Below are 72089 nucleotides of genomic sequence, written 5' to 3'. Positions count from 1 at the left end.
AAATTGCCCTACCATTGACTCAGTTAACTCAGAAGGGGACATCATTTGACTGGACTGACCAAAGAGAATCTGCCTTCCAGGAGTTGAAAACTCGACTTGTGACTGCACCAGTTTTGACTTTACCCTCAGGTACGGATGGTTATATCGTATTTAGTGATGCTTCTCATAAGGGTTTGGGGTGTGTTTTAATGCAGAATGGGAGAGTTATTGCCTATGCTTCCCGACAACTGAGACCGCATGAAAAGAACTACCCGACCCATGATCTGGAACTTGCTGCAGTAGTATTTGCACTGAAAATCTGGCGTCACTATCTGTACGGGGTGACATGTGAAGTATATACCGACCACAAGAGTTTAAAATATTTCTTCACACAGAAAGAACTGAACATGAGACAGCGGAGATGGCTGGAACTGATTAAAGACTATGACCTACAGATATTGTACCATCCAGGAAAAGCCAATACCGTTGCCGATGCATTGAGCCGGAAATCGATTGGAAACGTAGCATGTTTGCTCACCGGACAGAAAGAGTTGCTATGTGACCTTGAAAAATCTGAAATAGAAATTGTTTTGAGAGAACAAGGTGGAACGTTAGCTGCTATTTCTGCCCGACCGGCACTGATTGAAGAGATTAAAGAGAAACAGCAACTGGATGACTTCTTGAAGAAGATCATCGAAGAAAGAGAATCTAAACCGAGACCGGGATTCAAATTCGAGAACAATGTACTGAAATTTCATGAAAGACTGTGTGTACCAAATGATACTGAACTGAAAAGAAGAGTTCTGCAAGAGGGCCACAACTCAAGATTGTCTATCCATCCGGGGAATACGAAAATGTACCAAGATCTGAAACAGAATTTCTGGTGGCCGGGAATGAAGAAAGAAATTGCTGATTTTGTATCCAAATGTCTTCATTGCCAACAGGTCAAAGCTGAACATCAGCGACCTGCCGGATTATTGCAACCCCTACCCATACCAGAGTGGAAATGGGAGCATATCACGATGGATTTCATTGTGGGATTACCTCGCTCCAGAAAAGGTATGGATTCAATTTGGGTTATTGTTGATAGACTAACCAAATCTGCTCACTTCTTACCTGTCAAGACAATCTATAATGCGGACAAATTGGCTGTTATCTATATTGATGAAATTGTAAGACTACATGGAGTGCCTGTGTCTATTGTTTCTGACAGGGATTCGAAGTTTACATCGAGGTTCTGGCAGAGCCTACAGACTGCATTGGGTACTGAATTAAGACTGAGTAGTGCCTATCATCCTCAGACAGATGGCCAATCAGAAAGGACCATCCAAACTCTGGAGGATTTACTGAGAATGTGTGTCTTTGATTTTCAGGGAAACTGGGAAAGTCATCTGCCATTAGCTGAATTCGCCTACAACAACAGCTACCATTCGAGTATTGGTATGGCGCCTTTTGAGGCATTGTATGGCAGAAAATGTAGATCTCCAATTTGCTGGGCAGAAGTTGGAGATGGGCCTTTGCTTGGGCCCGAGATTGTGTATGAAACAACTGAGAAAGTGAAACTGATACAGCAAAGACTGAAAACTGCACAGAGCAGACAGAAAAGTTATGCAGATGTCAGAAGACGGGACAGAGAGTATGAAGTGGGTGATCACGTTTTTGTGAAAGTGACACCAATGAAAGGCCAGACTCGTTTTGGAGTCAAAGGCAAGTTAGCACCGAGATACGTCGGACCATACGAGATCATTGAGAAAATCAATCCGGTGGCGTATCAAGTTGCGCTTCCTCCTGAAATGGAGCATATGCATAATGTCTTCCACATTTCTATGTTGAGAGACTATCTCCGGGATCCCTTCCATGTAATAGAGCCTACCCACGTAGTGTTGAGTGATGACTACACTTACGAGGAACGGCCTATACAGATTGTAAACCGACGGATCAAGAAACTGAGGAATAAAGAGATCCCGTTAGTGAAAGTTGACTGGCAGAACCATGGTGGCGTGTATGCCACTTGGGAAAGGGAAGATGACATGGCTAAACGATATCCTGAACTGTTTCCACTGAATCCTGTTTTCTTCCAGAATGAAGGTAACTCGAGTTTAGAGGACTAAACTCTTTATAAGGAGGGGAGACTGTAACAACCCTCATACTGTTTACTGATTTAGGGCTGATTGATTACCGATAATTACCGATTACTGCTAAACGGAACTGATAACTGACTGATAATTGAACTGAGTAAAGTATTGAACTGACTGATTGAAATTGGAATCTGAATTAACTGAGTATATGTTACTTAATTGCATTCTATCTGTTTGATTGTCTGATTATCTGTTCATGTTTATATGTTTAAACTGCTAATTAAAGGCCTTATCGGCGGCCGAACTAGAAACCGATTGATGTTCCGTGACCCTCATATTTAATGTGATTTTATGGTATAATTATCTGAAAATTGATTAGGTATGATTAAATTAGATTAAATAAGCTAATTAAAGAGTTGGACTTATTTACCGTTATGCCCTTGAGTGGGCCACTATCTCAAACACATACACACTTGAAGAGCATTTCTTCAGCCATTTCTTCTTGCTCTAGCCGTCCATAGAGAGAGAGAGACTAAGGGAGTGGAATTTCATCTCTTTTGTTTAGAAATGCTTGGAATTGGAGGAATTGAGAGGAGTTCTTGTTAGATTGGACCTCTAGACTTGCATCCAAGGAACCTAGGTATGAATTTCTCCCTTTTGATTCGTCTTTAAGTTGATTCTTGCATGTTTCATGTCACATTGTTGGAGTTTAGAGCCAAAACATGGTTGAGATGTTGAATTGTAGCTTGATTGTTGCATGCATGTTGCCATTCTTAAGTTTGGAGGTTGAAAGCCCATGTTTCCTCACATGCATGTCCATGTTGTAGGAGTAGACCATGTTTTCATCTTGTTTTGAAAAGAATGAGCTCATTTGAACAAGCTTTGAAGCTTTGATTTGGTTTAAATCCTTGCATGTTGCATGTTCTTCATATTCTTGAAAATGGGTTTGAATGTGGTTTTAATTGACTCACCTTTGGGGCTTGAATTCATAAATTGAGCTTTGAAACTTGTTATACATTGTATTTAATGATGTTTTCCAGAATTTGGGCCCAAGAGGTCGAGTTTGGAGTGGTTGAATGCTTGGTTTGAGCTTGGAAGGCAGATCTGGAAATTCCAGATTTGGCTTCCTCGCTCGAGCGAAGGATTCCCCGCTCGAGCGAGCACCTTTGTCCAGGGCTCCGCTCGAGCGACCATCGAGCGACGATCGCGCGTAAAATCACAGCATCCAGTATTTTTACTGTTTTTGCAGACCGCTCGAGCGAAGGATTCCTCGCTCGAGCGAAGCCTTTGATTTTGGACTTACGCTCGAGCGTAGAAAGTCTCGCTCGAGCGAGGCTCTTATTTTCAGCAAAGTTTGCAAAATGTTTTCTAAGTGTATTTTTGCATCCTCATTCCATCCTAGGCATTCTTAGGCCTAGTTTAAGGCATCTTGATGAGGATATCATTGTAGAACACACCAAGGCAAATTAGGGATTAAGTTATGAGATTTTCCAACTGTGTAGCTTAGTGTGTTCAACCTGTGAACTGTGTAGGGTTGGCAACTGGGGAGACACGCTCTAGCTTATTGTAGCCCGAACTCTGTGAGTAACAATTGTGTAAAGATATGTTCAACTGATTATCTTTCGAATACTGAACTGAACTGTTTACTGAACTGGTATTATTTACTGAATGAATGTATGTCCTTTATTTCTGAACTGTACTGTGGCATCCTTAGTACTTACTGTTTACTGTTACTGTTACTGCGACAGAATTCTCTGTCGGTTCCCTCGTGGAACCACTATTGTTTACTGACTGATGGCCATCATTACTGTTCGGTCTTTCAAGACCTACTGTTACTGTTAGGCTAATGGATGTACCACATATGACTGTTTACTGTACTGAACGACTGAAATACTGATTGAATTGAACTGTTTTCACTACTGTAAGGACATTCATTCTAAACCTCTTTACGCTTTATGTTATTCACTGGGCTTTAGCTCACTGCTCATATATATATGTAGGTGTACAGGCACCAGATCGGAGCTAGGAGCGTCAGGGTTACTCCAGTTTTGTCAAGCCAGCCTTTGCGCCTCACTGTGAGGTTCCGAGTTGCCATGCTATGGCTTTGGGGTGTTTTGTTTGTTTTCCCCCGTCTGTCTCCATACTGTTTGGACTGTTGTACTGTTATAAAGGGATTAGGTCCCTGTACTGTGTGACTGTAAATTTTGTATAGACCGTACTGTTTTGTACAGACGGAATGTTTTCTGTACTGTTATGTAGGGTTGAGTCCCTAGTTTGAATGGATGTGAATATTGTACATACTGTTCTGCGCTGTTCATGTATGAATGCATGAAAAATCTTTTGCATACAGACTGTCACAGCTCGTTGGGCATTGTTTAATTACTGTATTGGCTTCCGCCAGGCCTTGTACTCTGTTTTACTGTATTACTGTTAAGCAGGCCTTCGGTAATCTCGGATTACTGGCCGGTTACGGTGCTAAACCCATAGGGCCGGGTTTGGGTCGTGACAATACATCACACTCACCCACACTTATTACAGTTATGGCCCTCGCGCAGAGGGTCCGAATAAATATACAGTCCAAATATTACAGTCCCGAATAAAAGAATATTACAGATTTCTAATTAATTAATGAATTAACTAAGAAAATAAAACCGGCGTGCAAGCCAGGGACTGCCTTGCTTCTGATGGATGATGCATGTCCGGATTGTCTTGCGCGGAAATCCACCGGAATGCCCCAATTAGCCTCTGTTTACACCTGTTCTTGAAATGCGTGCCAAGCCCTGAAAAATTGCTGATTCTTCGTTTTGCTGCAACAGAGAGCAGGAAAGGGGCATAGCAATGTATCTGCACAGATATATGCATGCCTCGATCATCGTGCCACCAATCACGCATACCGAGGCATGATGGCCGAGGAGTCGAAATGCACAACTCAATATAGGATGAATGCATATGAAACTACAGCTAAAACCTAACTCTATCATGGATAATCCGGAGTGTCGGTGACTGGGAAATTGAGACACATTCCGTCACTCGGAGTACGAAATGTACCTCGTTTCCCGTGCCCGGGCTAACTCCTATTCCAAACACGATGCAATATGCATGATATGCGTGAGATGCAACTAATATACAATCCTAACATACACAATGCTATGAAAATGAGATGTCTCGAAATGCGTGCACACGGGCACGCAAACCGAGGTGATGACAGAATATAATAAAAATGGGGTGCCTCGAAATGCGCGCACACGGGCGCGCAAACCGAGGCGATGATAGATGTAATGAAAATGAGATGCCTCGAAGTACGTGCACACGGGCACGCAAACCGAGGCGATGGCAAATGCAATGCAAATGATAAGGAAATGACAAATGGGCTTTATACCAACATGAGTGAGCCTCAGCCACACTCACATCGGATGCCGATCGGATAAAAATGAGGTGCCTCGAAATGCGTGCACACGGGCACGCAAACCGAGGCAATGCAGAAATGCGATGAAATGACAAATGGGCTTATACCAACATGAGTGAGCCTCAGCCACACTCACATCGGATGCCGATCGGATAAAAACGGAGTGCCTCGAAATGCGTGCACACGGGCACGCAAACCGAGGCAATGCAGAAATGCGATGAAATGACAAATGGGCTTATACCAACATGAGTGAGCCTCAGCCACACTCACATCGGATGCCGATCGGATAAAAACGGAGTGCCTCGAAATGCGTGCACACGGGCACGCAAACCGAGGCAATGCAGAAATGCGATGAAATGACAAATGGGCTTATACCAACATGAGTGAGCCTCAGCCACACTCACATCGGATGCCGATCGGATAAAAATGAGGTGCCTCGAAATGCGTGCACACGGGCACGCAAACCGAGGCAATGCAAAAATATGATGAAACATGGCAAAAATGATATGCAAGCATGCTAATGGAATTTCAGCAACAAAATATGGGGGAAAACAGTCCCGAAATGAGGCGAAATGACATGAAATGCAAGGAAATGCTCCGAAATGCAACATTAGGCACCCGAAATGGCCTATAGCTATGCTAAACATGCACAATATGGACATGCAATGCAAAGAAAGAAGCTAGACAGTCCCAAAATAAGCACTTTTCCAATTTATAGCATGGCCAAACAGTAAGTATAGATATGGAAAAAATGGCATGCAAGAATACGGTATTTTCAAGGGGTAATGAAGCAAGTGATATAAACAAAACCTAAACTGAAAAACTTCCTTCTACAACACTGAAGATGGACCAAAAATATGAACATTTACAGTATAGGACAGTCTCAAAATCAGTATACCAATATGCTAAAAATGTGATGCAAAACAAAGCTCAAAAGGTGCTATAACATGAAGTATACAAAATAATCACCAAACAGAAAAAAAGTGTTAATGAAACATGAAGTATAGGCCAAAATAAGACTATCTCTAGGCCTGTAAAATGGCCGAAAACAAAAGCATGGTAGGTTAACAAAACATGCAAGAAAACGAACCGAAAGTGAGATATAACATGAAGTGGCTTATGGAGGTCCCAAAACATGAAAGACCCTAAACAAAACATGAAGATTGGACCAAAATAAGGACTTTTTCAGAACTGTAAAATGGCCAAAAACCTAAGCATGGTAGGTTGTCATTGCATGCAAGAATGGGGAATAAAGAAGAGATAAAGGGTAGGTATAACATGGAAGTCCCAAATGGAGTTGAGCCCTTCTTCAATGTTGAAGAGAGGCTCAAAATAAGCCTATTCACAGATTATAACATGCTCGAAAACAGAGTGCTCATGGGCCAAAAATAGCATGCAAGAAAACGGTATTTTCGAGGGGTATTGAAGCAAGTGTATTATGGAGGGCTCAAACAGGGTTGAGCCCTTGATGAAAAGTGAAGATAAGCTCAAAAGATGGCCATTTTCAGTTAGGGCCGGAGCTTGAAACAAAAAGCAAGAGGGGCTTAGAAATAGATCAAAGAAAAGGGTCAAAAGGGTAAAAGTACTACTTACCCTTGAAGATTCAAGCTTTTGTTGCTTCTTGGATGGATTTGCAGCTTCCTTTGCCTTCTAGAAACCTTCCTTGCTGTTGGAAATGAGGTAGTGGTGGTAGAGCTTGGTGGTGTAGAAGGAATGGTGGTTAGGGGGCTTAGGGTTTTTTGAAGAATTGAGAAGGAAGAAGATGGAGATGGCTATGGAGACTTGAAGAGAAATTTTTCTAACCTCAAAAAAGAACAAGGTTTGCTTGCTAAATAGGCCAAAGAAGGGGTGTAAAGGTGGGGCAAAAAGGAGGTAATCTTTCCCCCACAAGATATTTCCCTCGGATACAGATATTTTGGGGAAAAAAAGTGCACAGCTGTAAAGTACCAATCATGAGGATCATGGCCGGCCAGTTTTGGAGCTGCAGGTGGCCGGCCGGCCACCTATTTTGGCCGGCCGGCCAAGGGTCAAAAGGGTCAATGAGAATTAGTAGCCGACCACCAACTTTTAGGGTTCCCCCATGTGTGTACATCACAAATATGTGGTTAAAAGTTCAAGAAAATGGCCCCAGGGCGTTCAACATTAGCCCGGAAGGAGGGGTTCAAAAGGGTCAAGCAACATTAGTAGCCGGCCACCAACTTTTAGGGGCCTCCCATGTGTGTACATCACAAATATGTGGTTCAAAGTTCAAGAAAATGGCCCCAAGGTATTCAACATTAGCCTCAAAGAGGAGGGGCAAAAATGGAAAGAATAATTAGTGGCCGGCCATAACTTTTTTGGGTTCTCCAAGGTGTGTAGATCACAGGTATGTGGTTGAAAGTTGGCAACACTAACCCTAGGGTGTTCAACATTAGCCCGGAAGTTGGAAAAACGGGCGCCGGGAGGCTCCGGAGGAGATAAAACTGGTTGCTGCAACAATTACTAGCCTTCCACCCTTCCATGACCTTCCTAGTGATAAAACAGAGGTACCTGCCAAAAATGAGCAAAAACCGATGCAAAACGAATGTTCGAGGGCCAAAACACGCAGTTCGGGATCCCGAAAATGGGCTGTTAAGCACCGAAAGTGGCGTTCGGCCACGAAGTGGGTTTCCGGGACCCCAGTGTCCCTCAAAAGGGAGCAAATAGGAAGTATGCCAAAAATCAGAGCAAACGGAGATGGTTAGGCGGTCCCGAACCGAGGCACACGGCCTGACGGTCCCGGAAAATCGGAAACCGGGCTCCGAAATGGGCAAAATGGCCTACGGCCACCAAATGTAGCCTACGGCCACTGAGAGATGGTCTACAGTACCTCTCTCTCCCCTTAGGAAAAGAAACAGAGAAAACCGAGTCTGGTTCGCAAACCGAGGCAAGGCACAGAAGAGGGTTCGGAAGTCTGGAGGCAGGGCACATGGCCGTGACTCTGAAACTTCTGAACGAGTACATTATGCAACGTCACCGAGCGCTCAATCGGTGATGTCTGAGTCTTAAGGTCGGTCAAAAATGGGGTGTCTACAACCATTGAAACAAATCTTTCATAGAAACAGAATCTTAGTCACACAATAACAGATTTAATTCCAATCTTAGAGATCTGTTGTTACAAAAAAAAAAAAACTGATTACATAAACAGATCTGATTGCCTAAGACCATCTCCAATGGTTCACCAAAACTGATATCAAATTCAAAATTTGATGAAAAAGCTACTATTCACTGCTCCAACGATTGCACCAAATGAATATCAGATTGAGATTTCATCAAACAATTTATCAAACTGACGACAAAATACTGATTTCACCAAAACACTGTTGGTGACCGTTGGAGGAGGGACCTGGTCGACCAACCGGTTGCCCGGCCGGTTGACCAACCGGTCGACCGAATTCCTTTGAAATTGATAGGTTCAAACCGGTCAAAAAAAGGTTCAAACACGTAAAAAAAAAAAAAAAATTTATTTTTGCCTTACCGGTTGACCGGCCGGTCGACCACCCGGTCAACCACCAAAACCAAAACAGAGATGATTATTTTTACGCTTACCGGTCAACCCACCGGTCGACCAACCGGTTGACCCACGGGATTTGATACGAGATTTGATGCACCGTTGGAGTGAGTGGTATCAAATTTGGTGAAATGGGTCATTTTTTACTCAGATTTGGTGAAAAATCTGAGTCACCGTTGGAGATGCTCTAACAGGGTTTACTGTGTTATTGACTTTTTTTTGTATTGCCTAACAGATTTGAAGATGTCATATAAGTTGATTTTTATACATTGAATAACAGATTTCACAGATTGAATAATAGATTCAACACAAATTTAACACAGATAAACACAGATTTAACACATTGAATAACAGATTGAATCATATATCTCACATATTGAATAACATATTTAACACAGATTAACACAAATTTAACAAATAAACAAATAAACTCAGTGATCTATTGCTTACACATCTGATTGCATAAAAATAAATAAATAAATAAATCAGAAATCGAGGAGAGAGATAGACAGACAGATCTGAAGAGTAGAGAGCTATGAGGCAGAGAACTATGAGCAGAGAGCTATGAGACAGACAGCCGATCTTGCGAGGTCGATCGATGCGATGAGAGGAGAGCTATGAGCAGAGTTGAAAGCAGAGTTGTGATGAGAAAGCAGAGATCGATCGGTACGATGAGAAACCAGAGGTCGATCGGTGCGATGAGAAAGCAAAGTTGAAAGCAGAGTTGCGATCGGTGCAATGAAAAACGAGAGAGAGAGAGAGAGAGAGAGACTGGTATGAGATGAGAGGAAAAAAAGGAGCTCTCCAGCTGCGCAAATATGTTTGTGATTGTGAGAGATTAAGGTTTTTTTTTTTTTTTATACTAAAGATGAAGAGATGAACGGTCCAGATTTTACATATAAAAAATAAAAAAATAAAAAATTTGTTTACGCGGGCGGGTTGGGCGGGTGCAGTTCAAACTCGCAACCTGTTCGCAATTTGAAATTCAACCAGAATCCAAACTGCATCTGACCCTAATGTGTTTGCAAAATCGCCCAAATGTCTACGAGTAGGGTCAAGTAGGGCGGGTTGTGCGGGTCGGATAACCCTATGCGCACCCCTACTAAAAAGGCTTTTACTTACTGGGATTGGGGACAATGCTGTCACATATTATGCTGTGAAAACAACCCTTTACTTGATTATAATCTCAAAGTACTTAATAAAAATTTGTTTCCCATTTTGATAAATACTTTATCTCTTGGTTTTAATTTTTAAAATGTTTGAGAATAGTCATATAAACAAAGTAATATTTACTAAGGTTGTATTTGGTTCATAGATTTGGAAATAAATTTAAAAAGAAAAAGAAAAAAAGTGTGTGAAACGTAGGTGAAATGCAGTTATATTTTATTCACATTTTACTTATTTTTTTATTTCTCCTTTCTAAATCTCTTTCCAAATTCATGAACCAAATGCGGCCTAAGAGAAGAGACTACTCTTTCTATCTACTCATTAAAATATTTGAAAAATATGTACAAGAAACAAAAAGCAAGGTGAACATGTAAAAGAAAAGCTTTAAAATTAATACCATGATAAACAAAATAGTAAATTCATATTGTTTTATTCTTTAATTTTTAAAAAGAATTAATATTTTGAGATAATAAAAAAATAAAATTAAAAATTAATATTTTGAAACTGAAGGAATAATAATTTTATAAATAATTAGTATTTAAAATATAATTTAGAAATGATATAATTATAGTTTCTTCCGTAAGAATATTATAATAATAAAAAGTGAGTGCTTTCCCTTGTCATTCCTTGTGTCATTTCCATGTGTCCGTAGAATTATTTTATGTCATTCCTTAACTCATTTCCTTGTGTCCTTAGAATTGCTTTATGGGTTTATTATAGCAAAAATGTTTGGACTCTGTTGAGATAACCTCCACACTTTTAACGTGATTTTAACCCTCTATATATTTGTAGGGTTTACTCATGTCTATATGGAATCTATATCATGAGTAGTTTAAATTTATGAAAATTTTGTAGGGGCGGAGGTCTCAATCCCTAAATTATTGTTAAATTATCTATTTAGTTCATAAACTATTGATTAAATAAGTCTCTGTAGTATATGAATCAAAATCAATTTAATTTCTAAACTATCAATTAAATCTATTAAATTCTCAAAGTAATTAATTCAAACCTATTTAGTACTAATAAGGATTACAAAAATAAAATACAAGCTCATAAGTATTATAGATTAATAAAAGATCCTACCTATTTAAAATTTTATTTCCAAAACCCTTAAAATTTTTATTTTGTCTTTGAAAAGTGGACGTCAGTTATTATAGTAAATTTCCTTTAGAGTCATAATGGTAATTATCTAAAGTATTTTTTTACTTATCTTCTACTACTTGCCCTTATAATATGTTAGATTTCATTTATAAATTATAATTTATTATTTTTAAGTTTTTTGGTAGGTTCTTTTTGTAATTTAATTAATATGTTATTTTGTTCTATTATTACTTGTAGCAAAGTGTTATTATTTAAATTATCTAATTCTACCTCTTCAATTTTATTTAATAATCATTATTTTATTGACAATATTGAGAAATCAAACAGACTCAATTGATAATTAAAAACGAAATAAATAATTTGACAATTATTTAAAGAGGTAAAAAGCATAATAAACCCTTATTTAATTTTATTTTTTTAAACAAACCACAAAACCACCCCGCGCCACCCTGCTGTTTTAGACTTGAAATGAAACCAAAAAAAAAAAAAATTGAAAACAAAAAGAGTCAATAGCACAATCAAACGCAATCAATGACACACAATACAACAAGGCCATGTTTGATTCACAACACTAATAGTGAGGTATTAATAATCCTATCAAATTAGTGTGGTATTAACTATCCCACCCCTACCCCATTACTAATAATCCTACAAATTTGTTGGATTAATTATCCATTGGATTAATAATCCTAAACCAAAATATCAAAACAAACATAGGATGATTGGGCCCACGGATTAATAATCCCAATCCCATGCTTTAATCCTTCCAATCAAGCATGCCCCAAAAGTAATAAAGATAGAAAACGAAAAGAGTCAATAACACAACCAAACGCAACGCAATCAATGACATACAATAAAACACAAGTAATAGTATCAATAAATAAAAATGTATATATAAATAGCGCACAAGTAATATCTGAGAGAGGAAGCATTGGAGCCATTAACCAATTTCAATTGTCACTTTCTGACAGAGACATTGTTGGAGCCATTGTGAGAGTTCACCGAAAGCTTTGTTGTGAGGGTGGTTTTATTTTCTTCAGTGTTCAAGTGTTTTTAATTTATTTGGATATCTTCTAGTCGCCAAATAAATCTGAAGCTATTTACTGTTTTTCGAAGACGTAACGAATCTGAAGCTACCTACTGTTTTTAATTTATTTGGACATCTTCCAGTGGCCAAATGAATTCGAGTCCTCTTCAAAAATGTTCCCAACATAATAATCTATAACTCCACCGAAAATAAAAAAATTTCAAATATTATTTACTATCATTTCTATATTTTTGTTTGAGGGGACAGTTTGCTGGAAACTGTTCAGATTCTAAAATCAAATTAGTGATGGCTTAAAACCTTTTTGTATTGTCTCGTTCTTACATATTTTGTCTTGCATGCACTTAAATATACTTGATCAGTTAGAATGAATCATGATATGTGTATTTTCATCTAGAACTATTATAACCATAATATGGGGAAAATGAAATGGGTGGTTTTGGACCATGCGCATGCGGATGAATATAAGGAAAAAGGCATGTCGATGTTTTGTTGGTCCAAGGTGTGCCCTAGTTTTAAGGAAATGTGATTATTTAGCTTGCGAAGCCTTGACATGGCCCAGATCGTATTCTGACCTCACGGATTTGGTTTTGGGATAAGGGTGGCAATGAGGGTCTCACACAGAGGGAGTACTTCTGGAAGGCCGATTCTCTTGAGACGAACTAGTGATGATACGCCTTGAGTATCTAACTCAGCACGTAACATCCTTAGGTCTAGTGCCTCGCGATCAAGAGGAGGTACAGAATAGTCCCTGGCCAGGGTCAATGGTTAGGTAGGACGTCACTCCACGTGGAGTCACTGTAGGCTCACCCAATTTACAATTAATTGGGTTACGCTATGAACTCTATGATAACCTGACATTTGCATTGTGAAAATATTCGTGATGAATCATGTCTATATATATATATATATGTTGTTTTCGCTGCGCTATTATCTTTTTAGTGATGAAGGTATATTTTTAAATGTTGTTAATTAACTCCACCGTGTTATTATTGCATAAGTTTTCAAACTGTAAGAAGTGGTTAGTTTTTTTTGGGTTTCTTGTATCATATTGAGCTCGTTGCTCATTGACATTCCTGTTGCCCTGGCGTTTTAAGCCAGGTACAGAAGAAACCAAAGGAAACTTTGAGACCTTAGAAGGCAACGTTCAGCCTTGGTTAGCTTGAAGTGTGCCCAAGTCCCATAATTCCCTTTCTTGAGTTATCTAGATTTCTCTAGTTTTTTTTTTTTTTTTTTTTAATTGTGTTTTTCTATCATGAATGTACTAAGACCAAGCTTTAAATTTGCTTTGGAGTTGCAATTTAAGAACTTTTAATTTCTGTGTTGTTAATTAATGGATGATGGTAACCTTGGTGGCAACATTGATGAGGAGTTAGTAATTAAGAAAATTGATTTTAAGTTCTAAACCTTATTATGATGTCCTTAAATTTTGAGGCGTCACATTGTAGCACTTTGTACTTCTTGGTATAATGGAATTATATTTGACTCTTTGGTTATCATAATTGAGAACCTTCTTAGTCAATATTTGAGCCATGGTTAAGGCGTAACCTTAGTGGTTGGGCGAGACTGGATCAAAAACTCCAAATTCAAATAGTTGTTCTTGAGTAGTCTTCACTCTTTTATCATTTTCTCTCTCCACACTTTGAATCTTGATGTGAGGCTAGAACGATTAGAACGCTAATTTCTGGGGCTTCAATTTGTACATAAGAATGACCCTAAACAAAGCCCAGACAAGAGAGTTATGCCCATTTGAATTTTGAGAATCTGTAATGTGTGCATAGTTCGCTCGAGTGCAAGCGGTACATAGACCTTTCCAGCTTTGTTTTTCAAAATTGTCTAAAATACTACAAGCCTTGATTCACCACTTGACCGGTCTATTCGAGATAATATAGATACTAAGAGATTTCATTCACTGCTCTAGCGCAGATTTGACCACTTGAGCGATTTGTACGGGATCAAATGTTTAAAAGTCACTTTTTTGGTCAAAGTCTCTTCACTTTTCATCCTCGGTTCTTTATCTTTTCTTCATTTTTGAGCTTTAAGCACTTATACCTTGGATTTCATCTCTTTATAGTGAGAATCTCATACTAATCCCTTATACCAAAACATAGAGCATGGCGAGAGCTTCCTTTTAATCTGAGCGGATTGTGTTTTCACTGAAGTTGGATTTTCGGGCTTTTTTCTCTTCTTCATTGAGGTAGGGATTTCTTTGCTCTTTTTCAATACCTTGTTATAGATAGACATGTAGTAGTTTTTATCGCATTAAAAGCATATTTTGTTATGGGATTTTGGAAAGGTGTGAAAAGGGTTTAGGGTTTTGAATTTTTAGAGTTAAATAATCATATTTTGGGTTGATTTAGTAAATTGGGAGGTAGTTAATCACGTTTACATTGATAGTGGTGAAAAATCCTAATTTGTAATTAAGCGTTTGATAACACGAAAGGAATTAAAGTTGAATAATTGTTGGGCTATGTGTTTACAGTGGTGGTATGGTAAATCATTTTGACTTTTGTCATTGAGATCAAATTTCCATTATAGAGTTGTATTGCATGGCTAAGGAATTAGGACATAGTCCATGTAATAACTATTATAGTAAGGTTGACGGTTATGGTGGGTTGGAGTTGCTAAAATATAATGCTAATGTATTGATATTGGACGCATTTGTAGATGAAAACAAAGTAATAGATGTTTACATAAGACACAATTTGGATGATTATGTAAGTGTTGGTATTTTTCCATAATAATAATATATATAATAAATTAAATAGAAATGCCAAAATAATTTTTTTTATTATTATTAAAGAATGAAATACAGAATAAACTACTGAACTAAAAATATAGGAATGAAATAGATTACATCATGGAACATATAACAAGATGGATTTGCATAGACATACAAAATAACATACAATAAATAGTTTAAATTTAAAACTTCAAAGAACAAAAGATAAGGGATGCAAACTGAAACCTATGGTATACACAGTTTCCTTAAAACAGATTCTTCAACTCACCGATAGGTGCTGGAGGTATGCTGACGTCTATTTCCCAAGATACGACAGTCGAAACAAGCTATAGCTGAAGCATCTTTTGAATAGCTTAGACGAACTTAACAATGGCAGCACTCTCTCTCTCTAAAAAGAACCAAAGAATGGGTTAGGAAAAAGAAGATTGGAAAAATCTCTTTGGTGTAAAAACTATCTCCAACTTTATTATCTCAAAACACTATCTCCATTTTCCATCTAAAAAATCTCTTCAAAATCATCCTACCAAGTTGGAGGGGAAAGACCTCTATTTATAAAAGTAGGGGGAGCCCCTAGCCATAAAGGCTATCATCATGAGGGTCATCAAATGCCATTAACTAAGGCCATCAACTCTAGCCATTAAGGCTGGAGTTACAAAGGTTAAAAACCTCCCTTGTATTGGATATATATATATATATATATACATATAATGCTATTTGAATAATCCAACTAGATAGGTCGCAAAACGGATACGGATGTTGGGTCACAACTCGATCCAAGCCCAATCTCAAACACATGCACAAGTTAAGCCCAACACAACACTGCTCAGCCCAAGCTCATGACTATGTCCAAGTATAAGACCAAACCCAACACATGCACAGGCACAAGCCTAGGCCCAGTGTAAACCAAAATTCAATCCAAATCTAAGCCCAACTTTTCTTGATGCCCACTTTATGAGGCAATTCTCATTCACAACTCAATGATTTTGGCTCATTATTTTTATATTGTAATCTTCTCACTTAAGAAAATACAAAACCAATTAGACCCTCCATCAACTGGCAATTGGGTCCCACTTTAATTTCACATTAAAGTAGTTAAAAAACCATTATTTTCCAACAGTAAATATACAAAATGAGTCAAGTAGGGCCAAGTGTAGAAAGAAGTAAGGGTAAGGGGGTAGTTGTTGATGTTCAAGTAAAAGAAGAGAAAGATAGTGATGCATATGATCCTAATTAGTCAAATTCTTCTTCTGATGAGTTTGAAAAATATAATAACAGTAAGTATGGGCAATGTGATGATGATGCTTTATATGATCAAAATATTGATAAAGATGTAGAATTTGGTGGTTTAGGAGTATTAAGGATGTTGTGGGTGATGTAGATGACAATGATGACCTACATAGCGTAGATAGGTCATTTGATGAGCTAAAAAACATTGACAACTCCTTTGATGAAGATAGTAATTCCAAAAGGATTAAATGCCCTATTTTTAGTGAGACTGACATGTAGAATCCTACATTCCAATTTGGTATGGAGTTCAAGATACATGATTTATTTAGGGATTCTGTAAAGGAATATGCTATTAAGTGGGGCAAACAAATCACATTTACTAAGAATGGCAAACAAAAGGTTAGGGCAGAATGCAAAAGTGGTTGTCCTTGGGTTTGTTATGCTTCTTTTGTGAAGAGTGAATGGGTGTATAGGATCAAAACTTTTGTAGATGAACACACATGCAATAGAACATTTGATGTACCACATGTGAGTAGTAGATGGATTGTGAAGAGATATTGGGAAAGGATAAGGTTAAACGCTACTTGGCCAATTAAGTCATTGACAAACACCATTGCAACAGAGTACAATGTGCAGGTTAACATAAAGAAAACGAGAAGGGCAAAAAGAAAGGCTTTGACAATGATTGAGGGTACTGCTGTTGAACAATTTACAATGCTTTGGGGTTATGTAGAAGAGATTAAAAGTACTAATCCTGGAACGACAGTATGTATGAAGGTGAAAGAAGTTCCAAAAGTTGATGAAGGGGATGAGCAAGTGTCAAAGTTTAAGAGATTTTATTTGTGTTGGGGTTTATTGAATAAGAGTTTTCAGAATACTTGTAGGCTAGTCATTGGACTGGATGGTTACCATTTAAAGAGGCCACATGGTGGAGTATTGTTAACTGTAGTCGGGATAGATGCAAATAATTGTATATTTCCATTTGCCTATGCCATTTTTGAGAAGAAGAAGAAGAAGAAGAAGAATAAATAGTTGTGGTTTCTGAATTTGTTAGAACAAAATCTTAACATTGTGAATTCTTATTGTTATACCTTTATAAGTGACAAGTGAAAAATCTAGAAATCTCCAAGATATTGATTTGTGATTATGTATCAATTTTAACCAGTAAATAACAATCCCAATCAAACAAGCCAGACAAATCAACGCAACGATTTTAATATGGAAAAACCACAATTGGAGTGCCTCCAATTGTGATAAAAAAAACTACCGACAAAAGCCATAAAACAATCCACTAAGAAGACAAAAGGAATTACACAAGTGTACTCTCAATTACCTAACGAATCCACGCCTGAACTGAACCGACCCCTATATGCCTTTTCCACCACAGTCTTTACCTCAAATTGTCTTGCCCAACATTAAATCCACAACGTTAATGTCGAATCCACGATGATGAGCCACTCTAGAATCCACCAAAACTTCAAGCCCAAATTTCACAGAATCCACCAAAAAACAACTCGCTCTTTTGTATTGAATAAATAAAACAAACAAACCTTTTGATATGATCCACTCAATTCATGATTAATCTCTTGCAGATATCAAAAGAAAACAAGCAAAGAAGCTCCAGATAAAAACCCTTATACCCAAAAACAAGATTTGGAAGCCGTACCCTAAAATCGGAATGAAACACATATTTATAGAAAACAGATCCATGATCTCCGCTGGAGTGCAAGAATGTCGCTCGAGCGGATCTATGCTTGAGCGCAAGAATAGCTGCTTGAGCGGGAAAAAAAAACACCCAGTACTTTTACAGGTGAGTGAAACTTCTGAACGGATTGCATCTCCGCTCGAGCGCAAGAATGGCCGCTTGAGCAGAAAACCAACTTCGATTGCAATTTTACAACTTTGATCCCCGACATAGTCAGCGAAGTGGCAAACATGAAAGAATAAACACCACAAACTTCTCTGCAAGGCACAATTTAGGTTAGATTCGCATCTAAAACTCATAGCCTCACTGAAACAAAAGAACGAATAAAATTACAACTGAAATGAGTTTTGTCAAACGGGATTGCCAAGAATAAAAACCTAACAACAAGCAAAAATGGCTAATTAATGTAATGGCTGGGCTGTTTCCAAATGCCTCACATAGGTTTTGTGTAAGGCATTTGTGCAACAATTTCAAGGGTGAACATAAGGGTAGGGTCTTGAAAGATTTGCTATGGAAGGCTACTAGGGCAAGCATTATTTTTGCATTCACCAAAGTTATGGAAAAAAAATCAAAGGAGATAATTGTGCAGCATACAATTAGTTGGCTGAAAGGCCACCAATCCATTAGAGTATAATTCACTTCAACAGTTTCCTAAAGTGTGACATTTTGTTGAATAATCAATGTGAATGTTTCAATTCAAGCTTATTGCAAGCTAAGGATAAACCTATGGTCACCATGTTGGAGAAAATAAGAGTTTTGTTGATGGAAACAGTTCAAAAAAGAAAGGAAACAATGAAAAGGTACAACAAAGGCCCTATATGTCCTATGATTCAACATATTTTAGAGAAGGTAAAGGTGAATGCATCTAGTTGGATTCCTAGATGGAATGGGGGTTTCCAATTTGAAGTTGTTGCCCCATATGGTGAGCAATATAAGGTGGACGTAAAAGAATGGACTTGTGGATGTAGGAAATGAGATTTGTCAGGCATTCCTTGTGCTCATGTTGTTCCTGCTGCAAACTACATGGGTGAAGAACCAGAAAAGTATGTGCATTAGTACTACAAAGAGGAAACTTACTTAAGGATTTATGAGAACATGTTGAGTCCTATCAATGGTAGACAAATGTTACCAACAACTGTTGGACCCTTAGTGAGCGATTCTTTAGCCATTGTAGAATTTACCTCAACGATGATTTCATTGAGACATTTTTCCAGCACAAGTGTGAGGCCTCGGTAAGTGCCCCACATTTCAGCTTCAAGGCTATAGCACTTCTCTAGCTTTCCAAAGAAACCACATAGCTAGACTCATTTTTCATCTCTAAAGACCCCTTCAAAGCCTCCTTCCCCTAGGTCTCCTTATGCACATCCGTTCGTATTGAGTTTGATTTCCCCTGTAGAAGAAGTAAGTCATTTAATTAGTTTAGATGAGTGATTGGTCGAGGTAACAAACAAAAGAAAAGCGTGTTGAATCTCACTAGCATAATTATGTATGAAAAATAAGGTTTTTTTGCAAAATAGGATCAGAATTTTCAAGAACTTTTTCATTCCTATCCTTCCAGAGTTGACAGAGAGAAACAACAAACACAATATTGCAAAGTGGATCAGTTTGTGAATAAGGTTTCAAATTCTTTTTAGGCCAGGTATTAAGGTGCAACTGATTGTCCTTCGAATACCAATGATAGCCCACATTGACCCAAACAGCTTTGGTGATATTAGATCCACAAAATGCTCCATGTCTTTAGTGTGAATACCACACCTAGGATAAGAAGCATTGGTTATCAACCCCCTTTTCACTCTTAGATCATTGGTTAAAAGCCTTCTTAGAAGGATCAACCAAAGGAAACTTTTGAGTTTTTGTCAAACTTTTAGTTTCCAAACCCACTCCAAGTCCATACTACAATCACCTGATTGGAGACAATTTTACAGGCAACTAATAGTTATCGAATGTACACATTTAATCATTGTTACTTGATAATTTTAATATGCTTGTGTATGTGTAGGTCACTCGAGCTTATGAGTAGAAATTGGACTTAATTTCATAGTTGAAACCCAAGATTAAGCTCCAATTCAACTTTGAAGGCTTAGAAGAATCTAAATAATTTTAATCAAGCAAGAAAAGCCCAACCCATGAAGTTCGAAGAAATAAAAGTTAGATTTAATGCAATCTCGCTAGAAGAGTCACTATGTACAATATTCTATATTTTGGGCATATCTCTCCCATCTGATATCTGATATCGAATTGAGGTAAATCAAAAGGTGTTGGAAAGCTAACTTAAAGGGTTACAATTTTGTGTGAAATAGGAATTCTCCTTTTTTGACATTTACTAGGTCAAAATGGGTCCACAAGATGAGTGAAAAAAGCTAGGAATAATTCTATCCGAATTTTCTTTTTATTTTGGAGAATTCTAGCCTCTTGGGTATTATTTAAATGTGTCCTATGTCTATAAATACAAAAGCCTATTGATCATTAGGGTTATTGAGAATTCTAGAGAAAAGTGGAAAGAGGTAAGGAAAAGAGGTTTTCCATCTCAACCATGAGCGGCTAATCTTTTTATTCGGAATTGAGATGAAGCCCTATTCAAGTAATTTGTATGAATGAATTATGCCTTTAGTTTTGATTTGCTTTGGATAATCATTGTATAACTTTCAAAGATTTTTTATTCAAGTAAAGTTTTCATCTAATGAATGTATTCGATTTTTATGATTGAGAAATATATTGTTATACAAGTGTTTTATTCGTTTGTATAAACAAAGCGTGAGACGAGTTATACTTAAGGAAGACAAGTCGTGCTACAACCCTAGTTTAGTGTAGACGATTTGTGCCTGCGATTTGATTATGCTCATTCTCTTGACGATGATATCAAGGCTTGTAGCCATAATACATCATTATTATCCGAATCATTGATTTAATGGAATTCAATGTATTAATTACTTGTTATGAGATTAGAGGTGGACTCGAAATCTCAAACTATTTTCTACTTCAATTCCACCTCAATCTTCTTGTTGTTTAATAATTGTTTTCAGTTAATTTTATAATAAAATCAAAATATTCATCTGATTTGAATTAATTAAGAATTGATTTTCTAATATTTAAACAACTTAGTCTTTTAATCCCTGTAGATCGATACCCAAACTAAACCATTATTCTATTGAATTAAGGTCCTATTAAAGATTTATTTTTAGTGTGAAAACGACCCATCAGTAGCCACAGTAGAAAAACCTCCCTTTATGAACCCCTTCCAATGAGGAGTGTCAAGGAAAGTAACAAAGAGAGGTAACATGACTTTAAGCACGCAACCAAGGGCAGCACTAGGGATTTGAGAACTTAAACAGTTCATATCCCAATTGACCTCATCATCCATAAGTTTATTCACTATATCAGAGTTCATAAGGAGGTGATTAGGGTATGATGAAGCTAAGGCCTCTTCACCACACCACCAATCATGCCAAATAGAAATGCTAGAACCATCACCAACACACCATTTAATACCTTCCTCAGAATATCTCTAGTTTTCATAATGCCCCTCCAAATGTGAGAGAGCTTTCTCTTAGGGGAATGATTAGGTAAATTGCTTTTAGAAAGGTACTTCTCCTTTAGGACTTTAACCCAAAGGCAGTCCTCATTGTTCGTGATTTTCAAACCCAACTTCGACAAAAGAGCCATATTATGGGTTTTGGCTTTTCTTAGGCCAAGCCCTCCCATTTTCTTGCTTTTGCATATAATCTCCTAGTTCACAAGGTGGACTTTCTTATTGTTTTTAGTGTCACCCCAAAGAAAATTGCAGTTAAGGTAGGTGAATGGGCCTAAATTGGTTTATAAAGAACATTACAAACGCTAATGGACCTAATTTGGCAAATGGATTCGGGGTTGTCCAATTTCGGAATAAGAGTAATCAGAATGTATTTGACAATATGAAGTGACACTTTTATTAGAAAAATAGGTCTTAGTAAACTTGCACATAGAAGGGCCAACAATGTCCCAATGAGCATGATAAAGACAATGGAATACAAAAGAAAATGAGAAAATTTTGAAAGGATTGGAATTTCAAGTTATGTTTGATTGAGTTAGGAAATAGAGAAAGATATAGCCTAAGTGAACTCAAAAAACAAAAAAGTGGGATTCCATTTCCCCTCACTTTCTTCCCTCTTGAGTTTTCTATTATAATCAAACAAAAAATCAGATTGCATTTCTTTTTCTCTTTTTATTTTTTTTCTTCAAATTCTCTAATCAAACACAACTTTAAGAAAACTAATGAAATAAATGCATAGAGGATAACATGATCAAGAAAAGCGTTGTTTTGTATTGGATAGAGGAAGAGTTGTAGTTAGATTTTTCTTTCTTTTTTTCTTGAGCATGGTCAAGAAAAGAATTGGGTAGAGGAAGAGATGTGGTTAGATTTTTTGGAAAATTGTAAAAAAAATCTCATACTCTTGTAACAAAATAAATTGTGGGTTTTTAATTTTATTAATTTAAATTCTAATTTTTTTAAAAAAATTTAAACCATCAGTCCATTTCCGTTAAGTAAAATTAACGGAAAACGAATAAAATTAATGAAAAATATTATTTTAGATATTTTATATAAATCTACATTGACTTTTATGATTAAAATATCATATTTTTTCATTAGTTTTACTTAATAGAAATAAGATGATGGTTTAGATTAAAAATAAATCAAACAATTATAGTTTAAATTGATAAAATTAAAAACTCAGTTTATTTTGTTATAAGAGTCAATCTCTAATTTTTTTTTTTTAATTTTCTAAAGATTTTTCTTTCTTGAAAATGAAATTTATAGATGCATTTATTGCAGTATATAAAATTATTTATAATTATTTTTTTGTTTTTGTTTTTATTTTGAAAATGCATAAAAGTATTTGGTATAACTTATATTTTTATCCATAATCAGATTCATCATCACAGCCTATGATTTGATTTCCATCTTCAAAAAAAAAATTATATTTTAATTTATAAGGCAAAAATAATTTGAATAAATTGAAGGAAAAAAAAAAACTACTTATTAAAAACAAGAAATATATTCAACGGTTGTTTCCTAATTGTTAACTTCTAACTTATTAAAAATTGTACTAAAAAGGCCTATACTTAATGGGATTGGGGACGATGTTGTCACAGTATTATGCTGTGAAAACAACCCTTTACTTGATTATAATCTCGAAGTATTATAAAAATTTGTTTCCCACTTTCATAAATTCTTTATCTCCTGGTTTTAATTTTTTAAATGTTTGAGAATAGTGATATAAATAAAGTACTATTCACTAATGTTGTGTTTAGTTCATAGATTTGAGAATAAATTTGAAAAGGAAAAGAAAAAATGTGTGTGAAACGTATGTGAAATGTGATATATTTTATTTACATTTCATTTACTTTTTTACTTTTTCTTTCTAAATCTCTTCCAAAATTTATGAACCAAACACAGCCTAAGAGTGAGAGATTACGCTTTTTATCTACTCATTAAAATATTTAAAAAATATCCGCAACAAACAAAGTAAGGTGAACACGTAAAAGGAAAGCTTGAAAGTTAATACCTTGATAAGCAAAATAGTAAATTCATTTTATTTTATTCCTTAATTTTAAAAATGGACTAATATTTTGGAACAATAAAAAATAAAATAAGGAACTAATATTTTGAAATGGAAGAAGTAATAATTTTATAAATAATTAATATTTAAAATCTTAATGTACAAATAATATAACTGTAATTTCTTTTGTAAGAATATTATAATAATAAAAAGTGAGTCATCTCCTTGTGTCCTCATAATTATATTATGTCTTTCCTTATGTCATTTCCTTGTGTCCTTAGAATTGCTTTATGGGTTTGTTACCGTTTATATTTTTAAATTATTGTTAAATTATCTATTTAATTTATAAACTATTGATTAAATCTATTAAGTTGTTATAGTACATGAATCAAAATCTATTTAGTTTCTAAACTATTGATTGAATCTATTAAGTTTCCAAAATATTTAATTCAAATTGGGAACAATCAAGTTCTGCTCTTCCATCATCAATTTGTAGATGACTCTCTTCTATTATGTGAAGCTGAGCTATCAGAAGCTCTTAGTTTGAAAAGGATCCTCAAGTGTTTTGAAGTAGCATCAGGTCTCAAAATCAACTATCATAAGAGTATGGTTTGTGGGGTTGGTATCTCTGACTCTGCTCTTGAGGAGTTTGCATCCCTGCTGAATTGCAAGACTCAAAGTTTACCAGTTAAGTACCTAGGATGGCCTCTCGGTGCTAATCCAAGAAGAAAGAGGATGTGGAAGCCAGTTATTGAAAAATTCAAACTAAGGCTTGCTGGTTGGAAAATGAGGTTTCTCTCTTTTGCAGAGAGATTGACCTTGGTGAAAGTAGTGTTGTCATGCCTGCTAGTGTATTACTTGTCTATGTTCACGTTACCTAAAGGAATAGCTAAGGAGATAGACAAAATTCAAGCTTCATTTTTATGGGGTGGCTCAGATCTGGAGAGAAAAATCCATCTTGTGAAATGGTTAGAGGTAACAAAGAGCATAAAACAAGATGGGCTGGGCATCAGAAGAATTAGGGATGTGAATATGTGCTTTTTACTCAAGTGGTGGTAGAGGTTTACTTCTGACCATGATTCCTTATGGAAGAGGGTCATATGTAATAAATACAAATTTCAAGGAAGGGCATGGTGTAGCTCGCCTTTTTCGTGACCCCTTTCAGAAGGTTGAAAGAAAGCCCTTGTAGACGTCCCCGAACGTCCCGAGAAGGAATCCCGTTTTGTCATTGGGGCTTACTACAGTTCGGACTCAATGTCACGATCCTGTATCTAATCTCGCAGAGTGCAATGCAAGACCGATGAATCATCAAAGAGTCCAAATCCGGCAAATCATTTTGAAAAACTGATTTTTAGAAAGAAATGCCAAACATGGACTGCTTTGCCAGATACAGAGTCACCACCTAAATATTTTATTTTTGGGAAAATTTAGGAAACCCTGACTCGTGCCTAAGGCCACGTGTCCGTCATCACCAAAGTTGCCTTGGCTTGGGAACTTGGGTACGATTGGGGAAGGTCACTTCGTGAGCACCCACGCTCGCCCGATCAAAGATCGGCCTCTACTAACCATGATATCGAGTTTTAAAAAAATTATGCGTTCTTAATCCGGTTATTAACCTAAAATTACTATGTGATGCGCACAGCATAAAAGTATAGACTAGATTGCCTAATTTGGAACAAAGTATCGCATATCCGTTTGTTTTGAAAATGGATTGAAGTTTGCTACTCGTAAGTAGGCTAAAGCACAGGTTTCGACGAATTATTCCAATTCGAGCAATCCAACCTTCTCCCACAGACATTCAGGCAGTTATATCACATAAGCACATAGTCTCATGGCAAGCATGCTGTCATGTTAACACTTACATACATGCAAGATGCTAAAGCATAAACACTCACAGTGTACCATGAGCCAAAACAAGGAACATGTTAGTAATAAATGCATGATCCTAGCTATGTTAAGATGGCTAATGCAACGCATGCAAAATGCAACTAGAATAGGCTCGGCTAAGCTAAGAATGGCATGTGGAATGCGACAACTCGATACACGTATTCAAGTTGGAATTAAAATGCTATGCAATTAGTATGATGCGCCGAGCCCAGTGCGTGCAATACGAATGAATGTAAACATGCATAGCATAAGGTATGCTACATCAAATATGCCCTAAAACTAACCATCATAAGCGGTTAAATAAAAGGGAGAAAGAAGTGGGGGTTGGAAGAGATGCATCACACACACGCACGCTTATTACACAATTGCGCCCTCTCGAGGGAGGGACCGAAAGAATAAAACAAATTAATTAACTAACAAACTAATTAAATATTACACAATACTTAATTGATTAAATGAATTAATTAGGCTAAGAAAGCAGTAAAGAGGCCTCGGGAAGAGGGATGAATGCGTGCACGCTCGGCTCCGCTCAAAAATCCATTGCCATACTCATGCTGCCTCTGTTTACACTGATCTGTACTTCTGAAAACTTCACAAGTCCCAAGGAAGCTTCAGAATCACTCCCTAAGAACTATGGGATGTCACCGACCAAGAGGTAAGGCCACCGGCCATGGGGAACTGGTCATCGACCATTTGTGGTAATATCGGCTAACAATTAATGGTTGGCCGACACTGAAGGTGGTCGACCGGCCATCTCTTTCTGCAGAATCCTGTTTTGCTGTAGCAGAGGACAAACAGAGCATGTCAATGCATTTTCAAAGCAATTTATGCACCACCACCCTCCTCAGCATGTTTGAGACTTAGAGGAGTATGGTTCTAGACCCTCGGGCCATCAATCACGTATTTCAATGCAGGATGGCCCAAGGTGCCAAGTGTGCAAATCAATATGGAATGAAATACACATAACACGTAAGGGGCCCCAACCTCTATCATGATTGATCAAGAGGCAAAGGATGCATGCTCGATGCTATGCAACCTAAACATGCGAGCATACTAGTGCAAAATGAGCATACAAGCAACAATGTTACACAAGATAATTAGCATATAACAATATGCAAAGACAAGTATGCAAACAAGCATGTGACTTCATTCAATCATGTGACAACATGTAAGGCAAACATGTAACAACATGTTAAGCAACATAAAACCAAAAGAATGCATGCCAAATGCACTACCACTTAAGCATGCAACAACATGTTAATAGGCCAAGTATACAACAACATGCAAGGCAAGCATGCAACAACATGCGGGGATGGTCTTACACCGAGATGGACAGCTCTCTAATAGGTCCAAAACAGTGGCCAAAATGCTAAGGGATAAGGGACAAAACCACATACAAACATGCATGCTAATGGTCCAATACTTAAGCATGAACGGGCAAATTTTAAGAGCACTTAAAAGGAAAGGAAAGCATGCAAATGTGACAACATTACATGCCCTGAAATGAAGCTAGGAGTGATGCCAAATCACATAAACAAGTCAAGCATGGCATGCTCAAGGCCGAAACGTAAGACTAGTCGAGGGACTTGAACCAAAACTACACAAAACAAAGAGTATATGGCAAGTATGACCCAAAACAGTCCTAAATCAAGCTAAAGTGAGCCTAAAACATGCAATGACCAAAGCCAAAACAAGCTAAAACAAAGGGACAAAATCATGAGACATGCAAGGCCATCAAAGAGGTGTTACACTACACCTAATACAACCAAACATGGCATGATTTAAGCAACCCAAAATAGAGTTATGACATGTCAAAACGAGCCCAAAAACCCGCTTAGATGGCATCTCAATGACCTAATCATGGAGACATACACAATGGTCCAAACATGGAGCACAAAACAACAACTCTTCAAAGCATTGAAGGGATGGCAAATGCAAGCATACAAGCATGGAACATGGACTGAAATAACATTCTAAATGATCCCAAACCACTGAAATGATCCACATAGAGCATGCTAGCAACTTGGACACTCAAAGCTAACAAGCTAGATTACATGGTAGCTATACAAAGTAAGTCATGGATGACCAAAACAACCAAAATCAGAGCTCCAGCATGCTACAACAAGCCTAAAAGTTTCATGGGATTGAGCCAAAATCATGCTAAAAACACATGTTACAACACAATGCATATTAAGGCCAAATCATGGGATTACAAGACAAGTGTATGAAGCATACATGGCACGTCTAAACCAACTCAAAACAGAGTTGTATCATGGCAAAACAAAGCCTAATACATGCTGAAATGGAGCTAAAACAAACTAAACACACATGCTACCACATAAGCCATTTATGCAAGCATTAAAGACAACAAGGAGAGGGGATGACACTCTCCTATTTAGGACTTCAAAACCGTCTCTCCACCACTGAAAATCCTCTGGATTTCAGTGGTAGAGAGGTCATGCAAAGACCAAAACAATGGCCAAAAGGTATGGCATAAAACAAGGCCTAACAAGGCCTTGGAGGGGGGAGACAACCCCAAACCTCAAAGTGACCTCAAACAAAGTTCTAAAACACATAAAATCAGAACTTTTATCAGTTATAGTCGAAGCTTAAAACAATAAGCAAGATAGGCTAAAAGCTTATGCAAAAATGGGAAATAAAGAAGGTAGGTTCTCACCTTTGAAGAACCTCTTCAAGAACACCACTCCAACACCTTCCTTGGATCAAAACCAGCCCAAGAACCCTAACAACAACTCCTTAAAGCCTTAATAACCCAAGGATGGTGTAACACTAGGTATCTTAGTACAAAACTAAGAATAAACACCCCTTTAGGGCACAAAATATAGTCAAATAAGGGAGTATAGATACAAAACTCTATCTAAGCTCTCTAACCTAATTTTTTTGAACCCTGGAGGAGGAAGGAGGAGCTCCCTCTTTATAGAGGCTCAAATCCTCAAGCTTCCAAGAGAAGCTAAACAAGAGGCAAATCCCTCCATACACGTGTATGGAGGGGAATAATTGTGCGTGCCAACTGACACTAAATATCTGTCAAAAGCAGATGGAAAGGGGTCGGCTGGAAAATATGGCCGATTAACCAAAAACAATGGCCGGCCGACCAAAAACATTGCCGACCGACCAAACAAATTGGCCGGTAGCAATAAAACAGGGCCGGTGGCCTCAAGCCGAGGCTAGTGAGGTGTGGGGATGGCCAACAAGCCATTCCCTGCCCTCAGAAGCAAAAAACACAAGTGTTTGGTGTACAACCAAGCACAAAACAAACAAGTCGAGAGGTCTTGAGGTAAGGCGCGCGACCGAAACCTCCGAGAACTCAAGACGAACACGAACATGGATGATCACCGAGTGTTCAAACGGTGACGTCCAAGTCTTGAGGACAGTCAAAAATGGGGTGTCTACAGCCCTACAGTTCGGCCTCCCGCGGTTCTAAATCTAATCTCATAAGTGCAATGTGAAATTGATAAACACCAAAGAGTCCAAATCCAGCACATCGTTGGGAAAATTGATTTTGAATCAAAAATGCCAAAATTGAACTGTTTTGCCAGATATAGAGTCGCCACCTAAATATTTATTTTAGGAAAATTTAGGAAACCCATGACTCGTGCCAAAGGCCAAGTGTCCGTCATCACCAAAGTTGCCTTAGTTGGGAAACTTAGGTATGAGAGGGGAAGGTCATGAATTGAGCATCCCCGCTCGCTCGATCAAAGATCGGCCTCTACTAATCATGATATGATTTTTATGTACATTATGCGCTCTTGTTTCGACTATTAGGCTAGCTTTTGTCACGACCCGAACCCACCCCTATGGGTTAAGGCCATAACCGGCCAGTAATCACGAGATTACCTACGGTCTCAAACCAAATAAAACGAAACTCATCAAAGTAAAGGGGCCAAACGGAAGCAAATTCAAAACCTTGTCCATAGAGCTGTGCTTATATGCACACCATCACGTTCTAAATATTTATGTGTTGATAACTCACATCAAAATATGTACCAACACAGAACATTGTACATACAAGATCATACAAGTTTAAGTTAGTCGAACCCAAGACTTATATACAAAAGTAGTCCAATGCTTTCGCCAACATAACAAAAACTATGAACAAAGGACAAAAGCGAAGACAGTCTCGTGCGTGAGACGTTTGGGTTGACTCCTCAAAACTCTGACTGTTTCTCACAATTTCACCGAGGCTGGTTCTGGACGTCCCTTGGCTCACCTACATGTACATGAATGAGCGTGAGCGAAAGTCCAGTCAATAATATCAAATAAAGTAGATACATAAGCAATCTTTGAAACAGTTACAGCAGACGGCCTTTGGCCCAATCACTTGGATCAATCGGCCTTCGGCCCAATCATTTATGTCAATCGGCCTTCGGCCCAATCATTTATGTCAATCGGCCTTCGGCCCAATCATTTATGTCAATTGGCCTTCGGCCTAATCATTCATGTCCATCGGCCTTTGGCCCAATCATTCATATCAATTGGCCTTTGGCCCAATCATTCATATCAATCGACCTTCGGCCCAATCATTCTTGTCAATCGGCCTTCGGCCCAATCATTCATGTCAATCGACCTTGGGCCCAATCATTCATATCAATCGTTGTCCACCATTCAAATTAATGAACTTACAAAACTTATATAGAAGTAAACAATTTGACAACAGTATATTTCAAATATCTTGTTAAGATATTACTCACAGTGATCGACTTGTGGATTTGTCCTGGAGCTTGACCCTACATGTCACATAACACATATGGGTCATAAATAATTCAATCCATTCTTTAATTCGCATATTCCTCTTTAGGCTTCATTCTTATCTCTTTAATTCAATTACAATGCTCAATGTATGCTTAAGAGTGCTTAGAAGTGAAAGGAAACGGAAAACAGAACACATAATACATTTTCAAAATTTCAGAAAACAGGGTCCCCGCTCGAGCGTAGACTTCCCCGCTTGAGCGAACCCTTGAGGCCTACAAAAGTACTGGATATGACAAATTTACGCTCGATTGCGAACTCTGGTGCTCGAGTGGAAGGCCTCTCTACATGGCTCTCTGCTCGAGCGTGAACTTCCCCGTTCGAGTGGGAGTCATGTCTGCAAAATATGCTGGGAGCACGAATTTCACGCTCGAACGGCGGTTTCCCTACTCGAGTGGACATCAATTTTTTGGGTTTCCCAGCTGAGTTCTTGAGTTCAAATCCAGCATTCAAACCAATCCAACTTACATTTTATGGCTCAAACTTCAAATATTTTTATGCTATCATGATACAAACACCCATTTACATCAATATGGAACTCAATATCATAAATCAAACACATGCATGTCCCAATTGACACCAAGCTCATTTCCAACATGCAAATTCATGCATTCATAGCTCCTATTCTTATAATTTGTACATGCATGTGATGTATTACCCTTGTTCTCAACCTAGATGATGCAAATGGTGTTCATTCTCATGAAACTCAACAAAAACATGCTTGCATGTATGATTTAACACTCATAATTCCATATTCAACTTAATACATGCTAGATTATGCAATTTCATTGCAATTATATATATGCATGCATACATTGACCTTCAATTCAACATAAACAACTCAATTCCACTTCAATCCTTACTCTTGATCATTAATCCACTTTGAATACACAAAATTACACATTAAAATCATGGATTCACTTACCTAGAGGCTCAATTCTTCCTATCTATAGCAAATTCTTGAGTAATCTTCCAAAATCTCCAAGCCTCAAGACCAAAACCTCAATGTCCTACACTCTCTCTCTCTAAGCTGACCCTCTCTTCTTTTCTTTGAGTTTATGATCAGTCCAAATGACGCTAAGGAAAGAAATTGAGTGTATTAAGGCCCCCACTCAACACATTATTTTATTATAAAACAATTGGGCACTTAATTCAATAATTTAATCTAATTAATTTGATCCAAATCAATTTCCAATTAAATTTCACCGTAGGCTTTAAAAATTACTCTAATCACAATGGTGTAATCAATTTCGGGTTCTATGGCCGATAAGGCCTTCAATTTAATTTCCAAAGTAGACAATCAAACAGATATTCCTACGGTGAACAGATAGAAATTCAAAAACACATATTTCACATAATAGCACACATAATCATACTCATATAAAGGACCAATTAACATAGTACAGAACAGGGGTATTACAGCTTTACTATGTGATGCGCACGAGCAAATATAGACTAGATTATCCGAATTTGAACAATTCAATTTTATGTTTGTTTTGCGAAAAGGGTTTGATTTTGCTACCTCAAGTGGGCTTAAAGTTTGCGAATTTGCCACTAAACAAAATGGGCTTAAAAACGTACATTTATTGAATTATTCCAATTCAAGCAACAAGCCTCCATCCACCGGCATTCAAGCAGTTTATCAAATAAGCATTTAGCCTCATGGCAAGCATGCTAGTCATGGAAATCACTCACACTCATGCAAGTATGCTAAAGCATTAAAAGCCCACCTACAACTCCGAGCCAAGATAAAACAAAAGAGTTAGAAAAATACATGTTCCTAACTATGGCAAATGTCTAATGCAACGCATGCAATAATGTAACTAAAATAGGCTCGGCTACTAAGCATGGCATATGAATTGATTTGATAACATGCGGTTAAACACGTATTCAAAGAATGTATTTAAACAACAATGTAGTTAGAATGATACGCTGAGCCTCGGTGCATGCAATACAAGATGAATGGATGCAAGCATAAGGTATGCTAATTGAAACATGATGCTCCTAAACTAACCATCAAAAGCAATTAAGTAAAAGGGAGAAAGACGTGGGGTTAGAAAACATACACATTATTACATCATGCTCTCACGAATGAGAGTTCGAATGAGTAAAGCTAAGCTAAGCTAATTAGGCTAAACTAATTAAGCTAATTATTACAAGCCAAAATAAATAACTAGCTAAACTAATTAACTAATTATTACAACAACAAATGAACTCATTAGCCAACTAACTAATTAAATAATTACAAAACAATTGCAACTAATAATTTAACTAAGTAATTAAGCTAAGCTAATTTGTTGTTCCGCCTCGGGAAATGAAAGATATGTATGCGCATGCTCGCCGGCCACCTGCCGACCACCAGTTGGCCACTGATGCATTGGTTCATCTTGTTGTACCAGAGGACAAACAGAGCAAAAAGAAGGTATTCTCACAGATTGTTTGCATAACTCACCATTCCTTTTCATGAACAAATCCAAGGAGTGATGAACTTAAGCCACAAACCATTAACTCAAGAAATTTCATTGCATGATGGCTTGTGATTCAAGATGTGCAAGTTCAATAAATGCAAAATGAGACACAAACCTCCTCTCTTTCATGAAAGATCAAGGGAAGAAGTTGACCTTGGAGACTTGGATCATTTCATCACTAGCAAGTATGAAATGGTCCAAGTTTCATGTGTTCAATTAACGTCCGATTGAACACACAGTTATTATCTTGCTCATCTTTTAATCCTAAGTTTTAGTTACTCATTTTAACTTACCAACCATTCTTTAATCCAATTAAGTCCAAAGGTGAATGAAAGTCCTCTAATTGAAAGAGAGCTCAAAACACAAGTTGCTTTGGGTATGAAAGAAATATCATACCGTTGGTAATGAACCCCCTAAGGGATTAAACCATTAAGTATTAAATCTCAATTTCACACTTAGGCAAACAAGTGACTTGAAACCATTTTCAAAGAAAAATTAAAAGCCAAGAAAGGAGGGAGGTTGCAGAGATGATTAGTGCTGAAATTAAGTATGAAAAGCCCAATAAACATGCAATCAACTCAAACAAGTGGTGTCTAAAGGCCTAAAATACTATGCTTGTGAGGACTATTACACTACAACTATGCAATGTAAGACTCAAATGCAACTAACAGCTAAGAACAGTTCTAAAATAGGTCTAAAACAGTCCTAAAATATGCTAGAATTGAGCTAACAAAAGCTAAAATAATAGGCTAAAACATAGAGCATGCTAGGCTAGTAAACAAAACACAAGGAGGGAAGGCTACCCCTTCCAAATTTAGACTTCAAAATATGATTTTAGCCACTGAAATAACTTTGAAATTCAGTGTTTAAAAGCTCAAAAACAGATAGTAGAAGGATGGGAAACACAATGGTAAAGGTCTCCAAAACAAGGTACAAAGAAGGATGAACACCCCTCAACCTTTAATGGCCTTAAAACCCAAGTTTCAGTCCAAAAATGCAGAGTTTTGATAGTCCAAAAATAGCCAAAAAATAGTACAAAAATGTGTTAGAATGAAAACAAAAACATAGAGCAATTCAAGCAAGTAAACAAGCCAAAGAAAGGGTGGCTAACCTCTCCATTTTTGGGACTTCAAAACCACTTTTCAGCCTCTGAAAACCTCTGAAAATCAGTGGTAAAAAGCTCAAAAAAAGTTGATGAAGAATGGGAAACACAAGTAGAAAGGCTTAGAGAACAAGGTTCAAAGAAGGGTGATTAACCCCTCTACCTTTAATAGCCTTAAACCACAAGCTTCAGCCCATAAAAATAATTGAAAAACACTTCAAAATTAGCAAGAAAAGATAGAAAAAAAAGTAGTGCAAAGATGATACAAAAGCAAGAGAAGTTATACCTCTTGAAGAAGAATGAACCCTTAAGTTACAACCAACCAATTTCACACTCTCAAGTGCTTCAAGAGCTCAAATTCAATCCCAAATCATCTCAGCAAGAAGTCCTCTAGGTTTCGTTTGGTGTGTTTGGGCATAAGCTATGTAAGTTGCAAAAGAGAAAGAGAATTGTAGAGAGAGAGGATTTTTCCAAAAATACTTTCACTCCTAAATGTTTTCTAACCTTGAAAGCAAGAAGAAAGGTCTTTTATATATAGAAATATATGAGCTTTGGTTGAACATATCTAAAAAAGAATAGCTGGAGCAGTGTGGAAACAACTAGAGGAAAATATCTGGTTTTTACATTGATGGTTGGCAGGCTGGCAGTGGTGGCCGGCCGACCATCACTGGTGGCTGGCAGGAAAAAAATAGTGGTTTGCCAACCACTTGCAGGCCATGTCTCCAGGCTTGACTTCAAATGGGCATATTTCCCTCATCTGGACTCGGTTTTAGGTCATTCTTCAGTCTAAATTGAAGCCCCAGAAGTCTACTTTTCAATGGTGGTAGCCTCACATCTAAATTCTAAGTGTGAAAAGATATATGTCTATTTTAGTGAAGGTTGCTCAGTTTCGGCTTAATCAGATTGATGCCTAACTTCAAACAGCCATATCTCTCTCATCCAGACTCGGCTTTAGGAGATTCTTGAGTGTAAAATGAAGCCCCGGAAGTCCACTTTCCAATGGTGGTGGCTTCACAACTAAAGTCCAAGTGTACAAAAAGGATAGGCCATATTTAGTGAGACTGCCCAGTTCTCTCTTAACGGTTTCAAGCCTAACTTCTTCTCCAACTAGTTTTCTTCCCTCCACTCTTAATTTCTTCAACTCCAAACCTCTAAATAAGATGTTTAAATTTTTTTTCAAAGATTTCACCTCTCTTCCATTTATTTCCACTTTGTCTTTACTCAGTTTACCGAAAAGTGCAACATTTAACGAAATGCAAGCCTTGGAACATCGTAGAAATATTTTCAAAAATATTTTGAAAGAAAGGGTTTTAAGGTCTAAAATAATTTTGGTCAAAAATAGTTTTCGTCCAAAATGGGGTGTAATGTTGGGATTTAGAGCTCTTCTTACTGAAGAAATTGAACGTTTGCACAGCATAACTTTCATTATCGAGTGATCAATCAGTGGGGCCCAAGTCTAAAGGGCGGTCAAAATGGGGTGTCTACACATGGCTTTTAAACCTCAGCTGAAGCAACATCTTCTCTAAAATCTGGGGTGGCATTGTGGCAGCAGCTGATCAGCAAGAGTCTCTCCTATTGTACTATGTTAGTAACTTACAATTAAAAGTTGGGAATGATTGTAGAATCAAGTTTTGGTATGATCACTGGTGTAGAGCTCTTTACCTCAAAGATGAGTCCCTAGGCTTTTTCAATTGTCCAATGATAAGGAGGGATCACTTAAGGATTTTGTGAATAACTCAACTGACAATTGGTTGCTCACCTTTAGGAGGTCTCTTTATGAATGGGAAAATGATGAGCTTCTTAGACTTCTTGACATCTTAGCAGTAGCACCTTCTTTGAATCTGGGTGTAAAAGACAGTGCAGTTTGGTTAGCATCAAAACCTGGGCAGTCCCTTGTATCCATTCTATATAACTACACTAATCTTGGCTTTGGAAACACTGTTAGTTCTAGTAGTTTGGTTTGGCTCAATTACCTACCTCTCAAAGTGCAATTTTTTGGTTGGCTCGCATGGAAACACAAGGTTAAAACATCTGTGTTCTTGCAACGGATTGGTGTGGTAGATAGGTCTGCCTCTATCTCATGTCTTTTTTGCAAAGCACAACAGGAAACAATTCATCATGTGTTGATCCATTGCCCTATGGTGTGGAGGATTTGGACTGGGCTGTTACAATGGTAGGGGGCACTTTGGGTGGTTCCTAGTTCTGTTGAAGGTCTGCTGCAATGGTAGACAAGGTACACCTACAGGAAAAATGAGAGGAGAATTTGGCGTACCATACCACTAGTCACTCTTTGGTCCATTTGGAAGCTCGGAAATGAGTGCCTCTTTCAAGCCTCCCAACTAAACATACAGATATTGCAGGAACTCATAATCACAAGGCTTGCAGTTTGGTTAAAGTCCTCTTTCAAGGAATTCCACTTCTCTATTAATGATCTCCTCTTTAACATTTCAGGTGTGAGGCATTGCCTTCGTTCATGAGGTGTATTTGTTGTCAGGTATTGATAATGTTCATGGTAGTAGTGGTTTGCGCATGTCTCATGCTCGCATTACCCTCTAGGTAGCAGAGTTATGCACATTGCGCTTGGTGAATTGATCTGATCTATTAGTCTTGGTTTGATTTGTTAGTCTTGGTTGAATTGATCTATTAGTCTGCTATGCTAATGACTAAGAATTTGCTTGCTAATGGTTTGATCAAAAATTTGGTGTGAGAAGAAGCTCTTCTTTTGGCCTGTTTTGCTTTGTTCTGCTCAGCTAGGGCTGCATTTTGGTTTCTTTTCTTGTCAGTTTTGTTTCTTTTGCTTGCCTGTTGGTTTCTCACCAACTGGAGCTTGGAGCTTGTGTTAGCTCCAAGCTCCTTTTTATTGATATTCTTTATCATACTTTGTATGTTTCATCAATAAAGATTTCTTTTGCCGATCAAAAAAAAATCCATTTAGTCCTAATAAGGATTACAAAAATAAAATACAAACTTATAAGTATTATAAATTAATAAAAAAATCCTACCTATTTAAAATTTTATTTCAAAAAACCTTTAAATTTTTATTTTGTTTTTGAAAAGTGGGCGTCTATTATTATGGTGCATTTCCTTTAGAGGCATAATGGTAATTATTTAAAGTATTTTTTTACTTATCTTCTACTACTTACCCGTATAATATACCAGATTTCATTTATAATTTATTATTTTTAAATTTTTCGTTAACTTGTTTTCGTAATTTAATTAATGTATTATGTCGTTTTATTATTACTTGTAGCAAAATGTTATTATTTAAATTATCTAGTTTTACTTCTTTAATATATTTAAGGGTGAACCACTAATAAATCTCAAAATATGATCTGGTGAACTGTTTAGTCCTTTTTTTTTTTTTTTCCTTATGAATCCAAAGGTCTCATTAAAGTGAAAATCATACAAAAAGGTAGTCACTTACACATTTGAATTTAATTTTTAAAGGATAAAAGTGGATTTCTCCAAATGTGAAATTACACATTTGGGTAATCCACACTATAGAGGTTTTAGATTTTCTCTCCTTCTAGAAGAAATCCCACATTATGTATAAGAGCATAACACTCTAATGTAATACTTTAATAACGTAACACTCTAATGTAACACACTAAAAAACTCCTTAGTATATTTTTTTCCAAACGTAATACTCTAATAAATATAATTTCGAACATAACACTCTAATGTAATACACTAAAAAACTACTTAGTGTACTTTTCCAAACGTAACACTCACAGTTTGAAATTATACATTTATCCAAAGTTTATTAAGGAATTTTTGTATTTCTTTTAGAATGGTTTGAAGAATCTCACACATTTTTTTTGGAGTGTTACATTGAATTATTACATTTGAGAAAAATACAGTAAGAAATTTTTTTTGTATGTTATATCGGAGTGTTATACTAAGGAGTTTTTTTTTTTTTTTTTTAGAGTGTTACATTTGGAAAATGTACACTTAAGAGTTTTTTTGAAGTGTTACATTTGAGTGTTTTAGATTGAAATTATACATTTGCTCCAAACTTATTAGGGAGTTTTTGTACTCCTTTTGAAATATCTGAAGAATCTCACATCCTTTTAGAATGTTTGAAAAATCTCATATTTCAGGTCATTTTTATGTTCCTTTTTGAAATGTTTAAAAAAAATTAACTTTCAAGTCATTCCAAATAAAAATGATTCTCATATAAAAATTTATTCCAAATTTGATTCTCATAAATTGTGTATCTTACCTTTCTAGCACAAATGAATATATATATATATATATATATAATAGAAATAAGGATATAACCGTAAATATAATTTTTAAATAATATATTAAATCTACCTTTCCAAAATTAATGGGACTGATTGGTCTAGAAGAAAACTCTTGGGACTAATCGAATCACCATTCTACAAAATGCGATTTATTCGTAAATTTTCCTATACTTAACAATCATTATAATTTTATTAGCAAGATTTAGAAACCAAACTCTAACACTAATTTAAATATACAACGAAATAAAACACATTTAAAAAAAAAACAAAAAGTAAGATTGTAAACGTTGTAAAGTCCCCATAGTATATGAATTAAAATCTATTTAGTTTTTAAACATTCAAACAAAAATAAGTTTGAATAAAATATTTTAAAATTCTAATATATTCAATCGATAGTATATAAATTAAATAGATTTTAATTTATATGCTTTAAGGATCGAATAAACTCAATTGATAGTTCGAAAAGAAAATAAGTAATTTGACAATTATTTAAGAGAGCTTTTTTGATAAATCTCATTTTTAGAGTTTTATTCCATCCAATTCATATTTTTTTTTTAACTATTCCACTAGGTGCTATTTGAGGTAAGAAGACTAAAACACCCTAAATCGCTCCTGTCCCCATTAATGTTGATATTTAATATTGATTGTCATTATATTTTCACTCCAAAAAAATCCATTAACTACACACTACTATTTAATGTTGAAATATATTACACACAAAAAATTAAATATGGTTCTTTATTAATAATGTGAATGTGAATGTTCACATCAGATGATGTTGTGAAAAATGTGATGTTAAGGTTCACACCAGCATTGCATCAAATTATACAACCACAAGCCTTAACTTGAAATGAAGTTTTGTCATTGTATTGTCAATTACATGATGTGAATATTCATACTAAAACATACGGATATGAACGTTCACATCACTATGAGAGAGAATGTTAACAACACTACATGTTGTGAATAAGAATGTGTTGTCAATTAAAAATATAATGAACATTATTTTTAATGTGTTGTCAATTAAAAATAATAAGGTTCACATGTTGTGAACGTTCACATCACTATATTAGATGAGAGAAAAATATTCGAAATGATGTTGTGATCATTTACATTAGATGAGAGATAATGTTCACATTATTTTTAATGTGTTGTCAATTAAAAATATATTCACATCAGATGAAAGAGAATATTCACAATATTTTTAATGTGTTGTCAATTCAAAATATATTCACATTATATAATAATATAAAATAATAACATCAATGTTATTTAATTTGTGTATGAAATTTCATATGTTTTGGTCCTTTCGCGCCACTTTCCTCCCCCAACATTAAATATTAACATTAAATATCAATATTAAATATAAGAATAATGCTATATGTACCAATTTGTACACTAACTAGTGTACCAATTGATGATGTAGCATAATTTAAGAGATTTTTGATATTTGTAATATGATTAATGAGTGGGGTCAATAATAATGTCATAACTAATGTTGGTACACCAGTTAGTATACTAATTGGTGCATGTAGCACCATCGTAAATATAAGGGTACAAGAGTCTAACAAAATAGTATAAATCAAGAAAAAAAAAGGCTTTATGGAATAAAACTATAAATACATGAGACTAAGACCTCGTTTGAGAACATACTATTTTAGTAATTTTTTGACTTTTTGGCTAAATATGAGATAAAAAAAAATTAGTAAGTTTGTGGTGACTTTTTGCGAAAAGATGTGCGAAAAGTAAAAAGAAAATAGAATCTTTAATTTTTTGGTATATGTTATGGCTTTTTAATTCTTTTAGTAATTTTTTAACTTTTAGACTAAAACAATTACTTGCCAAACGAGGCCAAATGAATTAAAAAATTCTTCATAAACTTCTTAAGTTAAAACACTTCTTAATAGAATTTATCAATAAAAATCACATTATTTAAAGAGGTAAAAGTATAATAAACCCTTTATTTAATTTTATTTTTCTGAACAAACCACAAAATCACGCCGCCACGCCGCCGTTTTAGACTTGAAATGAAACAAAAAGTAAATAAAAAAAACAACAATGATTCATCCCACTAAAAATATCACCACTAATAGCATTAATACATTAAAAAAATAAAAAAATAAAAAAAAAAATTACAACTCCAAGACCAAAACATCACATCATTCATGGCGGGACCCACTGCCACCTAATTAGTGGGAGCACTAATTAGTGCTCCCAACCATTTTTCTAAAAAAAAATAGAAAACCAAAACCCTTTATTTAGGGGTTGTTTGGTAAAAGTATAATAAACCCTTTATTTAATTTTATTTTTTTGAACAAACCACAAAATCACGCCGCCACGCCGCCGTTTTAGACTTGAAATGAAACAAAAAGTAAATAAAAAAAAGGGATCCACCAATAAATCCTAAATTAATAACTTATGCACTGTTTAGTCCTAAAAATTTTCTTATAGACTGAAAGGTCCCATTACAATGTTAATAACATCAGATACAATGTTAATAACATCAGAGTCATGTTACAAACATTGGATTTCAAACATCTAATGTTCATCAAATTTCAATAATGTTTGAAAATATAGGATGAAAAACATCTAATGGTCATCAGATTTCAATAAATTTTGAAATTATAGAATGAAACATCAGATCATTTATATCATTCACATCATGTTGATGTAAAAATGGGACTAAATGGAGCATAAGAAAACTTTTAGGACTAAATGGTTCAACGTTTCAAAAACTAGGACTTATGGGTAAATTTTCCTAAAAAAAAATAAAAAACCAAAACCCTTTATTTAGGGGTTGTTTGGGATGACCTAAATAAGTGTATTTTTTGTCTTTTTAAGAAAAGATGTGCAAAAAAATAGAAAGATGATGTGATAGGAAAAAGATAAAAAGATAAAAAGATGAATTATTTTGGATATATCAAACTTGACCTTAATTTTATTTTTTTTGAACAAACCACAAAATGGTGCCAACCCGCCGGCGCCGTTTTAGACTTGAAATGGAACAAAAAATAAATAAAAAAAGATAGAAAACAAAAACGAGTCTTAACACAACCGCAATCAATGACATACAATACAACACAAGTAATAGTATCAGCAAATAAAAATGTATATATAAATAGCGCACAAGTAATATCCGAGAGAGGAAGCATTGCAGCCATTAACCAATTTCAATTGTCACTTTCTGACAGAGACACAGAGAGAGAACTAGAGAGAGAGAATGAGCGGGCAAGGGAAGACAGTGTGCGTGACGGGAGGGTCAGGGTTCATAGCTTCGTGGCTGGTTAAGTTGTTGCTCCAACGGGGTTACACTGTCCGAGCCTCTGTTCGCGACCCTTGTCAGTTTTCTCTCTCTCTCTCTCTCTCTCTGTTATTTTCAATATTGAGTTATAACTTTTGTTCATGTAGTGGTCACTTTTAGTTGTCTCCATTTTGTTGAAAATAGATCATTCTAACACTTTCTATGCATCTCAATCTTTCATTTCGATTGTACCAGTTTATTGGTACTGGAATTTTTGGCTGCTGCATTATATAACTTTGGGTAAATTATACTTAATATCCCTATATACTTTTACTAAAATTTCACTTTCATTCCTCACTTTCGATTGTAACAGTAAATCCCTACACAAGTAATTACTGAATATTTCTGAAGACTACTGTATGACATTGCTTACATGATAGTCATTCATCAATGGTTGTGAATCACTGATTTTTTCATTCTTTTAGACCTTGGTTATGATCCAAACCCATAGTGTAGCAGAAAATCTTACGAGTGTGATATAGTGACTCACATCTGTTAGGTAGTTGAGAGACATGGGATGACACACTTTAGTGTACATTGTGGTTCTCCATTGGCTAGGAGTGCCACCTAAGCAATGTTTAATGATACTCCAGTACCATCTAATAATTTTCTTGTTCTAAAAAATGTGTCATCACCAATCGAGCTTCAGAACCCACCATAGATTCTGTTAATGGGCCTCTTCACTCATTGTCAATTGGCTTTGAGTTGAATGGTTTAACATGGTACGAGATTTGGGTTTGAGTAGTCTCTCACCTCTCGTGGTTCAAGTATCTGCCCAAGTCTAATTCTCTCATCCGATCCATTGTTCAATCGGACCACTCAATCACCTCTATGTGCTACCAGCGCTGCACATGAGGGGGAGTGTTACTTAATCCCACATCGCCAATCCAAGTCACCCAAGCTTGGTTTATATAATGTAAGGATTTCTCCACTCATTGCTAATTGGTTTTGAGTTGGATGTTTTAACAATTGTATCCTAATTGATAGATTGATCGTAGTAAAAATCTTTCATACTTGATTTCAAAGAAATCATCTTTATAAAGTACTGATGAAGTAAAATCAGACTCTTCCTCTGAAATTAGGAGAGAAGCTCAGGTCACAGATGCCCAAGGAATTTAAGTTTAGAATTCAGAATTCTTAAATCGCCTAAGGATTTTTGTTGCAGCTGTCTTGATCTCATGATTTGGAAGGAGCAGCGACCATTCTAAACCCAGGATGTTACAAGGGTTTTGCACCAACATTATCTCTAATTGAATTGCATCTGACCTCACATCATCATCTAGTGAATTGGACAGCACATATGCAAGAAACTGAAAACTCTGTTACTCTTTTGAGGTCAATGACTTGGATGACTTTACTAGGAGGCAGATTCTATTAGATAAGTATGGGGCTTAGGGAGATGTGAATTCCCAGACACACAAGTGCACTATATACACATACCCAAGTCCATGTTTTGTAGTTAGAACTTTTAATTGCTCTTCTTTCTGTTAGCCTTATATTAAGCACTTAAAAGACATTGAGGAATTTATTTCATTATTTTTGCCTAAATGAATAATAGACACATGAATTTAAAAAGGATAACAAAGTTACTTTTAAGAACTGAAATACATACATAATGAGAAACGTAGTCCTCTCATATGTCGCGACAATAAGTTAATTTTTTGTCCATTGAATTTCGTATTTGTTGAGTTAATTCCTAAAATCTTCCGACTATTGCACTTTTAATTTGCCGAGTTAATCCTGAAAATCTCCCTAAAACCTCAATTTTTCTATATTATATATATTAAACCATAATCTTCTATCCATTATTCAATCAATGTTATTTGGCATATATAGTGCATTCAAAGCTTGATTTAAGCATGATATCAACATTCTGCATTTATAGGAAAGGACTACATTGTAATCAATGTGTAAAGTTTAGGGTTGTAATTGAAACAAATTAAAGACTGGGAACCAAAATGAAATAGATAGTATACTTTAGGAACTATTTATGACCATATCCAAAATTAGTATACTATTTGTGATCCTTTATAAGCTTACAACACTATAATTTCCCATGAAAATGTATGAATTGATATAAATTTGTTCAAGTAGAATTTAGAGGATTGAATCGAGACTTGCAATTTAATCTCATGTGTAGGTCATTCGGTCTTGTGCTACCTGAAAATGCACCTTTTAATGGATTATAGTTGAGTTACCAGTTTTTCCACATTTATTTAATACTTGGAAATAAAATGCAGCTGATCCGAAGAAGACGGAACACTTACTTGCACTTGACGGAGCTAAGGAGAGACTTCACTTGTTTAAAGGAAATCTACTGGAAGAAGGTTCCTTTGATTCTATGGTTAATGGGTGCGACGGTGTTTTTCATACAGCATCTCCATGTTTTCTTACAACTTCTGATCCACAGGTTCATTTCATATTGTGTTTTTTTTTTTTTTCTCTTTTATTTTATTTATTTTTTTGTTAAACTACCTTACATCAACACGATACAGTGATAGACTACCAAATGTTGTGGTCTCAAAGATTTTTTATTATGTAATGAGTTGTGCTTTCCATTAGACCTTTCATACAATGGTAGGGAAGAGTAAAAACTAGTATTGCGCAATGTACATCTTGTACTTCTCGTTCTCTACCATAGATGGTACCAATCCCTGTAGGGACAAATCAAAACCTAAACTCATTCAACCTATTCAACTAACCAATCTAGCTGAGATCTATTGGTTTTCTCCACAAAAAATGAAAGATGAAAAAGGAAAAACGAAAAAAGAGAAAAAAAAAAATTACTGTTGCCTACAGGGAATATCAAAACCTAAGCTCCTCTAATCCATTGACCAATTGGGTAACAAAAATATAAAATAAAATCACTTCTGCTTTTTTGTATGTTAACATGATGAATTGGGTTCTTTACTAGAAAGCAATGCAGTCTATTTTTAAACTTCAGACTAGCAAAAATGGCTAAATTTATCTCAAACATTGCTCTATGACATAAATAAAATTGGGAGAATAAGTCAAATATATGTGTAGGTTGGGAAGTAGGCTTCTGTTTGTACTGATTTTAACCACATTTGAAAAGCGAGCCTTATTTTTGGACACTGACTTTTGGTTCCCGTCCTCTCTGCTAACTAGATCAGTTTGTAGCCGTCCCTATCTGAAGATAGCAACTAGTATATAAGAACCGCTTTATACAGATCCATTGCTAAATCAACTTGAGTACCTACTGTCCTAACCGAGAATAGTTCAAAAATTTGGAAAGTAATTGATTCAATTTAGATATCAGTCGTAACACAGAGTACGATATGGTGGTTTTACGATCAGGTTGGATACGACCATGCACAGGTTATATACAAAAAATTAAAAGAATAAAAATAAATAAAAAAATTCATTCATTACATAGGTCACATAAATTTTTCTTACGTTGATGCAACAACACATTTGCATGCCTTAGCAACCATTGTCCTTAATATACTTGTTTATTTGGTCATAAATAGTGATGGGTCATTTCATTCATCTCCTACTTTTTCTTTCTTTATTAATTTTTATGACAAGGAATGTTCCAAGGTAGGGCCACATTGGACTCACCTTTGCAGAGTAAACCCGGATACCTGCAATCACCTGCAAACCCCAAGTATTGGTTAAGCCAAGGAGACTCTTGCGAGAGTCGAACCCATGATGTCTAGGTTTACAGTTCATTCCGATGTCCAACCCCTTTGCAGGTAGGCTACCCGTGTAGGTTATCCATCTCCTATTTGGTTTCTAGACATTCTCAATTGTGATGGTCTTGATTTTCCAAGTGAAGTTTACATCATTATCTACTTTGGTTTTAGAAATATCTTTGAGGGAGTGTGGCCTTTTTCTTTCCAATTTATCTAGAGTCCTCTTTGCTAGTGGACTCATTCACTTGGTGACAGAAACAAATCTAAAGTATATGATTTATATTCTTTTGTCTATTTGTTGATAGTAGATTAAAAGCTTCATTATATTTGCTTCACAACACTAATGGTTGATATCATGTAATTATTATTTCAATTGATTTTCATATTGTTTCGTCACCATTTCAGAAAGAATTGATTGATCCAGCATTAAAAGGAACACGAAATGTTCTTGGATCATGCGCGAAAAGCCCAACTGTCAAAAGAGTGGTTTTGACATCGTCTACAGCTGCCGTTGAATGCATTGGTAGGCCTCGAACTCCTAATGAGATAACTGATGAGACTTGGTTTTCCGACCCAGAGTTCTGCAAGGAAAATAAGGTACGTATTTGTGCAATTGTTAATCATGTTCTTTTTCAGCTTTTACATGTATACGAAGGCTCAATCTTTGACTAGTAAAACTTAGGCTACTTGCTCCCCAATCGGTAGAACCAACAATGGACGATGACCTTTTTCTTTTTCCTTTCCTTTACGTTTTATTTTATTTTCATGAATGCTTAAGTTACTATGTTAGTATGATGTTGTCATTTACACATGAATGAGTATTACTTGCATAAACTTAGTTACTTGTTACTCTCAAGAATAATGTTACTTGTTACTCTAAATCTGTTGGGTGGAACCAAATAGAAAGTGTTTGGTTGCTCAAATACCCTTCTAAAAGCAATTCATGTTTTCCCCCAAAACCCTTCCCAATTTTGAATAATACGGTTTCTAGTGTAATGTGAAATTGCAATTAGCCCTGTTTGGGGTAAAAAAAGTCAAAAAGTCACAAAATAAACCAAAAAGTCAAAAGTTCAATCCCAATAGAAAAGGGTCATACTGTACACATCAATCAATCACTTTTTTTCTCTCACAATTATCTTTTCAACTAAAAAACCCATTCCCAAACACATTCACCTCATAAAAAATATAAAAAGTCAAAAGGCCACTAAAAAAAGCCAAGTTCCCAAACGCAGCCATAATATAAACATAGAAATATCATCTATTGGGTTCAGAGAATCTATCTCTCAAATCTTAGACTGGGTCAGTACTGGTGCATGCAAATTTAAAAGAACTTCATATGGACCTTTATTATAACTATTTGAGATGTTTTGGATCTCTGTTACAGTAATTAAAATTTTAAATTGGTACAGTCCTCACAGTAACTTCATCGATTATTTGTCACCACTTCTAGCCATTAATGTATGCATTGCATACAATCTTGGTTTATAAGCTATTGATTTGAAAGGGAAATATGAAGGGAAAGTGAAATTGATTCGGATAAGTTGGAGTCATTGTGATCTAAGAATCTTGCTTCTTGTTATGGAACATTAAGAGAAAGACTCACATTGATAAGCAAAGTTGTCTTAGTCTTAGCAGAGTTCTGTAAGGATAGCTTCATTAGTTTTTTTTTTTTTTGATCGGCAAAGAAAACTTTATTGATAAAGCACGTACAAAGTACAATGGAAAACATCAATAAAGAGGAGCTTGGAGCTAGAATAAGCTCCAACCTCCTAGTTGGTGAGGAACCAGCAAACAGAGAAAAACAAGGCTAAACCAAAATACTCCCAGCAACACCTCTGATCAAACACCAGTATGAAGGCAGCAGAATTTAACATCTGCAATCATCAAAAGATGGAACAATCAGACAGCAATCACAGAGCATAACAGATTAAACAGCCCCAAAGACCTCTGTGAGTAGAGGAACCAAAATACACCTAGAATACACCCAGAATACAACCAGAATCACTGATGTTACACCAGTATGCAGGCAGCAGAGTATCAAGCACTACCCCTGATCTGTCTCCATTTGAAGACCAGATCATCAACTGTGTAGGGGAAATTCTTAATGGAAACTTTGAGCCAGAGAGCATATCTGAATTTGATGAGTTCAGGTAGACCAGAAGAGTTGGGTTGTGCATTACAAAACACACATTCATTTTTGTACTTCCAAATAGACCAAAGGACAATTAAGGGGATGGCTCTCCAAATTGACCTTTCAAACTTTTGAAATTTACCACTCATCCACCAAGTAAGCAGATCATCAGCTGATTTAGGAATGCACCAATAGAATCCCCATTCTTCAATTATTGCAGACCAAATTGACCAAGAAAAGGGGCAATAGAGCAAGACATGAGTAGCAAATTCCAACGCAGAGCTGCAAAAGTGGCAGAGGGGCGAGGCATTGCTGTCAAGAAAGCCAATCTTAAGCAAAAAATCTGAACATTTAATCCTGTTTTTCCAGGCCAGCCAGCAGAAAAATGAAACTCTAGAGGGCAATATAGAATTCCAAACACATTTACAGATTCTAAGATGAGGGCCTAGAAGAGAAGAACTGTGAGAATAAAGAGCAGAGACAGAGAACTGGCCAGCAAAAGCAATAGACCAGACCTGACAGTCTTCAGAATCCAAACACAGAGAGGGAGCTGAGGATAAAATATCAATCAGTCTCTCTTCTTCAGCCAATTCCCATGGGTACAACTCTCTTCGGTGAGGGAGGTTCCAAGCACTTGGACTTGATTTCCTAGCAAAGTATTGATGGAGAGAGCCTTCCTTATCATATGAAATATTAAAAAGAAGAGGAAAAGCAGATTTCAGACAAAGGGCACCACACCATCTATCAAACCAAAATCTAATTCTGTTACCATTCCCCACTTTAATTACACAATTGTCCACAAAGAAGTTGAAAATAGGCCTGTTAAGAGCCCCAATAAATAAAATGTCACTCCACATTCTAGAATGCTTATAAGAAGGCCTCATTGGAGGATGCCAACAAGTTTCCTTGATTTTATATTTGCTGCACACAGTTCTCCAGAGTGCATTGATTTGGTTTCCAAATTTCCACCACCATTTGAGAAGTAAACAATCATTGACATCCCTGACCCTTTTGATGCCTAAGCCCCCTTGGTCAATACTCTTTGTAACCTCCTCCCATTGCACTAGATGCACCTTCCTTTTAAGATCACTACCACCCCATAAGAATGCAGCCTCAATTCTTTCTATTTCTCGAGCCACTCCTTCAGGCATTTTAAATAGAGAAAAAAAGTAGAGAGGTAAGCTGGATAGGGTGGACTTGATTAAAGTTAATCTACCAGCAAAGGACAGTAATTTTCTTTCCCACCCTGACAATCTAGATTTGATTTTGTCAATAACAGGCTTCCAAGTAGACTTTCTGCCAGGATTTGCACCTAAAGGCAGCCCCAGAAATTTTAGTGGGAGGCCCTGCACCTTGCAATTAAGAAGAGAAGCAAAAGAAGTTATAAAATCATCAGCCACACCAACACCACTCACAACACTGTTATGGTAGTTATTTTTTAGACCAGATAGCACTTTAAAGCATTTGAGAACTCTTTTAACGGATACCAATTGATCCCAATCAGCTACACAAAAGAGAATTGAATCATCGGCAAATTGCAAATATGAGATAAGAACATTGTTAGTCCCAACTACCACACCATTAAGAATACCAAGGTTAAGTGCTCTGACTAGAAGAATGTTAAGACCTTTAGCCACTATGTTGAATAGGAAAGGTGAAAGCGGATCACCCTTCCTAAGACCTCTTTGGGCTGAGAATTCCTCAGTAGGTGATCCATTCACTAGAATGGAGATTCTTCCTGTAGACACACAAGCTTTCATCCAAGAGATCCATTTATCCCCAAAGCCAAAACTGGTCATCAAAGAAAATAAGAATTCCCAATTGACAGAATCAAAAGCTTTCTCAAAATCCAATTTAAGAATCAACCCTTGCTTTTTGGCCTTCTTCCAACCGTCCACCACTTCATTAGCAATAAACACCATGTCAGGAATATTTCTCCCTCCTATGAATGCTGTCTGAGTTTCACCAATGATTGAGGGAAGCACTGATTTCAATCTGTGTGATAGTACTTCGGCCAAAATTTTGTAAATAGATCCCACAAGACTTATAGGTCTATAGTCAGATAGAACAATTGGATTTTCCAACTTGAGAATAACAGTAATAAATGTACTGTTAATGCCATAAGTGAGCCTACTGTTGGAGTGGAACTCCTTGAAAAATTGCATAATGTCCGGCTTCATAACCTTCCAAAATTTTTGATAACACAATAGGTTGAACCCATCAGGGCCTGGAGCTTTGTTATTGTTACAATCTTTAATTGCTGCTAAGACCTCAGCTGCACTGAACTCAGCTATCAGATGTTGAGAAACATAATCTAACTCAATAGTGTTGAACACCCCTGCCAAAGTAGGTCTCTTAACCCATGATTTAGTGAATAGAGTCTTGAAGTGGTGTAAAACTTGATGTCTGACTCTACTAGGTTCCTCAAAAGACACACCATTAACTGAAATAGAATTAATCAGATTTCTACTCTACCTAGTATTTGCAACAACATGGAAGAATCTAGTGTTTTTATCCCCATTGAAAGTCCAATTCAATCTGGATTTTTGGTGCCAAATCCACTCTACCATTCTGTAAAGTTTCCACATCTCACCTCTAACCACCCTTCTTCTTGCCTTTTTTGAAGCAACCAGTGCCCTTTCCTCTGCAATGATATCTAGTGCATGTAGCTCTTCCTCTGAAGACTTGATTTTGGAAGCAATATTGCCAAACACCTCAATATTCCAAGATTTTAAGATCAACTTAAGATGCTTTAGCTTTTGAAAGAGAATATAACCAGACCAACCAACAAAGGTAGTGTTTGACCAGAAGGAGACAAAAAGCTGAGAAAAATTGGGATGGAGAGTCCAAGCATTAAGGAACCTGAAAGGTTTTGGCCCCCAATCTCTGACATCCTCCATCATTAGTTAAGGATAGTGGTCTGAAATTATCCTGGGTAATCCCCATAGTTTCATTGTGAAATTAATCAGCCACTCAGGACTTAGCAAGATTCTATCAATTCTGCTCCATTTCTCTGATTCCTGAGCATTACACCAAGTGAATTTCCTTCCATGTAGTGGTAAATCATGAAGCTCACTATTGCCAATGAACTCATTTAGGTGTTTCATTTCCCTATCCCTCCTGGAGCATCCTTCTATTTCGCTGATGTGCCTAATTTCATTAAAGTCTTCACCCATGCACCAAGGATTCGGGAAAGAGGTTTTAAGCTTTAAAAGATTATCACAGAAAGTAGATCTGGTGCTGACATCATTAGGTGCATAAAATGCAAGGATAGCCTCGTGAAAGTCATGGATGAAGTGCATAAGGCGATTGGCGATCTTCTATTATGTAGGGTCAATCATGAAAGCCTTAATCTCTCAATTTGGAGCATTTTAATCTGTGTTCGGCTAATTAGGGAATAACACCTCATATGAAAAATAAAAAATAAAAAATAAAAACTCTTAAATAGTCATTTGGATTTATAAGATTTGTAAATGGTTTGTACAGCCCAAACTGGCTTCTTACAGATGGGCAGACTTAATGAAGAGGGATTGACAACTTAAGACACGATACAGAATGCTAAAACCTCAGGTTATCTTTTGATTGTGTGGTCCATTGCTTGTAGTTGTACCTAGAAATTTGAACATTGAGATCACTTCTGTCAAGAATTTAAATAGTCCATTTATTTGATATCTTGCTTGACCATGTGACCTACACCAATGAAATCGAAGAAATCCTCTAACCTTTGTTTCTATATAATTTTACTCATTAAACATGTCAGTTTTTGCAGTCTTGTTAATAAAAGTTGTAACTTGTACTAAACCTAGCCAGCATTTCTCACCATATTTTAAATAATAATAATGGTAATCCCAATTGACATGTTTGTATGGCTGTTCATAATTTGCGTCGCTCCCCCATGGCTTTTTCTGTATTTGCTACTAGCTTTGGTATCATCTTTCAAAAACTCTAGCAGAGGATGCTGCCTGGAAGTTCGCAAAAGAGAAATGTATTGACATGGTTGTAATAAACCCATCAATAGTTATTGGTCCTCTCTTACAACCAACCCTTAATGCAAGTTCTGCTGCTATCTTGGAATTAATAAATGGTGAGTATTTTTTAAATGTTTGAAATGCTTACCATCCTACGTTCTTTGAAATGTTTTTTCCCATTTACATTGCTTTTCTATTGTGCAGGTTCACAAACATATCCAAATGTTTCCTATGGATGGATTAATGTTAAAGATGTTGCAAATGCACACATTCAAGCATATGAAATTCCTTCAGCCAGTGGAAGATATTGTTTGGTTGAGAGAATCGCACACTACTCTGAAGTTGTGAAAATTCTACATGAGCTTTACCCTTCTTTTCAACTTCCAAGAAAGTAAGCGTTTTGTGATTTGTTGTTGACTTTAATTGTACCTTTGTAAAGTAGCAATTGCCTTTGGAATTGAAGCTCTATTTCACAAAAAAGAAAAAGAAAAAGAAGAAAAAGCATTGCTAAATCTTCTTCTAGAAATGTTATCCATGTTCTTTATATTTTTACGAACTAAATTCAGACTATTTATCATGTCATGAAATATGGGCATATTAGGACATCCTGAATCGGCATATCTATTCTTTTGTCTTTTTCCAGCTTTTTATGTTGGCATCTTGTTGGGTTGCAATTGTTTTTATACTAGCAGTTCCATCTACATCTACTAAGTCTTTAATATGTTTTCACATGATTCCTTTTTCCATATTGGCTATGATGTGATTTACATTTCATATGGGACAAATATAATATAGTAGATGTGGTGAAGCTTTAATGAGAAAGAAGTCCTCGAGAGCAGAGTTATTGTGGGTTTCTATAATTTTAAGTGAGGACATTCAAGCCAAAGATGCTTTGGTGGTCTCAATGATTTTTAAGATGTGACGAGCGGCAACAAGACTTGATTAATATTAGCTGTTATTCTCTTCTCTGATTATAACTACTACATTCGACCAAGTGCTTGATTCTTTCTGCTTTTAGAAGACTTGTCCTTTTCATTTGTTGAAACAAGTTTACTAAATAATGGTAAACTTAAGGTTCTTAGTCAATTGATTTATCAGGTCTAATAGGTTTGTTTTAGCAAGACTAGCCAAAACTTTGTAGAGTTTTCTGTAACTTCATTCAAATTAGGAATTTTAAAATGTGGCATGTAGTGTTTTTTAGGAGGTAACTGTTCCAAATCATAAGGTTATTGTCATTCTTTACCATTAGTTTTTATTTTTATTATTATTATTAGATTTTTTTTTTATTTTTTTATTATTGTCATGTTTCATTAATGTATTTCTATAATATTTGCTAATATTCCTTCGAAATATCATTTTTCCCGTTCATTTTTACTTCCGATTGATGAATGTGTCTCTAAAGATTAGTTTCACACATGAAATTTCAATTTGGCCAATTTTTTTTCTGTTAGAATTGGCTTTTGTTATGAATTATATTTCTAATTAGTTATATCATTGTTTTTCTTACCTTTTTCAATACATTTACAGGGTTGAGGATGACAAACCATATATTCCATTCCACCAAGTATCCAAGGAAAAAGCAAAAACATTGGGCATCGACTTCATTTCCCTCGAGGAGGGTCTCAAGGAAATCGTTGAAAGCTTGACACAGAAGAAATTTTTTGGGATGTGATCCATAATAGCTATATGGAAGATTTTGGAAAACATGTGATGGTGGGCATAAAGTGTTGACATACTTACTTGTCAATAGAACTAGAATAAAAGAAACAATAAAATAAAAATAAAATCTTGGTGTGTTGGCTTTTATGATTTTATTTATGTTTGTTATGTGAGTAACAGTAGTAGGGGAGTTCTCTCCCAGTGTATCTTATTTTCGTGTATTTTTAATTTCATGTTTTAATACTATTTTCACTTTCTCAATAATTTTTTTTTAAAAAATGTCTTGTCATGGTAGCTTTGTGAATGATTTTTAAAAAAATGATGGTGAGCAATACTTTGTTGTGGTTGGGTGGCATGACTTTTAGAACTGTCTTGTATTAAATTATGGGAAAATGTTCTGATGTGTGCCTTTTTAGGGATATATATGTATGTATCTTACTATAAAACATTATCTTACTTTAAATATGAGAATTATGATTTGGTAGATCACATGTTCAAATAATAGAACTTATTGGAATACAATAATATCTTATGGATTAATTGGGATACAAACATTTGAAAAATGATTTTCTAATAAATCTCCCATAAAAAATATATAAATTCATTATAAATTGACATAACAAAAAATGTTGTAACTCAGTTACAAATTTTTACAACATTAACTATAAAATTTTAGATATTTTGTTACGTCAATTGGTGACAAGATTACAGATTTTGTGATTGATATTATGAAATTTTGTGATAAAATTATATATTTTTATAATAAGGTGCATATCTTAAACACTCCTAAAAAGATGCACATCATAGAATTTTCTTTAATTATATTATATATATTTGTGGGTCAGCAACCTTTTTTGGGTAACATTTAAATTGGAACAATTGTTTTGGGATTGCCATTTTTAATATTTATTTATTTATTGTCTCTGTTGAAAAGACCAAAAGAAAAAGGAAAAATTATTGAAAAATTCCATTCGAGAGAGTTTTGGATTGAGGAATCCTTATTTATTTTTAATATTCTTGGAAGTCACATTTTTTTTGGTAATGTCCACCGCAAGATCCCGTTTGTGTGTGTTTGGAAGTGGATTTTGTGACTTTTTTACGCTTGCTCTTGTGGATAACATGTTTGGCAAGTATGGGAATCCAGTGATTATGTTTCCACTATGGGAAGGACGATGGAGGGGGCTAATCTTCTGTGCCACACAATGGATGGGCATGCACACAGTACCACTCAATGACCAGCCTGACCACACAAAAAACAACTATGGTTAGCCCTCACCATTCACCTAAACGGACATATTGACACGTCATATAGTAGCACATTTCATGACCACACCATTCACGCAAAACAGAATACAAACCACTATATTACCATACTTGCCGTAAAAACAACACATTGCCACATTGTCACGCAGCAACACTAGAAGTACTGTTTCGGTTGAGCAAACCAAATGTTTGTGTGGTACCAAACGTGTCATCCATAGTTCATATTGTTGGAAAAATAATTTAATATAGGCATATTTTTTTTTAGTTCAATTTTGAGTGGGCCCCGAACGTCTTTTGGAGTGGGTCCGAAGAGGTGACGTGTTTCTTGCCGCGTGGCAAGTCACATGGTGAAGACGGAACGTCAAAACCATTTATGAGTGAATGAGAAGTTGACGTCGTTTTCGGATTTAACATTAATTTTTTAGATAAAATTCATTTGAATTTTTTAATAAAAAATTATTGTGGAAATTTAATTTAAATTCTAAATTTAATTTTTGGGTTCCTAAGTAGTCTCCTTAAATTTGTACATCTTTCTTTATTTATTAAACTATTTAATTTGTTTTATATATATATATATATATATATTCAAAATAGTTTATAAAATAAAGTCCAAACAGGTTTTTCACTTTTGACTTTGATTAAACTATTCTAATAGTTTAAATAAAGTATATTCCAAACAGTTTGTTTGATAGTTCTCCAAACGGCTACTTTTTCAAAGGAAAATGCATGAGACCCCCAGTGGGGGTACTGGGGGTCTCTCCTGATTGGTCCAAAAATTTTTTTTTTTTTTGGTTTTCATCCATTGCCAGCCCCCCACGTGGAGGTGGGGGTGCTGGGGGTCCTTCCCTGCTGGGGGTCTCCAGCAGGGCCGCTTTTTCAAATTTGTTTGGAAGAAAGAAAACTGTTTCATGTGGTACGGGCAGTTTTTCTTCAAATTTGTCCAGATCTGTATAATATTCAAAACAGTATCTGTTGCACCTGTTCACTATATGTAATTGCACCTGTTCGGGAGTGTGATGTTGCCTATAAATACATGGGTTTACCAACAGTCTTGGGGATGAAAAACAGTCTCATAAAATTGTCTTTTTTGCTGTCCAAATTATTTTTAGTGCATTATTCTTCATTTTAGATTTTAGAATAAATATTCAGAGAGTAAGAACACAGGTTTGGTTCGCCGAACAATTTATTTTGGAGTGCTACTACAAGTTGATTAAAGATCATTGTATCCTGGGAGATAGACGCCACTCAACCGTAAACACCATAGCGCGGCGAATCTGTCTTAAAGACAGAGTGTCACACACTCGACTTGGTCTTAATTTTATTTCGGTTCGATAAATAAATCTGGTATGTTATTTATTTATTTTGTTTGAATTTATTTCAAGTTATTTTATTTACACAGAAGATTGTTCCAACAATCTTAAGACAGATTCGAATTATTCTGTTTACAGAATTTTTCGTTTGTTTTTTTTTTTTTCATTCTTCGTAAATATTTTCGGAAGAAAATTATTTTCTTTGGATTTACAAAACAATATTCTAGTTGGAAAAACAAATAGTGATTATATGCTATTTGATAGATAGTAGTAATATACTGTCCCTTTTCTTTGACAACTAGTAGTACGATACTGGTGTCATTAACAATTCAGAATATATTTTTGTGAAATTTTGTCAGAAAATTAATTTTGGTTTTTAGAATTTATTTTCTGAATTTTCATTAATTAAAATTCTGTTTCAGTATTTTAATTATTGGAGTGTTACAAGAAATTTAAGTTTCTGTGTGAAATTAATTTGGTTAAATAAAATTTTATTTTATTTTCAAATTAATTGAAAAATAAAAGTTATAGTTTTTTATTTCTTTTATTTTTACAGAATTTAATTTCTTGTGTGGAATTAATTTGGTTAAATAAAATTTTATTTTATTTTCAAATTAATTGGAAAATAAAAGTTACATTCTTGTTTCTTTTATTTTTACAGAATTTAATTCTGTGAATTTGGTTTAATTTTCTGTGTAGTGTAAAATTTTAATTATAATTTTGTTTATATATTAGACTTGATGGCTACTAAAACTAATGCCCAAACAAGTACTACTGTGGTGGCTGCGATTGCACCAACCCCCCCTCCTGTGATGACAGTACCAATAAATCATGGAGAGAAGCCAGAGAAGTTCTCAGGAACTGATTTTAAAAGATGACAACAGAAAATGTTGTTCTATCTTACAACTCTGAACCTGGCTCGTTTTCTCCGTGAAGATGCTCCTATCCTGAAAGAGGATGAAACTGACCGACAAGTGGTTGCTACGGTTGATGCTTGGAAACATGCCGATTTCCTTTGCCGGAATTACGTCTTGAACGGACTTGACAACACATTGTACAACGTCTACAGTCCGATCAAGACAGCAAAGGAGCTTTGGGAATCGTTGGAGAAAAAGTACAAAACGGAAGATGCCGGCTCCAAGAAATTTGTGGTTGGTAGATTCTTAGATTTTGTAATGGTTGATTCAAAAACTGTGATCAGCCAAGCTCAAGATTTCCAACTCATTCTGCATGACATTCACGCAGAAGGTATGTCTCTCAGTGAATCCTTCCAAGTTGCAACCTTAATTGAAAAATTACTAAAAGGCTGGAAGGAATTCAAGAACTACCTCAGACACAAGCACAAAGAAATTTCTATGGACGAATTAATTGTGCGTTTGAGAATTGAGGAGGACAACCGCAATTCTGAAAAGCAGGCTGGTAAGCATCCTATGGAGTCTAAGGCAAATGTGGTGGAACATGCTTCAAAAACCAAGAAACGAAAGTCTTCTGGAGAAAGTTCATCACAAGACTCTAAAGGGGGGGATAATAAAAAGTACAAGTTTAATGAAAAATGTTACATTTGTGACAAAGAGGGACATCGGGCCAAAGATTGTCGTAGCAAAGGCAAAAGCAAAAGAAGAACAAGTAAGAAGCTTGCTCAAGCCCACATGACTGAAGTGGATAATATTTCCAATGGTATAGATAATATCAATCTTTCTGCAGTTGTTTCCGAGACAAATCTTGTCGGAAATCCTAAAGAATGCTGGGTGGACACTGGTGCTACTCACCATATTTGTGCCGACAAAAAGATGTTCACATCTTATTCTATAGTGGACAATGGTGAACAACTGTTTATGGGCAACTCCTCAACTTCCAAAGTTGAAGGACAAGGAAAGATTGTACTCAAGATGACATCTGGAAAGGAACTCACTCTCAACAATGTACTGCATGTACCGGACATTCGCAAGAATTTAGTTTCCGGATCTTTGTTGAGTAAGAATGGGTTTAGGCTAGTTTTTGAAAGTGACAAATTTGTACTTACCAAAAATGGGATGTATGTAGGAAACGGTTACATGTCTGATGGCCTCTTCAAGTTAAATGTAATGACCGTTGTACCCTCAGTTATTAATAATACTACATCTTCTTCTTACTTGCTTGAGTCTTCAAATTTATGACATGGTAGATTAGGACATGTTAATTATGGATCTTTGCGTAGATTAATTAATATGGAATGTTTACCTAAATTTGACATTGATTCAAATCATAAATGTGAAATTTGTGTTGAGGCAAAATTATCTAAAACTCCTTTTCATTCAATTGAAAGAAGTATGGAACCACTTGAATTAATTCATAGTGACATTTGTGATTTTAAATCAATTCAAACCAGAGGTGGAAAAAAGTATGTAATCACTTTTAGAGATGACTATACTAGATATAGTTATATTTATTTAATTCGAACCAAGGATGAAGCTTTGGAAACTTTCATTCAATATAAGAATGAAGTTGAAAATAAACTTGGTAAGAAAATCAAGAAACTTAGAAGTGATAGAGGTGGTGAATATGAATCACCTTTTGGTGAATTTTGTAAAGAATATGGAATAATTCATCAAACCACAGCTCCTTACTCACCTCAGCAAAATGGAATTGCTGAAAGAAAAAATAGGACTTTAAAAAAAATGATGAATGCCATGTTAATCAGTTCTGGATTACCTCAGAACTTGTGGGGGGAAGCAATACTTTCTGCTAATTATATTTTAAATAAAATACCCCGAAAGAAAGTGAATCAAACACCTTATGAATTGTGGCATGGAAGAGTACTATCTTACAAATACTTAAAAGTGTGGGGGTGTTTGGCTAAAGTGGCTATTCCTAGTCCTAAAAAGACTAAGATAGGTCCTAAGACCATTGATTGCATTTTCATTGGTTATGCCAAGAATAGTAGTACATATCGGTTTTTGATTCATAAATCAGAACATTCCGAAATGCATGTAAATACTATTATTGAGTCTCGGAATGCATCATTCTTTGAACATGTATTTCCAAATAAGACTGGACAAGAGACTAGTAATAATAAGAGATCTTTTGATGCTATTACTAGTAATGATCAAGAACATGATCAAGAGCAAGAGTTAGACCAAAATGAGGAAGAAGAACCTAGGCGTAGTAAACGTGCTAGAACATCAAAATCTTTTGGTCCAGATTTTCTAACATTTTTGTTAGAAAATGAGCCTTTAACTTTTAAAGAGGCTATGTCCAGTCCTGAAGCTCCTTTATGGAAAGAAGCAGTCAACAGTGAAGTTGAATCCATCTTGCAAAATCACACTTGGGAATTAGTGGACTTGCCATCAGGTTGTAAACCTCTTGGGTACAAGTGGATTTTCAAAAGAAAATTGAAAGCGGGTGGATCAATTGACATCCATTAGAATGCTAATTGTCATTGCATCTCTATACAATTTAGAAATTCATCAAATGGATGTAAAAACCGCTTTCTTAAATGGTGAGTTAAATGAAGAAATTTACATGGAACAACCAGAAGGGTTTTCTGTTCCAAGAAAAGAAAAGAAAGTGTATAAATTGGTTAAATCATTATATGGTTTAAAACAAGCGCCAAAGCAATGGCATGAGAAATTTGACAAGGCAATGATGTCAAATGGATTTAAAATTAATGAGTGTGACAAATGTGTTTATATTAAAAACACAGATAAAGGTTATGTCATTGTATGTCTTTATGTAGATGAAATGCTCATCATTGGTAGTAATAATGACATGATTAAAACTACCAAGAAAATGTTGAATAAACATTTTGACATGAAGAACATGGGCATTGCTGATGTAATACTTGGTATGAAAATTACCAAAACATCAGAAGGATATGCTTTGTCACAATCTCATTACATTGAGAAAATACTCGACAAATTCAGCAAAGATGATCATCTTGCTAGAACTCCTGTAGATGTTAATTTGTATCTTTCTAAGAATATACAGGAAAGTATTTCTCAATTAGAATATGCCCAAATTATTGGAAGCTTAATGTACTTGATGAACTGCACTCGCCCAGATATAGCTTATGCAGTAAGTAAATTAAGTAGATATACGAGTAATCCGGGAGTAGAACACTGGAAAGCAATTATAAGGGTTCTTAGATATCTTCGATTTACTTGTAACATTGGGCTTAATTATACTAGATATTCAGCAGTACTTGAAGGATACTGTGATGCAAATTGGATATCGGATACCAGAGACTCGAAGTCCACCAGTGGGTATGTCTTTACTCTTGGTGGGGCGACTGTATCTTGGAAATCTTCCAAACAGACTTGTATTGCTAGGTCTACTATGAAATCTGAATTCATAACTTTAGACAAAGCAGGGGAAAAGGCAGAATGGCTTCGCCACTTCCTTGAAGACATTCCAATATGGCCAAAACTGGTGCCTGCTATATGCATACATTGCGATAGTCAATCAACTATAAGTAGAGCACAGAGTCATATGTATAACGGTAAGTCACGACACATTCGTCGTCGACATAACACCGTGAGACAACTACTCTCTAATGGAATTATTTCCATAGAATATGTTAAGTTTAAAGACAACATAGCGGATCCACTAACCAAAGGGTTAGCAAGAGAGTTAGTTGAGAATTAGTTGACAATTCATCGAGGGGAATGGGACTTAAGCCTATTAAATAAGAGTTACCACAACGGCAACCCAACCTAGTTGACTGGAGATCCTAAGATCTAGGTTCAAAGGGACAACCGAATTGTAATTGACTCAGAAGGATCACTAGGGAGTCTAACTCCTACCCATTTCTTTGATGAAATAGTGATGTCTGCAGCGTTAAAGGTTAAGTAAAATTTAAGGATTCTTATATCTAGGTAAACCTAGTGGAGTATGGCAGGATACTCTTCATAAGAATCACTTATGTGAGTGTGAACTGAGCCGGTTCTATGAGATTTGTGAAGGGTTACAATTCTCTAGAACACTCAAGAAAGACCAGGTTGTTCAGGGCCAAAATGAACACAATAGTGAGAACTAAACTGTGTCTGGGAATATACTGTGTGAGTTCTATTGTCTTGGTTTACACAAACGGCTGAACAGTTCAAGACATCATGTTCACTGGTTAGCTAGTAAATCCGATAGTGTTCACAATGGAAGGTTCAAAGCCAAAAGCTACCTATCCTTTGTAGAATATTTTCAATTTTTGTACTCTCTATATTTAGATCATGTTGTTGCATTTTCTCTCCGTCAAATTCCATTCATGTGGGGGATTGTTGGAAAAATGGTTTAATATAGGCATTTTTTTTTTTAGCTCAATTTTGAGTGGGCCCCGAACGTCTTTTGGAGTGGGTCCGAAGAGGTGACGTATTCCTTGCCGCGTGGCAAGTCACATGGTGAAGACGGAACGTCAAAACCATTTATGAGTGAATGAGAAGTTGACGTCGTTTTCGGGTTTAACATTAATTTTTTAGATAAAATTCATTTGAATTTTTTAATAAAAAATTATTGTGGGAATTTAATTTAAATTCTAAATTTAATTTTTGGGTTCCTAAGTGGTCTCCTTAAATTTGTACCTCTTTCTTTATTTATTAAACTATTTAATTTGTTTTATATATATATGTATTCAAATAGTTTAATATATATATATATATATTCAAAATAGTTTATAAAATAAAGTCCAAACAGGTTTTTCACTTTTGACTTTGATTAAACTATTCTAATAGTTTAAATAAAGTATATTCCAAACAGTTTGTTTGATAGTTCTCCAAACGGCTACTTTTTCAAATTTGTTTGGAAGGAAGAAAACTGCTTCATGTGGTACGGGCAGTTTTTCTTCAAATTTGTCCAGATCTGTATAATATTCAAAACAGTATCTGTTGCATCTATTAACTACATGTAATTGCACCTGTTCGGGAGTGTGATGTTGCCTATAAATACATGGGTTTACCAACAGTCTTGGGAATGAAAAAAACAGTCTCATAAATTGTCTTTTTTGCTGTCCAAATTATTTTTAGTACATTATTCTTCATTTTAGATTTTAGAATAAATATTCAGAGAGTAAGAACACAGGTTTGATTCGCCGAACAATTTGTTTTGGAGCGCTACTACAAGTTGATTAAAGATCATTGTATTCTGGGAGATAGACGCCACTCAACCGTAAGCACCATAGCGGGGCGAATCTGTCTTAAGGACAGAGTGTCACACACTCGACTTGGTCTTAATATTATTTCGGTTCGATAAATAAATCTGGTATGTTATTTATTTATTTTATTTGAATTTATTTCAAATTATTTTATTTACACAAAAGATTATTCCAACACATATACCAAAAACCCAGATCACCATTGTGGTATTTCATTAAACAGACACTAATTTAGTGGGATGTGGGGGTTATTTCCTTTATCAATGTGGTTCTCACATCGCACCAATTACACCCCTACCAATCTGGGAACACGATGGCCTCAATATTGCATACGTGACTTACCTGCGTGCTCGCCACACGTAGAAAAGACTTGCACAATAAACATAAAAAATTTGCACCATTATACTATTTGCAATGTTCCCTAAAATTAAAAGGTTTCCATGTGCTTTTTTTTTTTTTTTAAAAAAAAATTAAATTAAAAAAAAATTATTATCAATCTTGTCTTCTTTTAATGCTAGATTACACCTTAGAAATCCCAAATCTCTTTCTCTCATCTTTTGCTAGAAAAATAATAGAGAAAAATACAATCCAGTGTAGTTTCAAAAAAATAATTACAGAATTATTAAAAAACTTATGACTTTAATTATTAATGTTAATAAAAAATTTCACTAATCTGTAATTATTTTTATAAAAATGCACTAATACGTAATATTTCCAAAATAATACAGTAGAAGAATACAAGCAAATGCCAATGGCTTGTTAGCTATTATTATTAGTTTCATGTTTTTTCTTTTTTACTCCAATAGGCTAGTTAGTACGATAGCTATTTTAACAAAATTTTTACAGGCTAGCTACATTTAAAGAGTATTAGAAGACTCTTTAAATTAATTTATGTGGATAAATATGTCAAATAAAAAGTAACATTGAAAAACATAGATAAAAATTAGTTATGTAAAATAAAGAGCATACCTTTTTCATCCTTTAACTGGTAAAACGGGAGAGTGGCAATGGAATTGCTCTTAAACTGATAGCTGCAACGCCAACCTGTTTCAACTTGAAGTGACAAATACGACACAAATCCATCTCTCTTTAAGCCTCTCTATTTTAGATGCAATTGTTCAGTTTCTAGTTACTTGGCCATCTGGAAATAAGCAAATATAGTAATCATGTTGTATTGTTCAATTATATATATATATATATATATATTGTACAAATTGTAGATGGTGAATTTGTCTTCACACGGGATTAGAGAGATGATACTCCTTACCCTGCACCTGCATAAGAAACCAAAGTCAGATATTATCCCCAACCTATAAGTCGAGAAGACCCTCCGACAATCAAGTGAGCACTCTGGCCAAGCATGATTGCAGTAGGAAAATAAAGGAATTGTAAGTTTGTGTAAATGTTTTTAGTTACCTCTATATGTCTCCTTATTTGTTTGCTTGACTCCCTTTTTATAGTTTATTTATTTATTTATTTATAAGTCATGGTGTCCAGGACAGCATGTGCGCACCTTAACTAATTCCAAGAGACAAATCCCACTGTCCACTAGTGAAGGACCCAATCAAAGCCAAAATACAATTTCGTATAGACTGGTCCAACACAATAATTAATAGCAACTAAAAGATTTCGAATTTGAAACTTAGAGAGCAACAAACTCCTGAGTCCCAAACTTACATCATCAATCTTATTGACTCTCGTTTATTTTGGGCTTTATTCGTTTGGTCTTTATTCGTTTGGTCTTACCCGATTTATTTTGGTTTATCTTTATTGGACTGGGTTGGATTTCCACCCTCCACGCATAATATTATTCAGTTATAGGTAGTGTTTGTTTTATTTTTACAAATTTCTTATTTTAAATATATCTAATATAGAATATGAATATAAATTTGTCAAACTTCAAAAGAAGAGTACAACAATACCAAAATATGTAAAAATCAAATTTTTGAAAATTAAAATGGATAAAATTAAGATCAATTACGCCACGTGCAAAATTAAGTGAATTAATTATAATATCAATTGATAATGCAATTTTAGAAGAAAAAAAAACACTTAATTAATATATATTGCATTTCAAAAAGCAAGAAAAATATATTTTAAACAAATATTTTACAATGTAAAAATGTTTTCAAAAAAATACGTTCTCACTTCGATTTTTTTCCATAAACCCTAAAAAAGTATGGGCCGCCTCTGGGTTTATCACATGGTTAGAAACATGTCATAACTTTTACTAATCACATACTATTTAGCTCTTCATATTTTCTCCTCAAAATCCCTACATTTAAAACCAATCACAAGGCTTTGAGTGGAACTAATTTTAAGAAATGAAAGGAGCAAATTGGAATTGTTTGGGAATTATGGATTTAGACTATGCATTAAGAGAGCCAGCTCCTACAAAGCCTAATGATACAAGTTCTAAGGAACACATGGTTTTATATGAAAAATGGGAACGCTCTAATCGCTTAAGTCTAATGATTATGAAAAGCTCAATTACGCCTGCAATTCAAGGAGCAATCCCTGTTTCTGAAAGTACAGTGAGTTATATGAAATCTATTCAAGAACAATTCATTGAAACTTCCAAATCCCTTGCTAGTACTCTCATGATTAAAATGATGACAATGAAATATGATGGTTTAAGTGGTGATCGTGAACATATCTTAAAGATGAATGGCATGGCCTCTCAATTAAAGGGAATGGACATGGAAATTTCTGAAAGTATGACTTCTCTTCCTACGCAATTTGGTCCTTTTAAAATCAATTATAATATGCAGAAAGATAAGTGGAAAACGAGCGAGTTAATTGCCATGTGTGTTCAAGAAGAAGAGAGGCTTAAAGCTAAAAAGCTTGATATGGCTCACCTTACCACCTTGGGTCCAACCAAAAAGATTTTCAAGAAAGGCAAAAGTAAGAAGAAGAATAAGAAGAATGCAAATGATAAAACTCACAAGGCTAATGAAGAAAATAAGATTCGATGCCATTTCTGTCGAAAGAAAGGTGACATAAGAAAAGGCTGTCCAGGTTTTAAAAGTTGGTTGGACAAGAAAGGTAACACTCAATGCTTTGTGTCTTCTGAATCCTTTTTGGTAGATGTTCCACCAAATTCTTGGTGGATTGACATTGGTGCAAGTATTTACATAACAAATTCCATGCAGGGATACCTTACAAGTCGGAAACTAAATAAAGGAGAATGAACCATTACGGTTGGGAATGGAATAGAAGTGGACGTTGAGGATATTGGCACCCTCCATCTAATTTTAGACTTTGGTTTCATTTTAAATTTAGTAAACACAGTTTATGTTCCTGTTTTTACTAGAAACCTAATTTCTGTTTCACAACTTGATTCTTGTGGTTACGAATTTAAGTTTGGAAATAATAGAGTCTCTTTATTCCACAATTCTCATATGATTGGTTCTAGTACTTTATATGGTAATCTTTATTCATTGAATTTAGATTCTACTTATACACAATCTCTTTTATCATTTAATGTAAATGACTTGGTAAATAAAAAGAGAAAGACAGTGAATGAAAATTCATCTATGTTGTGGCATAAGCGTTTGGGCCATATATCAAGAGAAATAATGGAACGCCTTATTAAGGACGGAATTTTAAGTTCACTTGATTTTTCTGACTTTAGTACTTGTGTGAATTGCATTAAAGGAAAATACACAAAGACAAAGAAAAATGGTGCTATTACGACTACTGAATTATTAGACACAATTCATACTGATATATGCAGTCCCTTTACTGTTCCAACTATTTCTGGACGTAAATATTTTATTAATTTTATTGATGACTTTTCTAGGTATACTTATGTGTATCTTATTCGTGAAAAATTAGAAGTACTAGATATGTTCAAACTCTATAAAGCTGAAGTTGAAAATCAACTTAGCAGACGGATTAAAAGTGTAAGATCTGATAGAGGTGGTAAATATTATGGTAGATTCACTGAGTTGGGCCAAAATCCAAGTGCTTTTGCTTTATTTTTGGCTGAGAATGGTATTGTTGCTAACTACACAATGCATGGTACACCTGAGCAAAATGGTGTAGCTGAGCGACGAAACCGTACTCTTTTGGACATGATGAGAAGCATAATGAGTAACTCTTCTTTGCTAGATTACTTGCGGGGTGAAGCTTTAAAAATTGTTGTACATGTTCTTAATAGGGTTCCTAGTAAGGCTGTGCCTGTAACTCCTTACGAGTTGTGGATTGGTAGGAAACCTAATTTGAATTATTTACATGTATGGGGTTGTTCTGCTGAAGCAAAAATTTTAAACCCAAAAATAAAGAAATTAGACCCTAGAACTATAAGTTGTTTTTTCGTTGGATATCCTGAGAGATCAAAGGGTTTTACATTCTATTGTCCCACTCACAGCACAAGAATTGTTGAAACTAGAAATGCTGTGTTCTTAGAGGATGAAAACATTAGTGGGAGTATGAATCTCAAAAATGTTTCTTTAGAGGAAAATCATGCTTTTACACCTTCCACGATTATCCAAGAAAATGTAGTACCTGAACCTATTGGTACTCAAGAGATTTCTCACATTGAAAAAGAAGTTGTCCCAGTTGCAGAACAACATTTACGTAGATCACAAAGAGAAAAGAAACCAGCCATATCAGATGACTATGACGTTTACCTAAATGAGTGTGATATTGGCTTGGAGAATGATCATGTTTCTTATGCTCAAGCCATGAATAATGGAAATTCAACTCAATGGTTAAATGCCATGAAAGATGAGTTAAAATCCATGAAAGATAACAATGTCTGGGATCTTGTAGAATTGCCTAAGGGAGCCAAAACTGTTGGATGCAAATGGGTTTTTAAAACCAAGCGTGATCCTAAAGGCAATGTCGAAAGACACAAGGCCAGATCAGTTGCTAAAGGATACACTCAAAGAGAAGGGATAGACGATAAGGTAACTTATTATCCTGTTTCTAATAAGGATTCCTTGAGAATAGTCATGGCCTTAGTAGCTAATTATGATTTAGAGTTATATCAAATGGACGTTAAAACAACCTTTTTAAATAGTGACTTGCATGAAGTGGTCTACATGGACCAACCTGAAGGTTTTCAGGATGAAAGCAAGGAAAATATTGTTTGTAGGCTTAAGAAGTCCATATATGGTCTAAAGCAGGCATCTCGACAATGGTATCTTAAATTTCATGAAGTTCTCACCAAATTTGATTTTAAGGATAATGTGGTTGATCAATGTGTCTACCTTAAAATCAGTGGGAGCAATATCTGCATTATAGTTTTTGATGATACAGTTACTACACAACGGGTCCCAGGTGGAATGGGTAGGACTAATCCACGCTTCTTCAACCGGTAACTGAGTGTTCAAGCTCACCAGAAAACCTGCACAGGAGTTCAATGGGGAACGGGGAGTCCCCCAGCGAACCCTCCGACGAGCAAGTTAGAGAGAAGAGAGAAGTGAAATGTAGAGAGATGAATTAGAGATAGAAAACTTAACCTTCTTCTTGTCTTCAACGTTTGCTTATATCCTTTGGTCATCATTTCGCTGTCCCTTCCGACCTGCCATCTTGGCCGAAAGTCTATGTTGTAGCTTACCTTGTTCAGGGTAAGGGGGCGCTGTTCTGATGGAGAGGTGTTGTCGTAACAAATGCTGTGATGGGCTACATTAATGGTGATATGCAGTGACGATAACTTTGCAGATCTTTATCTGCTGATGTGGCTTGTCCTTTACCTGCCGTATGTCTGAAAGTCATTGGCTCTTTATGCTACGTTGGATTCCAACTGTTCTGGACTTTACCAGTTGGGTTATGTATTGGGCTTCCAAGTGATGGACTTGGGTTGTTCATAGTGGGCTATGGCCTTTATGGGCTTACCCACGTCAGTAGTCCTCCATTCTCGAGTACAGCTTTAGTCCAACGAAGGGAATACTAATGAAGAGAATGAGGGTGTTAGAGATTGGCAGGATGGAGGTCGACCGGCAAGGGCGACCAAGTGGGTAGACCGACTGCGAGGTGGGCTGACCGTGAGGTGGACCGAGTGGAAGGAAGGACCATGAGGTGGACCGACCGTGAGGTGGACCATGAGGTGGACCGACCGCGAATCGTGACCGAGTGGAAGGGCCGACCATGAAAAGGGCTGACCGCGAAGGTTGGCCGAGTAGGAGGGCCGACCATGAGGAGGGCCGACCGCAAAGGGTGAGGTGGAGGGGCGCGGGGCTCAAGAGGCGGCGTGTCACGTTGTGATTTGAAGTGGAAAAGACAGGGTAAAGGGAGGAGACAGTGGATCGTGGTCGCACATGTGGCAACATCTCGTGGGAGGGAGATTAGGCGTTGGATCATAAATGAAACGATAGGTCATTATGGGTGCTGAAAAGACAGTTTTGGCAGATATTTTGAAAAGTTTTCAAACTGGCGCAAATTAATTGCAACCCTTGGAATACGGGCAAGCCTTGGGCTTTTGGCATTATTCGATTTACCTACTTCTTTGCGAAAAATCAAAACATCCCAAGTGTTAACTCCTTTGTTGCTAACGATACACCTCTGTAACATTTTTTCAATTTCCTTGCACCTGCATCCGAAACAATTCGAAAACATACCATAGAAATGGCCTAAGAAGAAGCTGTGAATGTCAGGGTGGATCCGCTTGGTGATGACGACGCAGTGGAGTTAGCAGGGCAGTATAGGACGGAGAGGCAAATGGAGAGGATGGGGGAACCGGTGGTAAGATCTCATGCTTCCACCATGATAGCAGCTCCGAAGCCAATCAGCTAGGCAAAACCAGATCACTGGCACACAAAGGCTGACAAATCGACGGTTACCACGACGGAGTTGGAGGCTATTCTCGAAAAATACCAGGTGCCGGCTGAAATAGAGTTATTGTTGCCAACGTCAACGGAAAGGCCATCCGACACAAGGCCGGGGGAGTTTGCCTTTTACAAGGAAGCATTGAAGGGAGGACTGAGGTTGCCACTGCCGCAAATGGTGGTAGATGTCCTGAACCATATGGAAGCGGCACTGGGCCAACTAATGCCCAACGCGTGGAAGATTGTACTGGCCTGTGCAAGCACGTGGCCGAAGGCGAACGAAGGGGCGGCCATGACAGTAGATGAATTCTTCGCATGTTATAAGGCCTCAGGACAACAAGAGACTTGGGTGACGTTGCAGGCGGCGGCAGGGAGGGGTCTGGTGGCGAGGCTGCCATTATCAATTAAAGGTTGGAGGCCGCAGTGGTTCTATGTGTCTGCGAATGGAGGGGCTGGGGTGCGCACGGTGTGGAGAGTGCCCACCAAATCTGTAGAGCCAAGACTGGGAGCAGCGGTAGAGGAGAGAATAAAGAAGGTGAAGGCATGGCGGGAGAAGGAGGGGGTAAGGTAGGACGAGCTCGTTCAACCTTCAGCCTTGTTTGCGGCGGGATTGGGCCCTCAACCAAGCGTTAGAGATCTGGGATGGGCTGAACTAGAGGTGAGGAGGAAAGCGCAAGAGATTGAGGATATGGCCATCCTTGCCAAAGCCAGTAAGTTCAAGGAGACGTAGGATAACCGACCGCATAAGCCGATCGCGCGGGAGAGGATCCGACCGCGCCCAAAATCGCTGGAGGAAAAAGACTTGGGTGAGTCTGAGCCACGACAGCCCCCGATTGATCCTTTGAAATAGAGGGCCAAGGAGATGGGCAGTGTGGGGAAGAAGAAAAGAAATGTGAGGAGGGGTGAAGGGGAGCCTGCCTTGAAGAGGATGAGTGAAGTGATGGCAGAAGAGACCAGCGTGGCCAAGGAGGCGGAGAAGGGGGGAATGGAGGAGACCCCAGGAGGGGTGGTCATCCCAGAAGTGGTGGAGATCGCCTCGAAGAGAGTGGAGGTCGTCCTAATAATGGTGGAGATCGCCTCAGAGGTGGCGAGGGTCGCCCCCGAAATGCAAGTAGAAGGTGGGGCAACTGGCCTTGAGCCAAGGGGAGGAGAACAGTCCCAGGGGGTCCTGCGCCCCAAGGAGGGGCTGTCGGGTTGACAACCAGGATCTACCACGCTCGCACAGTGGCTGGGCGGCTGGAGGGGGAAGAAGGCCCAGCTAGGGCTGGTGCAGATCGCCTTGTGGGGATCGTGGATGAGGCAGCCGTGTACTCAGTAGCCAGATTCAATGAGGCTGAGTTGTTGAGGGGGTTATGCTCTACTCAAATGGAGGTAACCACCTTAGCAGGAGCTCTGTTGAGAAAGGCGGCGGCTGCAAAGATGAAGGCAGACAAGGTCCAGGCTCAACTTAAAGTTTGAAGGAGGAACGTGCAGGCTGGGAGAGTGCCCATGCTGAGCTGCGAACGGTCAAGTTGGAGCTGGAGAACGAATGCCGCCAGGTTGTGTCGCTCGAGTTCCAACTGGCAGGCAAGCAAAAGAAGCTGGGAGATGCTCAAAAGGACTGCGCGGTTGCCATCGAACAATTTGAAGAGGCTATGACCAGCAATGAAAATCTGCGTGCCCAGCAGATCAAGGAAAAAGAAGATGCAGACCTGGAGATTTTTGGGTTGCAGAAGGAGCTGGAAGATGAGCGTGTTAAGGCAGGGGAGGTGAGGGAGGGCCTGCAGAAAGAGTTGCAGGAAGAGAGGGCCAAAGCGGCTGCTGAAAGGGCGACCCTGCAGAGGGAGTTGGAGGAAGAGAGGGCTAAGGCAGCCTCTGAAAGGGTGACCCTGCAGAAGGGGTTGGAGGAGGAGAGGGCCAAGGCAGCCTCTGAAAGGGCGGCATACCCTGATCTGTGTGTTGCAGCAGTGGATCAGTTCAAGGGGTCTACTGAATTTCAGATGGCAGTTGATGCCGCGGTCACCAGCAGCTTGGCGAAAGAGGAGTCTGGGGGGGCAAGCCCATCGAGGATGACCGTTGGGGGCAGGACTGAGGCAGAAGTTATTGAGAGCTTCCAGCGGTTAGACTTTTATAAGCACGAAATGGCTGAGTTCTGGGACAGTGGCTGGAAAATGTTCAAGCGTAAAGCTGAAGAGCTGTTCCCAGCCTTAGACCTCAGTAGTGTAAAAATTGATGAAGACGATGTGGCCCAGACCCCCCTGGATGAGGGGATTGAAGAAGAAGACCTCGTTTCCAGTGAGGAGGAATAATTGAAGAAGAAAGAGAAGACCTTGCACTTAGAGTTGTTTTTTTTTTTTTTTTCTTGAAATGCCACAATAAACTTATGTGCCAGTTGGTGAATAAATGAAATTTGAGTTGTGTTCTAAGTTCATTATTTTTGCTTGTGCATCTGGAATGTATAAATTATTGTGAAGTGTAAAATGTAAGGAAAACTCAATGTAAAGTGAATTTTAACTTGTAAGAAAAATTCAACGCAGAGTGAGAGTGAGGAAATTCAATGCAGAGTGAATTTTAATTTGAACTCAATGCAGAGTGAATTTTAACTTGTAAGGAAAAATTTAATGTAGAGTGAATGTAAGAGAACTCAATGCAGAGTGAATTTTAACTTGTAAGAAAAAATTCAATGCAAAGTGAATGTGAGAGAACTCAATGCAGAGTGAATTTTAACTTGTAAGAAAAAATTCAATGCAAAGTGAGTGTGAGAGAACTCAATGCAGAGTGAATTTTAACTTGTAAGAAAAAATTCCACGTAGAGTGGTCTGGCCGAGCTCTTCTTGCTCAATCTGGCTGAGGCTTTTTGTGACTCGGTCTGGCCGAGCTCTTCTTGCTCAGTCTGGCTGAGGCTTTTTGTGACTCTATCTGGCCGAGCTCTTCATGCTCAGTCTGGCTGAGGCTTTTTGTGCTCAGTCTGGCTGAGGCTTTTTGTGACTCGGTCTGGCCGAGCTCTTCATGCTCAATCTGGCTGAGGCTTTTTGTGCTCAGTCTGGCTGAGGTTTTTTGTGACTCGGTCTGGCTGAGGCTTTTTGTGCTCAGTCTGGCTGAGGCTGCAATCAAAGCGTTATTGGAATACCACAGATAGTTAAGATATAAGCTTGTTGTTATACAAAGTGTAGCCCGTTGGGTCATAAATTTACATCATATGCGAAATAATGAGAACGTTCAGGTGTGCAGATTGTCAGAAAGGACATACACCGATTGGACAATACAAAAAATACAAGTTTTATTGATAATAGCGCTTCAAATGCTCAGCATTCCAAGGATGGGGGAGGTCTCAGCCTTCCATGTCCTGAAGTCGGTAAGTGCCTGGGCGAGGTCTAGCTTTGACAACGTAAGGTCCTTCCCATTTAGCTGCCAACTTGCCCTCAGCCGGATTCTTGGTGGCGAGGGTTGCTTCCCGTAAGACAAGGTCCCCTACGGCGAACTCCCTTGGTCGGACTCTGCGGTTGTAATGTGTTCTCATTTTCTGTTGATAGGAGGCCAGTCTGACAGCAGTGGTTTCTCTAAGCTCTTCAATTAGGTCAAGGTCTGCCCGACGGAGCTCTTCGGCCAGTTCAGGGTTCGGGTATGAAACCCTTGGGGTAGGCAGGCTGACTTCCACTGGGATGACCGCCTCAGCGCCGTATGTTAAGCGAAAGGGGGTCTCCCCAGTGGGAGTCCGAGCAGTAGTACGGTAAGCCTAGAGTACATTCGGTAATTCCTCAGCCCAAAGTCCTTTAGCAGCTTCTAACTTAGTTTTGATGATCTTCAGAAGGGAATGGTTGGTGACCTCGACTTGGCCATTGGCTTGGGGATGACCTGGGGAGGAAAAACAGGGTTGGATCTGGAGGTCTGCACAGAACTTCCTGTGCTTGGCGTTGTCGAATTGTTTGCCGTTGTCGGA

At 36.6% G+C, this 72089-nt stretch overlaps 2 protein-coding genes across 2 annotated transcripts; both read left to right on the top strand.

Moving 5' to 3' along the window:
* Nucleotides 1-16575: 16575 nt before the first annotated feature.
* On the top strand, nt 16576-17307 carry LOC145807270 (uncharacterized). The gene has a single exon (XM_082905228.1). The coding sequence runs from the start codon at nt 16576-16578 to the stop codon at nt 17305-17307; it is 732 nt and encodes a 243-aa protein (XP_082761354.1).
* Nucleotides 17308-41040: 23733 nt separating this feature from the next.
* On the top strand, nt 41041-53748 carry LOC114300839 (phenylacetaldehyde reductase). Its single transcript, XM_028245728.2, has 6 exons — nt 41041-41329; nt 43533-43702; nt 45354-45545; nt 51001-51163; nt 51252-51438; nt 52575-53748. The coding sequence occupies exons 1-6, from the start codon at nt 41212-41214 to the stop codon at nt 52717-52719; spliced, it is 975 nt and encodes a 324-aa protein (XP_028101529.2). The 5' UTR covers nt 41041-41211; the 3' UTR covers nt 52720-53748.
* The last annotated feature ends 18341 nt before the right edge of the window (nt 53749-72089 follow it).

The sequence above is a fragment of the Camellia sinensis genome, chromosome 14, assembly GCF_055761805.1.
Source record: "Camellia sinensis isolate YWXY chromosome 14, ASM5576180v1, whole genome shotgun sequence".
Taxonomy (NCBI): domain Eukaryota; kingdom Viridiplantae; phylum Streptophyta; class Magnoliopsida; order Ericales; family Theaceae; genus Camellia; species Camellia sinensis.
Note: the sequence above shows the minus strand (reverse complement) of the source record. Positions and strands in the feature narration are given on the sequence as shown.

Bases quoted from the DNA above. Each gene is read 5' to 3' on its own strand.
- LOC145807270 (XM_082905228.1), top strand. From the start codon at position 16,576: ATGGAGTTCAAGATACATGATTTATTTAGGGATTCTGTAAAGGAATAT.
- LOC114300839 (XM_028245728.2), top strand. From the start codon at position 41,212: ATGAGCGGGCAAGGGAAGACAGTGTGCGTGACGGGAGGGTCAGGGTTC. The intron at 45,546-51,000 runs GTACGTATTTGT...ATTTGCTACTAG, and splicing joins AGTTCTGCAAGGAAAATAAG to CTTTGGTATCATCTTTCAAA. The intron at 51,164-51,251 runs GTGAGTATTTTT...TCTATTGTGCAG, and splicing joins TATCTTGGAATTAATAAATG to GTTCACAAACATATCCAAAT.